The sequence below is a fragment of the Rattus rattus genome, chromosome 2 (assembly GCF_011064425.1).
Source record: "Rattus rattus isolate New Zealand chromosome 2, Rrattus_CSIRO_v1, whole genome shotgun sequence".
In the NCBI taxonomy this organism is placed as follows: Eukaryota; Metazoa; Chordata; class Mammalia; order Rodentia; family Muridae; genus Rattus; species Rattus rattus.
The window spans coordinates 187,034,447-187,090,558 of NC_046155.1; the positions used below are offsets into that span (position 1 = coordinate 187,034,447).

The window sequence follows — 56,112 nt, forward strand, 5'->3', positions numbered from 1 at the left end:
ATGGGGACAGGGGGCGTTCGAGGGGGATCAGAAGGTGTACTATACTTACCACATCTTTGAGCAGGTAGTTAATACAAAATAATGAAGACCTCTCTCTGGTCTTTTTCTGCTGCACACTTCCCCCTGGTGGTTATGCTATGAACTTGTCTCCCATTCTACATTTCCTTTATTCTGCTTTTATTGTCTCTGCTTTATTATTATTTAGTTCCATTTTACTTAATCAGATTGCTGCTGTGTCTTAAAGGTTCTCTAATAAGTTCATGTGTTAACAGTTAAGGCCCCAAGCCCCTTCAGGAGGAGGCTAGGACAAGCTGAGAGACAGAGGGGGTGGGGCCCTGTGGTGGTGTTAGCTTTTTGAGGAAAAGGGACTGAGCTAACTCACATGCTGTCAGTGCCTCACCAGAAGCCACACCTCGGCTCTGCTCTTTCCAATCTCCAGAAACAGGAGCTAAATAAACCCCGTCCTTTTTAAATTAGTCCGTGCAGCCACAAAAGACAAACTCTGATAACTACGCCCTATAACTCTGAAAGAAAGCAAGATACCGTGGCAAGAGCTGGGATCCAGACAGGCTTGTGGTAAATCTCGGCTGTACATGATGGGCAAACCACTCACCTTTCCTAGGTTTTACACCCTCTCTGGGGCATGAAGCAAGTATAAAAACAAGAGCAATTTGCTCACAGCATCGAAGACATTTTCAGAGAAAATGGAATTGGGCAGGATGCTCAAGCAATTAATTACTTTTTAAAGTTTATTGTATCTGTTTCAGGCATTGAATGCTATTTACCAACAACACACACTTCTATGTATACACACACGTACTCTAGACTCTGTTCCCATTTGCAGTAGAGAAAATAAGGCACAGAGAGGCTAAAGTAACTTGCTAGTGTAAAACCACACAGCACGGCCCCGAAGCCCAAGGGGGACTGTAAGCACCATCTATAACTTAGTGGCAAATCTTCATGGAAACAACCAACTAAGCAATTTCAGTGCACTCTGATGGGTTTCTAGCAGAGGGAGAGTGGATTCACCTTCCCCCCCACAAGCGGGCTACATCATTTGCACAGACAGACAGGCAGACAGAGACAGACAGAAACAGAGACAGATACAGACAGAGACAGACAGAGGCAGAGACAGACAGAGGCAGAGACAGAGACAGATAGACAGAGACAGATAGACAGACAGAGACAGACACAGAGACAGAGACAGACAAAGACAGACAGAGACAGACACAGAGACAGACAGAGACAGACAGACAGAGACAGACAGAGACAGACAGAGACAGACACAGAGACAGACAGACAGAGACAGACAGACACAGACAGAGACAGACAGACAGAGACAGAAACAGACAGAGACAGAGACAGACAGAGACAGACACAGACAGAGACAGAGACAGACAGAGACAGACAGAGACAGACAGACAGAGACAGAGACAGAGAGGCAGAGAGAGGTGAGAATTAGGGTTCCCAGGCTTGGGACATCAAGGAAGGGGTAGGAGAGACTTGATGCCTTAGGAGTGTGCAGGAGCAGAGATAAGAGTTAAGAGTAGCCAAGATGGAACATGAAAATTAGTAAGTAGTAACTCAGATTTAGTGGTGGGAAGTAGATTAACACCATGGAGGTTAGGCAGCTGCCCAGCTATTATGCTGTTTAAGGCATATTTAATATAAAGGCTGTGTGTGTGTGTGTGTGTCTTTCTTTCATTCAGGAACATAAACCATTAAAGTGGGCAGCCACCCTGTGCCGCCATTTACAAAAAAATATTAATACTACACATTTTGTTTTTATCTGGGTGGGCATTTTGCCTACATTTATGTTTGTTCACCACATGTTTGCAGAGGCCAGAGGAGGGCAGTGGACCCTCTGGGGCTGCAGTTATAGGCAGTAGTTAATTGCCAGTAGGTTCTGGGAATCGAACTCAGATCCTCTAGAAAAGCAACCAGTACTCTTAACACCAAGCCATTTTTCCTAGCCTTATTTTATTTTTTAAAAGATTTATTTCTGTAGTTGGGAGGGGGTCAGTGGATATGAGCATATGAGTACAGGTGCCCAAATAGGTGTGAGGTGTCAGATCCTCTGAAACTTGAGTTACAGGCATTTATAAGCTGCCAGTGTGGGTGCTGGGAGCCAAACTCAGTTCCTTTGTAGGAGCAGCGCGTTCTCTGAACTGCTGAACCATCTCTCCAGCCTCTGATTTTTTTTTAAAAAGGATTTAGTTTCTCCAATAAGAGACTGTTGTGTTCCTGGCCTTTACACTGGGGGATGGGAAGGGGGACATGCTCCAGGGTCAGATTCAGTTTTGCCGGGTGTTGAGCCTGCTAGCTCAGGAACAATTTTCCTAAGTTGCCAGCTTCCAACTCACACTGCAGACCCAAGCCCTTGTCAGTCTCCATGACTCTGTAGGCAGATTATAATAAAAGTCCTATGCAAGTAGGTATGTGTCTATGTATATGTTCATGGGCATCTTGCTATGCCCATATACAGAGTAATTTTACTTTAGGTCCTGACTTTCTCCTATATACAGACTAATCTTCCTTTGAGTCCTGACTGCAGTTTGTTCAGTTCCTTCTGCCTGGAGTGCCCTCTCTTGCTCACCAGCAAACCTCCCAAAACAACAGCTGTTCGATAAACCTGTTGGGGAAGCCATTTGGCTTTGGTAGCTCGTGCTGCCGTAACAAAATACCACAGACCAGGTGTCATCCACAACAGAAACTGATCTTAGTCTTCTAGAGGAAGTTCAAGATGGTGTCAGTGTCTTCAGTTCCTGTTAAGAGACCCTTTTGTGAGTTATAGTGTTGGGAGGGTTTGGGACACTGACCCACTGATTATGACCTCATCTAACCCTTACTAGTCTGTGGAGATCTCATCTTCACTGCGATCAAAGTAGAGGTTATAGTCTCAGAGTCTTAAGCATCTCTAGTCTCCCTCCAGGCCCTCTAGCTGCACTTTCCCCTGTCCTCCCACAAGGGCTCACTCCAAGGCTTCAGACTGCTGTAAAGATTGTTGTCTGAGTTCCCAGACTGCTGGCTGCCTGGCTGTGGGAATTAGTTTTGACCATGTTCAAGCCTCTTAATTTGGGGTCTAGAACTGGATATCCACTCAGTTTTAAAGTATTGATTAAAAGCATTTCAAACCTTTCTGAATGCCCAAATCTACAGATCGGCTAATGCCTCAAGCCCTCATTCTCCAAAGCAATGTGTCAAGGTCTGCATTGGACCAGCTCCCCCACCCCAATGCAGCTTCCTTCTGCCAATCACACCAATGCTGCTTTCACTGCACATGGACCAAGCCAAGCACAGACAAGTTTATTCCTTTACTAGAACACTCTCCCCTTCATCTGTCCCTAGCTTGAAGTTTGCACACTCCAAGGACTCCTTAGTTTGTCCAGATCTATTAAACCCATTTTTTCCTGTGCCCAAATTGTAATTAGACTGCCAGCATGGGAAATACTTTGCACCTTCTTACCTACGTCCTCTGTGTTCCGTGTGACCCTTCTAACCCCTTAACTGTTCTCCTTAAGGCCAGTTTCAGAAATTAACCTCTCAATGATTCCTTTCTCGAAAGATATAGGAAAACAAACAAAAAACCACTCTTCTAATTTCTTTCATAAACTGAAAAGCAGCACAGAAAGCGTTTAATTTTATTCTTATGTGCATCTGCATTCATACTGCACAGGCCACCTGCATGAGTCCTAAACCCTTTTACAGACTGGTACCGGAATCTTTGTGAAGTTCCAAGCCCACACGGTTGAAGCTTCCCATGTATGCGGCAGCCTGGAATTTACCCTCCTGGCTGATTGTTTTTTCAAAAGAACAAGAGCATGGTACCAGACAGCAGACTTTTCCACTCCCTCCCCACCCCCGCCGCCCAACTACTGCCGCCCAGCAAAACGGACTTAAGTTGAATGTGTATACGCACACACAGAGGCAAGAACAGACCGCCTACACGTTGCTCCCGCTTAGAAACAGCCCCTAGGAAGGCCCCGCCCCACATCTTACCCCGCCCACTTGGAGTCTCCGCCCTGCCTCGCAGCTCGCTTCTCCTTCCCTCCTAGAGGCTCTCCCCTGTCACCACCACTTCAGTTAGAGGGTCGGACCAGTACGTTCAGCCAGAGTGGACTCTTCTCTCTCACACAGGAACGGGGGAATTAAGTGCAACCTAGTGACATTTCTAATATAATTATAATATGCCACAGAGCGTGTCACCAGAGCCTGACCCCGTCCCAAGCTCGTGGCCCCGCCTACAGACGGTACACGGAGGCCCCGCCCTTCACGTCATGGAACCTGCAGACTCTGCTGCCTGGAGGTCCCGCCCGGTTGGTCTTCTCCGCGTGAGGGGCGGGGCTGCGACTGCGCGCTCGCGCGCCGGGCGGCTTCCGCAGCGGCTGTTGGCCGTTAGCGCAGCTTGGGTGGTTGTCTTGGAGAAGCAAGATGGCGGCGACTACCGCCGCGGTGGTGGCTGAGGAGGACACGGAGCTGCGCGACCTGCTGGTGCAGACGCTGGAGAACAGCGGCGTGCTGAATCGTATCAAGGTGCGGCGGAGCGGCTACCAGGGAGGAAGGGCGCGGGACGCCGGCGCGGGGCAGTCACGCGGCCATGGCACCTGGGCCCGAGCTCGTGGGCCGGGTGTGGAGCACACAGGCCCGTGGCCTTCCCTCTCTCGCTGCACACTCCCTCGTGCCTGTCCCTGTACTTTCAGGTCGCAAAACTGACTTATAACTTGTGGCCTTTTTTTTTTTTTTTTTGAAGGCTGAACTCAGAGCGGCTGTGTTTTTAGCACTAGAAGAACAAGAAAAAGTAGAGGTAAGAGCCCCAGACCGTAACGCCGTACCTCTTAACGCCTGGTTTCTAATAAATGAAAAGCCATTCTGAAATAGTTCAGTGACTAACGTTACGGGGATGGTTCTGAATGGTTAAAAGTTAGTACACTCTGAAAGTAGTAAGGGTTGTACTGTGGAACCTTTTCCCAAATTCTGATTGGTTGGATAAAAATCTGACCATTACCTTAAAAACATCTCTGATCTTGTGCCCCGTACCCCCTCCCCACCACCACACACACCAAAAAAAACCTAGTAATCCCTGAATGTTTTGTAACTTGGCTTTTCTGCCTACCCTAGCTCCCAGCAACCATCCTGAGTATGTCCTGGAACTCCCTGTCAGTAAGAATCGCAGGATAATCAAAGTCTTCCTGTGCGACAGATCTCCCTCCATCCTTCTATGACCTGTATACCTACTTGCTCTTAACTTCCTCCTCCTCCTCATCCTTACTGCTAATTTTTGACTAGGCTGGGTCCCATTGTCTACGCCTTGGAATCTAGGCTAGGTTCTATTGTCTACACCTTGGAATCTAGGCTAGGTTCCATTGTCCACACCTTGGAATCCCATATTTCTTTGCTTTCTAGTCAAACTGTAATGATCATTTGATCCAGCTCACCTAGCCGTTACACCATCTGACAGTAACCCCTCTTTCATTTTTGGAAATGTTTTGACCTCGGGAAGCTTTTTCTATGTGTTTTCCTTTGCATACTCCTTGGTTTCTTTAACAGGATCTTGTTCCTGCGTACCACAGTCCATGTACTTATTCTGCAGCTTCCCTGTGGTAACTTTGTCTAGTGTCTGTACTACATAGTTCCCTTTCCCAGCTTCAGACCTGTTCGTTAGACTGAGTAACAGACTGATGTCCCCGAGTTTTCCAGACCTGCTTCACCCATACTCCATCGTCTCCTGGCAGGGTCTGCCTGCCCTTCTTGGCTTAGTTACAGCTTTTCGAGAGTGACACTTGCTACTCTCCACCTGTCATTGGTGCCCTCATCATATGTCTCAGGTCTTCATCTGTCCTGGGTTGGCCATTTGTAGTACATGCCTGATTCTGTCCTTCTGTTCTCTTTGACTAGTTCAGTTAATTCGGTGTCCTAGATTCTTCACACCATGTACTTCTGTGATTTTTCTCCCTCTTTAACTTGAGGTATAATTGTTTGTGTAAATGCACACCTTAAAGTCAGATTTGATAAGCTCCTATTTACGGAATGTGAGGAACACAATCAAGAAAGAAAATACAGGCCCAACCCTTTGAGTTTCCTTCCCCAGCATATCAGTTATTTTCAGAGCTATGCAAATGGGAACGTGTAAAATGCATTTAGGTCTGATAGTCAGCAGAATGCTGCAGTGTATCCTATTCTTCCACGTAGTCCTCATTTCAAGAATGGTAGATCGTTGCTCTAGTCACTGAGCGGATAGTCTTCATTTGCCTAGCCACCCTCCCTTTGATACCACATTGAGTTGTCCCTGCTTTTCCCTTGAGGATAATGCTGCTGTGAATGGTCATGTCCAAATCTTTGCTGGGACCTGATATTGATCTTGAGAAAATGCTTGAGGGTGGAAGGACTGGCTCACCTGCTGGAGATGTTAACTTAAAAACCAACAAACCTTCCAACTGTTTTCCAAGGTGCCCATGCATTTAGTATTTCCATTCACAAGATGTGAGGCTGATTAAGGACCCCATCATGTGTTACCTATGTTATCCTCACTGTCAACAGTTACCACATGTTCTATTTGCAAGAAGAATAGTTTACTACATTTATTCAGAGCTATGGCCATACAAGTCATCTCATACACTACTGAGTAGTTTGGAATTGCAAATGGTAGCGATCTAAGATTATAAATTTCAAATTGTATGTACTTGAAATATAAACAGTTAAAAGTAAATCTAATGACACACATGTTTTTAAATAAACCATTACAAAAGCAGTGTAATTATAACATGTTGAAGGGCTTGTGGTAGACAATTGTAGGGTGCCTGCCCATCATGTAAAAGGTCTTGAGTCTAATCTCCCCCAGTGTAAAAAAGTGTTTTAAAGGTTGAAATAAATGTCTTCATATACAGATTGGTTTCCTTAACTTGAAAAGTTACTAAATAGCACAAAGTAAGTCCTATGCTAAATAAATAGTTGTGAGATGGATCATAAAACCATGATTTTGTGAATATAAATGTATGTATTCTTTTTTTTTTTTTTCTTTTCTTTTTTTCGGAGCTGGGGACCAAACCCAGGGCCTTGCGCTAGTCAATCGCTCTACCACTGAACTAAATCCCCAACCCCAAATGTATGTATTCTTTATATCTTTGTCAAAATAAACGTGACTGTTTATACTTAGCTCCGCCTGCTCTCCATTCTGCAGGGCGTGCTCTCCGCTCTTCTTTTTCTCACCTACTGACAGTAAACTTGGGTTATGGGAACGAGAGGACTTTAATGCACACTTTTTAGTTATTTTAGGGTAAACATATAGCACATGTAAACACTTTATAAACATAAATATTTCTTTTTATTTTCAACAGAACAAAACTCCATTGGTCAATGAGAGCTTGAAAAAGTTTTTAAATACAAAAGATGGTAAGATAATTGTGTTTATCTTTGAGCTTTACAATTTTGTCAGTATTTGTGGGAAGAGTAGTCTCACTCTGACTCATGTTGACTCTAGTCCTCAGGGATCTTCCTGCCTGATGCTGACTTTACACAGGAGCAGACCACCATGCCTAGCTTTAAGCTGCCTTAGTAAGCATCTGGACAGTGGGGAGTTGTTGGCTAAAGCAGATGTAGGAGGATAGCAAGAAAACACTAGAATCCGTTTATCAAACACTACACAGCCTCAAAGCTGCAGATTGATGATCCAAATACAAAAGTAGAAACATGGGGATTTTCATACTTAAGTGAATTAGTCACAGGGGAAATATATGACTTTAAAACCTTCAAAACCTCTTTTTTTCCCATAGAATGCTTCGGTTCACAAGGAAAATTGGGAGTTCTTTGGGCTCTGTTCATCATGTCTTTTTCTTTTCCCTTGGTTTTTACAGGTCGTTTAGTGGCTAGTCTCGTCGCAGAATTTCTTCAGTTTTTTAATCTTGACTTCACCTTGGCTGTTTTCCATCCTGAAACGAGCACAGTAAGGAAAATGATTTTATACCTATCCTGTGATGTCTCTACAGAGTGAATACTAAGAGAAAAGTTAGAACAATCTGATGCTTCACATTAAGTTATTTTTTGTGTTTGCTAGATTATTTTTCTAAAAGCCATCTGACCTGCTTCATGTAACTTGAAGCTGCTGAGAAATAAATGTCACTGTAGAGTTGATCCTACTAAGACGTTAGACTTTGTACTGCAGCTGTCACAGTAGACATCTTAAAACTGCCATAAGTCCATTCACTACACACGGTCTCTTTAAATTTAAAGATGACTTTGAGTTTCCAAAATATTCCTTTTGGTACCTGGCTGTTCCTGCTTTATTCTCTGCCCCTAAATCTTACTTCTTTTCTAGATTCAAGGTCTTGAAGGTCGAGAGAACTTAGCCCGGGATTTAGGCATCATTGAAGCAGAAGGTACTGTGGGTGGACCCTTATTATTAGAAGTGATTAGACGCTGTCAACAGAAGGAAAAAGGACCTACCAGTGTGGAAGTAAGTATCCTGTGCTACTGTTCTCTCTATTTTATGTTAGTACGTGTCTACTTAAGTCATGGAGATGAGTATGTACTCAATGAATTGAGGCTTCCACAGAAAGAAGTCAATCCTTTGTTGTTGTTTTGTTCAGGCCACTCTAAGGTTTTATTTTGTTTTGTTGTTTAGGACAGAGTTTCTTTGTGTAGCCTTGGCTGTCCTGGAACTTGTTCTGTAGCTTGGACTGACCTCGAACTCAAAAGGTCTGCCTGCCTCTGCCTCCCGAGTGCTGGGATTCACCCAGCATTAGAAGCTGCTCCTTAAAACGAAGTGAGATGGACTGTGATGGTATGTAAAGAGTTTAATGAGAGTTAAACTATGCGGCTGTGCTTGTGTACCTGTTTTGGCTGTTGGTCCTCAGAGTTCAGGAGCCAGGCTGGAATAAATCATAACTCCTCAGGGATAAGCCGCTGCCTTGACCATGTATACTTCACCTCTTCATCGCCTCAGCTATAAAATGACAGAGAAAGAGCAGCACTCAGCATAGAGAGCATCCTCTGATGGGTGTTCTTGTTACTAGTTCATCGTGAAGGGCTGCCTTACACATATGGTTTTAGACATAAAGATTTTAAAAAAACTTTTTGTCATGTGTAAATGAGTGTTTTGCCTGCATGTGTGTATGCATCTTGTATGTATGTGGCCACAGAGTCCAGAAGAGGGTGTCAGGTCCTCCGGAACTAGAGTTAGAGTTGTAAACAGCCATGTGGGTGCTGGGATTCGAACCCAGGTTTTCTGCAAAAAGAGCCAGTACTCTTAACCACTAAGCCATCTCTCTAGCCATCTAAAGGATTTCAAACAAACTAAAAACAAACCCTGAACTTTTGACATTACTTATTTTTAAAATGTTTTTAAACTCCAACTTGTTTTCTTTTGTTTTTTTCTATATAGTTTTGCTATGTAGTCTAAGGTGGGCCTTGTATTCATGATCTTCCTGTGCCTCCTTAGTGTTTAGATTACAAGTGTGTGCTAGCAAGCCTTGTACAAATGCATACTTTCTTATTAGCAGTTACTTTCCTTGCCTGTCATTTCTTTTATGGAATCTTGCTCATAGGATTGATGATCTGACTTCTAGTTGCACACATTAGCTTTACCTAGACATACTGTTTTACATACTTAACTCCTTAGTGGCTGCTCCACTGTCTGGCTGGGTGTGCTTTCAGTCAGAGAAACATTTAGCTGAGAGAGGTGGGAGGATCATAAACTACTTGTTGATTCCATTTAAAGATCAGTCAGAATCTGAAAATCACGAAAGCTTGTCTGAATACTAATTGCGTTTAAGACATAGTAAATAGATTCTCTGGGTAATAATAAACAAACTAAAATTCTTAAAGCAGACCAGACAGATATTTATATCTTCAAAAGGAAATACTTTGCTGTCCAAATTGGAACACTATGAAATTGGGATGTATCTCTACTTTTTGCTACTTTTTTGTTTTGTTGAACTCGTTAGTGGGTGTTGGGTGGGAGCTATTGGGAGGCATCTGTACAAACAATACAAGTGAGCTCAGCGGGTCTGGGTCTTATTTGTTTTCATTTCCATAATTCACTGGTGTTTACTTTTTTACTTTGAAAGGAAGTCTGTCATAATGAATAAAAAAGATAGGTTTTTTTTAATCCTAAACTTAGATTAGAAAGGTTCCTATATGACGATCCACACATCAGACTCAGTTTTGTTGCTTTTTACCAAAACTGCATTTCAAAGTTTGTATTTTAATTATTAGTGTCTGTGTGTGTTCTGGAGACGACTTGTGGAAGTTGGTTCTCTTCTTCCACCATGTGGGTCCGAGGGAGCAAATTGGCAGGCCTAGCAGGAAGTGCCTTTACCCTCTGAGCCATCTAGACAGCCATCCCCTACACCTGCATTTTAAAGCTAACTTAAGAATTGGGTTGCTGGCTTTAGTCCCTGCTGTGGATTATTAAAGACACTGCACCTATTCTGAGTTTCCCAGTGATTGAGTTCCCTCCTTTTTGGCATCTTTGGCAATTACATCTTTGTCTCTCCTAGAAGCATCCATTCCTGCTGATGGCTTCTCAATCTCTTCACTCATGCTGAATGGTTTTTTTAAGATTCTGCTCTTATATTAGTTGTCTATTTAAAAATTGGAATGACTCCAACTTGAGATGGAAAGTGTACATTGTGTACAGCTGGGACCCGGCCTTTGTAATCCTAGGAGCAGAAGCAGTTCAGATTTTTGAGTTTTTATAATGTTTCCATAGAGTTTGCCATCCAAGCAAATCCAAGAAGCCATGATGGAAGGTGGACTAGGCAGCCACAGTGTAGATTGAGTGGCCAGTTCAAGGTGGCTAAGGGAAATACTTAGGTAATTCAAATCTGACAGTTAAGTGTGTGTATTCAAATTAGAGGAAAATCTAGAAAAGGGATTTATGAATAAATGTCAATATAATGCTCTTAAATGCTAAATTTCTATTGAACTATTATTGGCATAATCATGTTTTAGTTTCAGTGTGTTTCAGTTTAAATTTTTATTTTTTAGGGTGCACTGGATCTATCTGATGGACATCCTCCATCAAAGTCACCAGAAGGAAAAACAAGTGTAAACTCCACCCCAAGTAAGGTGAGTGTATGGCTGGACAGAGATGGGGGCACTAGGCAGACACCCAGGTACTCTGCTCCCTCTTCTTACCTGTTACCTATAAACTTCCTTTGTAACAAGCCTTCCTAAAGTGTCGTGAAGGTACTTTCCCCTTTTTGATTGCATAAGTGTTTTTTAAAAGTTGCTTCTTTTGTTTATTGGTAATAATTGAATTTTGTGTCTCAGCAGACACTGATACTTGGAAGTATTTTTGTATTGCACTAGTAAGAAGCTTTGCATAAACTTCTAGCTGGTGAGCATGAGGTTCCAGAATATAAAATGTTGTAGTTGAGTTTTGTAGACTTTTTAGCTGGGTGACCATATTTGGAATTATGGTAGTATTTACATATTTATGAACTATTTTTGACAAGATTTATAGAAAAGTGTACTATGGTTTGTGTGTGTGTGTGTGTGTGTGTGTATTTGTGTGGTGGGGGGGTGGAGAGAGGGGCAAGGGAGAGGGGGGGAGATGGGGGCAAGGAAGGGAGGGAGGGAGGGAGGGAGAGAGGGAGGAGAGAGAGGGAGAGAGAGAGAGAGAGAGAGAGAGAGAGAGAGAGAGACAGACCAGACCAGACCAGACCTGATTTTAGGAATACTACATGAAGGAGAAAAAAAAAATTTTGAACACTTAAATTTAAAATCAAGGATGTGGTTTTTGTTTTTATTTAAATTTTTCTTTTTTAATTTTAAGAATTATTTATTTTATGTATGTGAGGTCTGTCTTCAGAAACACCAGAAGAGGGCATCAGATCCCATCACAGATGGTTGTGAGCAATGGTGATGTGGTTGCTGGGAATTGAACTCAGGAACTCTGGAAGAACGATCAGTGCTCTTAACCTCTGAGCCGTCTCTCTAGCCCTAAGATGTATTTAATAATAGTGGATTTGAAGTGGTGGTCTCCCAAAGCTGATAGAGTACATCCTGACTGCTTCTAGTTGGTCCTGTGAAGTAATGGGTTTGGGTCATATCTTAGTCCACACAGGCTGCTGTCATAAAGTGGCAGAGACTGCATCGCATATGAACAGCAGACATTGACTTTTTACAGATTGAGGCACAGGCAGATTTGATGTCTGGTGTAGGCCCAGTTCTTTCTCTATAGCCTCATGTAGGGGAAGCAGAGCTCAATGAACTCTTCAATCCCATGTACAGGTGCTCCACGCTCTTGATTAATCATTCCCCAAAGGCCCTTCTTAATACTTTTCTTACTGTAGGGATTGGGATTTCAACATGATCAAGGTTTTTAGGAGGGTGGGTAGGCATAGCTGCACAGTTCATTGAAGTTGAGTATTGAACTCTGACTTTCCCATCAGAATAGGAAGATGGTGTGCAGGCCATCCCAGCACAAGGCTTCATGTGGGTTCAGGGGTGGGACATGCATTATATAGATAAAACTGGTGTCTTAAATCAGGTGGCCTTTGGAGCTTGTGAGTATACTGCCAAGTATTTAATTGCCAAGTGTCTTGGTACAGCACACTGGTGTTATTTATGGCTTGTTCTTTGGCAATTTGTTCCCTTTTTAAACTTTGAAAGTCAAAAAAATAATTTATTTGTAGCTAGAGGGGTTATTCTGTTGTGTGGCCTCTAAGATGGCCAGGCCTTTTCAGATAAGGAGTATTTAAAGATGTTTCTCTTTTAATGATTATGGAAAGCTGTAACCGTGATTGACAGAATAGGTCATGAGTACATTTTACAAAATTCTTTAAATACTGACATTGTCAATGCTTGAAGCGTTGACCTGCTTGGAAATCTACTTTTTAGTAAATTGTTCTTTATAAGAGTTACTGACACTTCATTTAAAGTATATCTTCAAGAAGAGAAACATAGTAAGATCTGTTATTACATGTTTTATTCTCTCTGTATATTTTTTAATATCTAAGAGTTATGATGATACTAAGTGTTTTAGGAAATATTGCTGTAAGTTCTTACAAAAGAACATTCTCATAGGCTAGTATAGAGGCCTGTGTCTCCTGGGGGGAGGGGTGCCACATTTCTGTCACCTTTCATTTCTTCTCTCAGTGTAGTCTCCTATGTTGTAAGCTGGGGTTAGAGTGGCCCTTTAAGAAACACCCAAGATCTTGTTAGCTGTCCAGGTCTGGGATCTGTTTAAAATACATCCTTGCTTTGTCACTTGCAGTACAATTCCGTTACATACCTGAAGAATTTGAGATTCTAGCTCTCCACTCCTCCTTGCCTCTCCATGATTCCTCACCAGCCTTGTGAGCCCACAGAGTGAAAGTGTAAGTGTGAGGAACACCAGAAAGTTGTAGCCTAGGATTGGATTCAGCCCAGCTGTTAGGAACCAGCTTCGTGTGCTCCTGGGGAAGGGCAAGTAAAGTGTGCCAAGCCCACAGCAAGCTGCCTAGGACTCTCTCCAGGCCACTGTGGTAGGAAGAGCAGTGTGAAAGAAGCCAGGCTGCCACTCAGAAGCGGTGGGGCGATAGCCAGTGCCTGTTGCTGACCAGAAACCTGCTGGGAACTGGTTAAAACGGGTGGACACTCCCAGAAGTTATGAAAGGAAGCTGTGGAGAGGAATATATTAATTAAATTGTCCAATTACAGAGTATTATCTAATAGGAATCTTTATTAGTTTGGTATGAGTTAGTTTATTTTTAAAAATTACATTTATGGTAAAATGTCATTTTATTCTCATGCTCAGATACCAAGGTATAAAGGACAAGGTAAGAAGAAGACAAGCGGTCAGAAGTCTGGTGACAAGGTAACATGCATGAGGGCAGAAGAGCAAAGCAGCCTGCGCTGAGACAGGGGGCCTCCTGCTGGCCTGGGCTCTCAGCTCTCCTCTTACACATGACTGCCATCCATTATCAGACCCAAGGCACAGGCCTGCCATCTGACTTACTTGAGAGGGTAGAGGAGGACTGCAAGGTGAAGGCCACGCTGGGCAGTTTAGTGAAATCCATCTTAAAACTACAAAGCAAATATGGAGGCTGTGGAGACTATCGAACGGTGTAGAGCACTAGATTAGCATGCACCGAGCTCAGTCCTCGGTAATAAGACGACAGGGTGCAGAAGAGTGTGGGAATGCGTACTGGCATACAACAAAAACAACGTTCAGGCTGTAATTCGAATAAGACACAGGGATTTAACTTTCAGTCTCTAGGATCCCTCAGTTCTCTGTGGAGTCTGATGTATAGACATTTTCCTAAGTTACAAACATCTGAAATAAAGGCTTTTATTAAAAAAAAACAAAAGCAAAACCTTAGATTTGCCTAGATTTGTCTTTAGTTGTAGTGCTTTTAAAGGCAAAAACTCTCTGCATTCACTGTTTATACATTATTCTATGAAAATATGTTCCATTGTCCTGTTGGAACATCAGCATAGTAAAAGTGGCTTTGTGTGAACTCACAATCTAACTGGAGAGGTGGGACAGCCTTGAGACTATGTAAGGACATTAACCTGTGGTTTGAGATTCATTGTATTGTTTTGAATTTTTAAGTTAGATGCATGTTTCATAGAATTGAGTTCTTATAACTTTACTAGTGTCTTAAGTCTTTAACTCTAAACCTTTTGAACGAATTAGTACATAAAACCAGTGTATACAAAGAGAATGGTTTTCCCTGTAATGTGACAGAGCTGTGGTGGGCCAGACTTGAATTCATGTGTTCTCTGACCTGAGGGGAATTGAGAACCTTTTGGGCCCATGTTTCATAGTGGAGACTGTAAGTCTAGCTCCTGGTGTTTTGAGTCCTTGGAAGTCCTTTTATCCTTTTCTTCTCTGGTCTTGTTTCTGAACTGCTTTTGTAGCCAGTATGAATCTCAGCATTGCCTCTTTCTAGCCTTTGTTAGCTAAGCCCTTTGCTCTTTCTTGAACCTTTCCCTTTTTTGCTTTGCCCTCTGCATGCAGTAACTTTTCAGTTTCCAGAACATTCTTAACGACATAATCAAGATACCTACTGGCATGTAGTGGTTGGGGTTATGCCCACCAGAATGCCAGTGGGAGCCACTGCTTTGGCAGGTGAGTGCCATTTCCAGTTGTCAGAACCTCATCCATGTGATGGACAGACACAGTGTGTGTGCTGTGTGTAGAGAATTCAGAGGAACTGAGCAAAAACAAGGAAGCCCAGGGTATTGTTTCTCATTGAGCTCTGGCACTCTGAGACAGCCTTGTGGGCAACTGTTGAGAGGCCCAGACTTGTGCTAATTGTGCAAGTACTCTTCTGAATTATTTATAGGCTATCTCAGTGTGGTCTTGTGTACCTGCAGTCCTAGCACTCTGCAGACAGAAGCAGATGATTGCTGCAAGTCTGAGGCCGGCCAGGCTTCAGTACTGAAATCTCAGTACTCAAGAAACCCAAAAGCAAATGTGTGGTGTCTATGTAAAGGATGATATAAGGATTTTTAAAAACAATTTCGGTAAGGTTTTTTGTTTTGTTGTTAAACAGTAGAATACATACATTCAGAACACAGAGTTAAAGTTAAATGGGAAGTAATTCTTTAATGAGTTGTATTTGTGAAGTTGAACATATACCATAATACACTTGTGGAGGTCAGAGAACAACTTGAGGGTGGGTTCTCTTCTTCCGTCAGATGGGCCTGAGGCTTGTGCAGGTGCTTTGCCCTGCTGAGACATCCCCCTGGCTGTGAAGGGCGAGATTTAGAGCTGTCTGCTCAGGTTTTCTTTTTTACCATTTTTTGTTTTTGTTTTTGTTTTATTTTTTTTAAATAATGTGTCAGTTGTCTGATAAATCAATATGAGAAATATGAGATATATGAGAAAGCCCCAGTCACCAAACTAGTTGGACAGCATAAGCTGGGCTCCATGCAGGCAGTGGGGGAGAAAACTCAGTTGGAGGGGAGGAGAGAAAATATGTTCAAAATGCCATTCATTATAGGAAATTCTCAAAGAATTAACAAAGAATGTTTCTTAAAATATAATAAATATAAAGAACTAGAACACCTAGGTGTAGTGGTGTATGCCTGTATACCAACACTGGGAAAGTAGAGGCAGGAGGATTGCTGCTTCAAAGCCATTCTGGGCTTATGTACTGAGTTCTAGGCCAGCCTGAACTATAGAGTGAGACCCTTTCTCAAGAACTCAACAGCAAAAACATCGTAGCAGACTTTCAGAACTCTGCTCATTTGGGTCTTTACCATTTAATTAGAAAAGCAAAACAAGATGGTATTTTTAATATTTACCCTCAGTGCATTCTTCCTCTCTTCCTACTTTACTTTGTGACAGCACTGTGGGGTCAGGTGGAACTTGAGGGCCTCAGGTGCCAAAGCACCTCTGCAGCTCTAGAATGAAGTCCTTTGTATCACACCATTAAATGTTGTCTGAGAAGGCATCCTTCTTCCGTTTCCACACTAATGTATAATGAGGCACATTTGCTTTAGTTCTTAGTAACATGATGTAGGTCATTACTCCTTCCCAGATAAATTCAGGCCTATGTTGATTTTGGACATTGGTAACAAGCATGCTGTGTGTCTCTCAGGCTAGGTTTGTTTGTCTCTGGCTGTCTATACTGAGTGTGAGCTTTTTCTTATTCATTCCTCACCATGAAGCTGGGTGAGTGGGAGGTAGGTAGTGGGAAGCACTTACCTAGCCCTGGACTCCCTATCCCTTGAGCCTCTGGACTTTACCTCTTGGCATTATCCTCAGATGATTCAGAGCTGTAAAGGGCAAGAGGGCTGAGGGGACAAGGATGAGGTATCTGGCAGGGGCCATTCTGTCTTGGGCTTGCTACTTAAGGCTGTGATTCTGCTGAGTGTGTGTATGATTTAGATGACTGACTGCTGGTAGGAAGCGAGTTTCTCTAGAAACACTGAGAGGTTTAAAGATTTATCATGGCTTCTAGAATTCTGCAGTATTAAGGTGAACAAATGAAACTTTGTTAAGTATAGTACTCAATATAATTGTAATAATATTCTTTCAATACTTTGTTAGTAAATATTAGAAATAGTAAGAATAAACTTCATAAGCCATCAATCTAAAACTGCTTTTGTCAGAGTGGAGGAGGAGGCAGTGTTAGAACCCTGTGTGAGGAAAAGAAATAGAGCAGGTAGATGCTTGTAAAACTGAAATATATCATAGTTTACCATATAGTTTAATCTTGAGTTCCATCAAAGGGAACGGTTGATGCAGTACTGTTTAATAAGTCCTTACATTTGTATTAAATGACAAAGGCTAAGTGTTGTATTATAAACAGCTGGGACTTTCTTCAGCTTTTGTACCGGAATAGAATCTGGATCTGGAGAAATAGGGCCTGTTATTTCCTTGTCTGAAAGCATAGCAGAAAGAAAGGTGTCGGTCTTAGCTTAGCTTCTGTAGTGTGAGGCAAGCCTGGATGGTGGTCTTTCCCTTACAAGTGGACCACTCTGGTTGTGTCTGCCTCCAAGCTCACATGTCTGCTTCTGCTGACTAGCTCCCTACTGGGTTAAGAAACTTTGTTTTCACATTCATTAATGGAACTGCAATAGTAGAATAAAATCAATAATCCTGTTTTTTTAAAAGTGAATCTGCCATACTATAATGTCCTTCTCTACGAAACCCGGCTTCCTTGCATCACTAGTACAAATGTCACTGACACCAGACAGGTGGTGTCCATGACAAGCATGCATCAGCAGGCTCTTCAGTCTTCTGTGGTCTGTGTGGGCTTGAGCTGATGATGTGAACTCTAGGAGGAGGAGAGCATGTCCTGGAGACACTGACTTATGAGGATGCTTTGTGTCTGTCTCACTCTGCCTCCTCCCTCATAACTTTCTCTGCCAAGTTTTGAAGAAGAGAGTCACCATCAAAGCTTCTGTGAATGTGTTTAAATATCCTAAGACTTGAGGGCATGTAGTTGCAGTGGCTTTGAAAAAGTCAATTTTTAAAACATTTTCAAATAAAAAATTGAAACTGATATGAATTTAATTTAGATATATAAAAACATATAATAATTTTGTTTTTCACAATACCAGGAAACTTGAAAAAAAATTGGAAGGGAATTTTCAAAGTACTTCCTTAAAAGGATAACTTGGATAATTTTTTTCCAGGCATCTCTGTGATTATTAGTTTATTATTAATAACCCACAGACTATACAGCTCCATCTAAGTCCCTAAAACTAATGTAGTATATGCCTTGCTTCTGGCAACCCCCACCCCAAAACCTCGAGTCTAAAAATGTAAGTGTGCATCTTAAGATGCACTGTGCTGTCTGCATGTGGAAACACAGCATCGCCTGTGTAGTGCCCTGTGTGTTTATCTACTCCACATCTTTGCTGCCCAGCTTCTTGCCTTGCTGCTGATCAGCTCTGACCCAGCCTGTGTGTGTAATTTAATGTACACATACTGACCTAAATTTAAGTCTGGAGGAAATTCGTGTCTTAAACACACTGTCTAAAATCACAGAGTTAATAAGCCAGAACAGGTGTTTTTTAGGTTTCTTATTTCATGTGTTTTTTCTGGAGCATCACAGGGCTCTATTACAGTGTTATACTCTGGATGTAGGGGCAAACTCCTGTAATCCCAGCCCTTGGAACCTAAGAGGCAAGGAGATGGAGTTCAAGGTCATCCTTAGCTGTACAGCAAATTCATGAGCACCTGTGCCACATGAGACCTTGCCTCAAAAAGGGAGGAAATGGGGGAGCTAATCTGTTGTTCATTTTACCACGTAACTACCCTGGGGGTCTTAACAAGTTACATAAATGCCTTTGTGTTCTGTTTTAGAATCCGTACAGATAAATATATCCTACATGTATAACCTAAAGATTGATTGAGGCGCAGCACTCATAATTTTCCATAATTGTTTTTTTTAAATATTTATTTATTTAATGTATATTACAGATGGTTGTGAGCCACCATGTGGTTGCTGGGATTTGAACTCAGGACCTCTGGAAGGGTAGTCAGTGCTCTTAACCACTGAGCCATCTCTCCAGCCCAATCTCTTGTTAGCCACTGCTGTTACTACTGGCATTGTTTGTTGTAATTGTTGTTATTAATATAGATTGAAGTGTTTGGCGACTAAAAGAGGTATGGCCAGGTGTAGACTAAAACTACGCTGTGGTTCTCAGAGTAAACCAAACACTGTAATAGTTCATGCTGACCTGACTACATCAGTGGGGCAGGAAAGAAGTGCTTCTCCATAGGAACTCTTAACCTTGGTTAAGCTACAAAAAGGATTTATGTGCCTGCTTGTGTACATTTCATGGGGTGCAGGTCGGTACATAGCCCAGCAAGCCTGAATTAAGGTAATTGCTGTAGCCTGGGTCTGCTTGTTATACATAGGAGCATTCAAAGGCTTTTATTTGGTGCTGGGTAGAATACTGCTCTCTTCTCTGATGAATAATGCAACTTTATTTTGTGACGTAGTCTTCTTTTTATTTTTATTTTATTTTTTTTTTTTGGTTCTTTTTTTTCCGGAGCTTGGGACCGAACCCAGGGCCTTGCGCTTCCTAGGCAAGCGCTCTAACCACTGAGCTAAATCCCCAACCCCGTGACGTAGTCTTCTTAACTTTAATGCTTTCTCCTGGTTGCAAGCTGAAAGTGTGTTAAGATATTTTATGCAACAGTGACACACATATGGGATGAAAAGGGAAACCTGTTAGGATTGAGAGTTGCTATGTGAATTAGGCATAGTAAAGGCCTTTTCATGTAGAAAGGAAGGGAAGAAATAGTGTGACCATATTTCTTTAACATTTTGTCATTTGAAACATGCCCATGTCAGGAAGCCTCAGATGAAGTGGGAAACCTTAGGATTACACTGCAGTTTCTGTTGTTAAAAGCTAGACACACGCGCTTACATACATGCAGCACACACGCCCATGCCCCTGTGTTGACTACTGTTTAAACTGTTTTAGAAGCTTTATCACCAAGAAGAGCTCTCTCTCCCTCTTTCAGAAGACCAGCAGCGAGACCAGTCAGAGTGAGCCAAGTGTCTCCTTGTCAGAGTCCAAGAGTAAAAGCAGCCTGCACTCACTGGTCCATGAAACAAGAATTGCATCTTTCTTAAGCAACAGTACTGTAGATGCCAAAGACAAAAATGCTCTTTGTCCAGATGAAGACGATGTGGAAGGAGATTCTTTCTTTGATGATCCCATTCCTAAACCAGAAAAAACCTATGGTTGGTGAGTAGGCGCTCCTTCAGATTATATGACTCATGATTTAAAAACAAAATTTCACTTTATATTTTAAAACTGATAATCTGCTAGTAACTTTATAATTATTAGACCCACAAATCTGCTGTTCTGTTTATAAAGCCTGCATCAGAACCCTTCTATATAACAGGAGCTGTTTCAGGTTTCAGTTTGTTTCAGGGTGCAGCAATGAATTCTGACTCTTGCCTGGGAGTTTACCCTCAGAGGCAGTGAGGTAGTCAGCAAGACTCGTCTTCAGCAGAGATGCTGCATGGTGGGCAGTATCGGGATGCCGGGGACTCATCAGTTTCAGTAGCTGACCAAAGAGGGCTGTAGTCGGGGCCCTCTTGGCTTAGGTTCATCAGGAGGAAGAAGGACAGTGTGGTCACAGAGGAGAGGGTTATGTGAGTTGGAGGTAAATCACAAGAGTGTGACTTCTGGCTAAGATTGGAAACACTGAAGTCTTGACCCAGCCCACACAGATCCTCGCTGCTGAGCCAAGTCCATGCAAGGGTTTCCAGATAGCAGGCTGTCTGGATTCTTCAGGAGCAAAATGATGGAAAATAGGTGGTTTAGGGATGTTTTAAGGTCAATTGTAAAAGGATTTGCAGATAAGTACAAGAGAACCAGGTGATAAACAGGGTGGCTCTCGAGGATCTACACTTGAATACTCAGAAGGTTAAAACCCATAAACAGAAGTGGAAAAAATGGGAGAAGCTGGGTTAGATGGCACAGATGAGTGGCCTGAGAGTCCTGAGTATGACATGTTAGGATCTAGATGTTGGTGGGCAGGATGTACACTGGAGAGAGCAAGGGAGTCATTGGTACACAGAATACTGAAGCCACAGATTGGGAGATCACAAGAGTGGGCCAAGCACACTGGAGGTCAGAGAGATGAGCAGGCAGCATAAAGGAGACTGAGGAACCATGGCAGGAAGTGCAGGAGGCAACAGCTGCAGTGACATCTGAAAGTCACACCCACATGGAGGTTAGTGATGACTTTGACTGTCAGTTTTGTTGGACTGGAAATAGGACAGATAAAAGGGTTACAGTTGACCAGGAAGGAATGCAGGGAAAGGATTAAAATAAGACTTCCTAGTGAGTTATAAAAGGGTACAGAAAATAGAGGTGTGGGGACTTAGATGGAATATGAGTCCTGGTGCATGTGTGCATGTGGTTGTATTTGGGTACAAACACTCGTGTAAGAAAACGATACCTGGGGTTTAGTATAAGGGAGCAAAGAATTGCTGGAGTGCTTTTTGGTACTGGACTCCAGGAAGGAGTTGCCAGCAGGATGAAGAGCGTGTACAGTGTGGGCCTGGATCGCAGTACCTGGGGAATTAGGAGTGAGCTGAAGGGAAAGCGCAGACTAACACCCTCACCATCAGAGGCTCTGCCGTTCCTGACAGTGTGTACATGTGAGTTTGTTGACTCCTGTACTGTCTTGTTTCTGGAAAGTGGGGGAGGGCTTCCGAAGTGCAGACTTTAGAGAGTTCACAGACAGCCATAAATTCAGGGAGCTGGAGCTTCACTGACAAACTTAGCACACGAATCAGGGGTCCGTAACCACAGCGTGCTCTCAGTCTGCATTGCTCTGCAGGTTTGCTTTATGATTTACAACCTGTAAATTCTTTTCATTTCCAGCCATTGTACGCATATAAAACTTCTTTAAATTGCTTTTTTATGTTTACAGAATAAAAGACTATAGTGACAAGGTTTGAAATTGTGATTTACCTGTCAATTGCTTCCTGTTAGGAGAAGTGAACCTAGGAAGCAAGTGGGAGGTCTGGCTTCACTGTCTGACAAGCCCCACTTAAGGAGTGGTCTCAGCTCCCTGGCAGGAGCCCCCTCACTAACAGATGCTGAGAGTAAGTACTTGAATACTCTAGGTTTTGTTTTCTCCAGACAACCGTGGCGGTCATTGCTGTGCTGTGGTAAAATACCATGACCAAAAAGAAGCTGAGGAAGAAGGCGCCATTATTTCAGCTGACAATCATAGTTCCTCATGAAGAGAAGTGAGGGCAGGAACTGAAGCAGAGGCCATGGAGGAACAATGCTTACTGCTTTGCTCCCCATGGCTTACTCAGCTTCCTTTTTGATAGAACTAGCTAGGCCCACCTGTCCAGGGGCACTGCTCACTGCTCAGGGAAGCTGGGCCCTGCTACATCATTAGTCAAGATGTCCCCCAGACTAACTTTACAGGTCAGTCTGATGGAAGCAGTTCCTTAGTTGATTATTTAGTCTTCCTAGATGACTAGCTTATGTCAGGTTGACAGAAAACAAAAAAACTAGCTAATCACATGTGATAGGATTACTGTGGGTTTTTTTTTTTTTTGGTTTTTTTTTTTAGGTTTATTTATTTTATGTGTACACTGTAGCTGTCTTCAGACACACCAGAATAGGGTGTCAGATCCCATTACAGATGGTTGTGAGCCACCATGTGGTTGCTGGGAATTGAACTCAGGACCTCTGGAAGAGCAGTCAGTGCTCTTAACCTCTGAGCCATCTCTCCAGCCCGGGTTTTTTTTTGTTTTGTTTTTTTTTTTTATACACAATCCTAATTTTAATCAGTTGGACAATATTTTGTTATTTTCCCAGGCTAGCCTTGAACTCGTGATCCTCCTGCCTCTGCCTCCTTCAGCAAATCCTACCGGTGTACACCACCACAACCAGCTGTTATTTTCATTTCTTAATGTAGTCAGTAGATATCATTTTGTATTCTTTGGTATGCTAATTAAGATATTTGTTAACAAGCTGCCTTTTTAACTGGTTTAGACTATTGATAGATGTGTGTGTGTGTGTGTGTGTGTGTGTCTGTGTGTCTGTGTCTGTGTTTCAGCTTACAGCTTGACTTAAACTTTTTCAATTTTTACAGATGTGATACACATTCGATACTCTAAAATTTAGTCTTGATTTTTCTCTGGCTACAATGTGCATGTCCTTCCATGTTTTATCAACGTGTTAGTTAGCCACATGATCACTAGGGAAGGCAAATAGTGCCCTGCAGAGTGCTGATTGGTTTGTACTATTGGCCACTTAGGATGAGTATTATAGGCTGTCCCATTCCAAGCATGTTTCATGGACCTTTAAAATAACCTGATCTTTAAAGGAAGTTCTGGCATAGAGTGATTATCCCAGGACTCACTCTGCCCTCAGGAGCCTACATCCGGGTGCTATGAGAACGGGATCCAGGGGAGAGATTGCTGGCACCATGTAGGATAGCCAGCCTCTTGCACTATGCCATCCTATCATCCCATCCCTACCCCTGGGACAACACTGCTAAGTCTTTAAGAAAGCAGGTGTGGACTTCACCCCATCACAGTCAGTTCAGTTGTTTAATCAGCAGGTTAGCCGAAGTAGATCCACTTGGACTTCACAGGATTGGGTTTCATGTATTTTTATTTTGATGGTTATGTTCTAATAAAGAATAGTAAAATCTGATTTCTCTCCCGACATGAATCCTTTACCTTTTTTACCAATGATAAATACCCAGGGAATGATAGTATATGATTCCAGCCTCTGTTGATTATAATTTATGACTTCTAGGTTTTTCTGTATGCTTAGGGGTATAGATGTCCCATCCAAAAGAGAAGTTGCTGTGGCTTAGAGAATGTTGTTCTGAGTTCCTTTCATGCAAGTATTTTTTGCTGTGCACAGGTAAACGAGGAAGCACGGTCTTGAAGGATCTGAAATTGGTTGGTGAAAAAATTGGATCACTTGGGCTAGGTAAGTGGATTTCAGTCTTAGCATGGTTGTTGAGACCGTCCTTCAGAGTAAAGTCTATAGAGAGAGCCTTCCTGCTGCTGTTTGGCAGATATTGAGGAGCTATCATGTGTCGAGCTCAGCCCTGCTTGAGGAGATGACTACAGCAACAAGCTGGACAGACCTTTGTTTCGTGGTGTTCAGATGATAGTCAGGGAATGCCCTTGGCCTGGGCTTTCAGGGAAGACCTCCAGAAGAGGCTGATCTCGTCAGACTGTAGAACAGAAGGGTTTGGTTAAGAATGGGTTAAGTTGGTGCAGGGACAGGGCTGTCTCTGGGGGCTGTGAATACAAGATCCAGACCACAGGGAGTCAGTCTAGTGCAAGGCTCATACTTGTGAGAGGACAACTGTGGACTGCTGTGTTATTTGGAACAGGTATAAGTAAATGGAATTCTGTGAGAGTTAGAGGGCCAGTGTGCACAGAACTGAGTTGTGGGCACATTGTAGACTGGTGTAACACAGAGACCTCAAGAGACCCTTACTCTCTCACTGACCTGAAGGAAATGGTATAGCCAGGGCACTTAGCCATCTCCTGTCCTCTGTAGATTGATATAATGCTAAGTTGCTCTGTTGTGAGAGCACTGGACTCTAACGGGGTTAGAGCACTGCTTCTCAGGCAGGTTGGGGAGAAAGTACCACAAACTTGGGCAGTTTGTGAACTTAGGCATGTTGTGGGGCAATGCAGAGTTATCTCTCCTGTTTCTGGACAACCACTCTGTGGTTGAATAGTAGGTGAAAGATGGAGAGGTTTATGTAAAGATTCCAGCTATAGCCCAGACTTAGGGTAAACTGTACCTTTGTTTCTCCTCTGTTAAGTGGAACCAATAACATGCACCTCAGTTTAAAGACTACACAGGATGTTACCATGTCTACATGCACAACAGAACAGAGCCTGGCTCAGGGCCTTACATGCTGCTTTCCTTTGTCTTCCATTTGCAGGGTAGATGTTCTCTGAGCTGTCTTGACTCTTGTTCCTTACAGTGCCCTGGAGGCCTCCTGGGTAACTGCTGAGTGGCTGGCTGCCTGGCTGGCTTGGCTCTGTGGCCTGATCTCCTTCCTCTCCATTAGGTGTGATGGAGGAAAGCTCTTTATCCTAGCACCTCAGTGCATTTTTGCCCCTTTCTTTGACGTGACACCTCAGGTACTGCTCTGTCCCCTCATTCTGACATCATGTTTCACCTTGTGATGGTTCACCTGGTGCCAGGCCTTGGACTCCCCCTTTTCATCATTCTTGTTTTTTTTATCAAAGTGTAGTTCCCTGCTCTGCTGAAGACAGCTCTGAGTGTAGGCTGTTGGAGCGAATAAAGTGGCAGGTCACTTCCCCCTCTGCTGGCGTTGGCGCACACCTTGAGTTGAGATTGGCTGTTGTACCAATGTTGAGTGGCAGCATAGTAGGGCGTCATCAGACCCTATAGAAATAAGTAGTAGTTGTTTAGTGGCTGTCATTTGACCTCAGTTTCTGTTGTACTGTGCATGGCAAGGTTGTGCTCTTGGTGAGGAATATAGAGCTGTGGTGCTGGGTTCATGCAGGATAATGTCAGAGTGCAGCTCCCACCCTAGGAAAAAACTGCTTTTGTTATTCAGAGAAACAGCCTGTTTTGTTCTACAGACAGTGTGAGCTTCTCAGTGAGTGTAAGCTTCTAGAGTCTTGACTAAATTACTTAGAACCTTCAGGATTTCTCATGGGTTCTCCTTGGACATGATTTAAATATTGTTTCATGGGAATTGGATTTCACAGGAACAGTTTTAAAATAAAGCTTTTCAACCCAATCTATTTTACGTTAACAGATTAAAAGTAGGCAAATGGGGGTTGGGGATTTAGCTCAGTGGTAGAGCGCTTGCCTAGGAAGTGCAAGGCCCTGGGTTCGATCCCCAGCTCCGAAAAAAAGTAGGCAAATGAGCTGGGCTTGTGGCACACACCTTTGATATTAGCATTTGGGAGGCAGAGACAGAGACCTCTACCTAGACCTCTAAATAAGGCCAGCCAGGCTACATAATGAGACCAAGTTAGGTAGATGACCCCTTCTACAGATTAAAGTCTAGCACAGTGAGTACTGTTGGGATGGGACAGTGACTACCTGAAGTTTTCTAAGACTGTCAAGCTTGTTTGTACCAAAATATTAAAGCAAAAAATACATTAGCAAAAGTCACTGTTCATTTTACATTGTCTACGTTAAGACATGCTATACATTACATAAGTATATGTGATTTATAGTAAAGGTAAAAAGAAACACAACTTTACAGATGGCGTGTTTATAAACACACTTTCCTGTTTACAGCAAGAGTAGTCAACCACAACAAATCTCATAGAGTAGTAGGTCAGCTCAGCAAGCCCTGGGAATCCTCTGCAGCACATATCTTGTGGTATTTATTATTTTGGTTTTGTTTTAATACTTATTTATGGGCTGCTTAAACCGTGCTTAAAAGCACTGGCTGCTCTTTCAGAGGACCTGGGTTCAATTTCCAGCATTTACGTGGCAACTCACAACTGTCCATATCATAACTAATTCCAGGGGATCTGAGACCTTCCAAGGGCAGCAGCCAAACAGCCTGACACACCTGCAGGCAAAACACCCACACACATAAAATAAAGATTAATTTTTATTTTATTTTTTTTTATTTATTCATTTATTATTATATAAGTCCACTGTAGCTATCTTCAGACACACCAGAAGAGGGCATCAGATCCCATTACAGATGGTTGTGAGCCACCATGTGGTTGCTGGGAATTGAACTCAGGACCTCTGGAAGAGCAGTCGGCACTCTTAACCGCTGAGCCATCTCTCCAGCCCCCAAGATTAATTTTTAAAAGTTATACAAAATGTTTGTTTAGAAATATAAAAAACACTCTTAGCTCATAGGCTAATACTGGTCAGACGTAAGAATGAATGCAAAGGAAACAAGTGATAGGCAGGTGTCAGGGATAAAGACTGGGACAGAGCTCATGTACACAGAATAAAGAAAGTCACAGTCACTGGCTGTGAGCAGCATGTACCAGGCACATTTAATATGTGCTTTGTTAAATGTACTCATAACTTCAGAAACATGTAATAACCAGGAAAGCAGAGAGCCTCGTGTGTGGTAGCACACTAGTCATTAAATATCTTGAGTTTGAATTAACTACAAATGCCAGAAGGTAGAGAATTCACTTGGTTTAACTCAGATCCGCCCTGCTCTCCTGACTTGGTTTCCTCTATTGTATTGTGTTAATTCTTGGAGACAGCAGTCGGTCCTTAGAGGCTCCAGTATATTATCAGCTGTCACTCTTGTTTGTATAATGACACTTGTAGACTGGCCAAGGCTGGGGTTTGTTACCAGAACATTTTCCCTCCTCTCTTCCCATGAGGACCAGACACTGCCTGTGTTCTCTCAATCCCTTGCAGCCCCTTAACTTTTGTGTCTGGAGATAGAGACAACCTCCTTATTCCAGAGAAGAGCAACCCAGAAACTTGTCCCTGCTGTTAGTTCTCTTCAGGGACTCCAGTAAAGAGTCTCTGCTCCTCACCCCATGCCATGCCTTTCTCAGCTGGCACTGGAGCTCTCATCCCAGTCATCTCCAGCTTTGCCACCTACCCAGCTTTCTAACTGTCATTCTTGCCTCTCCTACACATGGTTCTCCTTGTGAAAAAAGACATCAGGTCATTCTTCTATGCTGCCAGCCCATCATGCTCCACAGTGGTTGTCTCAGCCGCAGTCTTCATTGTGTCAGGCTTTGCTTCTCTTCAGGAACACATTCTCCTGAAACTTGTCCCTCTCTGCCTTAGATTTCAGCTTAAGCTGCCTCAGTTCTTTCACCCTCCATGCTACCTTTTGCTTTGTTGTACAGTGGAGCCTCTCTCTGTGTTAACTGCTGTGCTGTGAGAGACCTCTGTCACTCCAGAGTGACAACTCCAGAATAGTCAACTACTGTAAGAGAGTGCTCTGCCCCCTCTAGGTCTTGAATTCTCCTCAGGTCTGGCCCCATGTTTTGGAGGACCCAGAACAGTATAGGCGGCAGCTCTGAGCAGTTCACTCTCCAGCCAGGGTTTGCCTGCCCTGCAGCCTCCTCTTGTCCCTCAGATACTTCCTGTGCACTTCCTAGCAGCCATTCTTTTCCATTGGGAGTGGTTGTCTTGTTTCTCCAGCATCTTTCCTTGACTGCTCTAAAAGGCATCGCAGTAACAGCCAATTTGCAGTTGTCACTGAGAGCTATAGGTTAGCGCCTCAGATTGAAGAAGCTTATGGTCCTTCTGCATTGATGGCAGCTCCTCTTCGTCTGGTGACTGCATTTGGAACCTCTTGTGCTCCAAACCCTATGAATTCAGAACTTTGTGGTTCGGGCCTGGTTGTGCTCAGACACAACCATGAAAGAACGCCAAGTGCCCTTTTGGGTGATAGGCCCACATGTGCCATTGCCTCTTCACGACTTCTGATTGCTTTTAGAATTTTCGATGAACTGTTGAGTTGAAGGTCATGGCAGTTGGAAACACTGTGGCTAGAGAAGTTGATGGTACCTTGCTGTTGTGTCTTTTTCTGTTTTTGTGATGATGAGGCTAGAGCCCAGGTCCAAAAACATGCCTGGAAAATGTTCTGCTATTGAGCTCCACCCTGAGCTTTGCTTCATTAGGTCCCGGGGCAGACAGCATCATGGTGAGCTCCTTGATTGAAACTAGAACACAGACAGGGTATTCACTACTTAGGATATGATGCAATGACTTGAACATTTTTTATTATTTGCCTTCATTTTATGTGATAAAAATACTATTCCTGGGGATGGAAAGATGGCTCAGTGGTTAAGAGTTAAGTGCTGCTCTTGCAGAGGACCAGGTTCATTTCCCAGCACCCACATGGCAGCTCACCACCACTGTAACCTTGGTTCCAGGGACGCCAATACTCTCTTCTCCTTGGGCACCAGACACGCACATGGCACACATACATACTCTACAAGCAGGCAAAATATTCATGCATATAAAATCTAAAAAACATTTAAATACTATTTTGATTCTCATGTTTTGATGAAGTAATATTATTCAACAATATATTGTTTTTACAGGAAACTGCTTATTTAAAATAAGTATTTAAATAATATATTTAACATGTTCCTTTTTTTAAAACTGATTGCCAGGGACTGGAGAAGATGAGGACTATGTTGATGATTTTAATAGGTAAGAAACACCTTGAGGTGAATATGTAAGTCTTTAAAAACCTTCTGAATACAGATATGGCAAAATTACATTGGGTTTACTTTTGTTTAATTCTCTTTTTTATATTGATTGAAAGTACAGAAAGATAGTTAATCCAGAGTTACGTTTTGGGGTGATTTTTCATCTTACAGTACAATCAGATGAGTATGTATGCGGTGTTGGAGGGGTTGGAAAGAATACAGAAGTGGCCGAGCTGTTGGCCTGTCCCTCAAAACCAAGTCACTGGCTGATCCTGAGGCACATTTTTGTCTTTGGGGATGGGACTCATCTGTGTTTTACTCTAAGCAAACCTGCATTCTTCAATGTGACATTACTTAACATTTTGTTTGAGGTAGCTTTCTTCTATGAATTGCCTACTAATGGGAAAATAATATTTGTTATAAATATGATTAGAAAAGTCAAATTGCATGCCTGGGTATTTTGACAATTTTCTTTTGATTAGAGATTTCTATTTATTACAATAATTTATTGTACCGTGTTTCGGAGATAGGAATAGCAGGTGGTGAGTGGCGTTTGAGAAATGCAGGTTTCCCGTGTTATTTGTCACTGCCGCCCTTGTCAGTTTTCTTAGATGATATATATATATATATCTTTATATATATAAAGTTGATGTTTAATGTTGCTTTTGTATGTTACTTAGAGGATTCAATTTCTCTGGAAATTTTGGCCAATGATAGTTGTTCTTCAGAGTTCTCTGTCGTTTTCTCCCTCTTCTAATTAGTGCTAGCCATCGCTCAGAAAAAAGTGAGCTAAGTATTGGTGAAGAAATTGAAGAAGACCTTTCCATGGGAGTAGAGGACGTGAACACCAGTGACAAAGTAAGGTGCCAGAGTCTGTGTGTGTCTGTCCACTCGATGACTTGTGTGAGACCTAGTAAATATATATAACTAGTAAAAAATGGTTGAAAATCACAAAAAATTTGTGACACCTATTCCAATCTGAAGCAAACCTTTACGGGTCGGTGGACTCAGCTGTCTGTCACCTGGTACCTGTGTTCTGACAGGCCTCAGGGCTTGCTTCTGGTTAAGAGTGGCCATAAGGGATCAGGACTAGAGTCAGATGTTGCCTCTCTAAGGGTCACAGGTGCGGTTCTGTCTCCAGGGGGTGGAGGGGTGGGGTGGTCTTGTGATCATCTCAGGCTACCCAAGGCAGGATACCAAAAGGGAAACAGCCTTGGTGTGAGGTTAAAGACAGGAATCCATTGTTAGAGTGAGCACTGGAGTTTTTTACCCAACAGAGATGAGCTGCAGCATCTCTGTTCATAACTTGGGTGGGTCTCCCTTCTCATGTCATGGGATAACTAGAAAATGCCTGAGGCCTTCAAAGAAAGGTGGGTATAGGAAGAGTTCTGATTATCACACAAAGAGAAGGCCTTCAAGAAAGGTGGTATTTTTAAAGGAGTAAGCAAAATGCGGTGTAGGCTGTTTTTATTGTATTGGGTTTCTTTGTTGTCTGGTTTGGCTATTTTGAGATAGGGTCCTGATCTAAGTCCCTCTCTCCTTCAGCTCACTATGTATCAAAGGCAGCCTCAACCTTGAACCAGGTCTCTTGCCTCCACCTTTCAGATGCTAGTTGTCTTAGATAAAAATGAGTCTTACATCTCAATTTCTTTTTGTTGGTGTGGTTTATTTTTTTCCATTGTTCTTGATTGTTTTTTAGTTTCTTGTTTGTTCTGGAGGTGTTTTTGTCTTTTGGTTTTTTTAGATTCAGTCTCTGACTGTTCTGAACTCACAGAGATCCGCCTGCCTTTTGCTTCCAAGTGCTGATATTAAAGGTGTGTGCCACTGTGCCCAGCTTTACCAGTTTCTTTTAAAATGTTAGCACTTAATGATAGCAGGTGAGACCATGTGTAGTTACTGCCCCAGTATATAAGCAAACAGATAGTTATCATCCATAAGAGTCAAAAACAGTTTGACTATACTGCGCTTTATTATTTTTGTTTAGCATTTGTAATGGAGTTCATGTTAGAGGTCAGCTGCCAACTCATCCTCTTGGTAATATCACAGATTTCAAAACAGATCAGCAGGCCAGCTCAGCAATGCGCACTTAGGTAGCCAGCTTAGGCTTGGGTTTGATCCCCAGCAGCCGCTAGCGCTAACTACTGTGTTTCAGGTTTCACAACACTCAACACTTTGATCACCCTGATTTAACACAGGGCAGGAGGTCCTAGCCAAAGCAGTCCGGCAAGAGAGAGAATAAGCATCCAAATAGGGAAGGAAGAAATCAAATTGACATTGTTCACAGCAAGCTTGATCAGAATACATAAACTACAGAGAAGTCCACCTTAAAGCTATTGAACTGATTAACAGACTGAGCATAGTACAGTATCATGCAAAGTCAGCAGCATTGCTGTGCTCCAGTAGCACATGTGAAAGAAACAAAACCCAAGCCTATTTGCTCTGTCCTCCTTGCTTTAACTAAGAACTAAAACCCCAGCAGACTGACATCTGCCATAGATTATGACAAATCATTTTTACCTATAGTTCCCCCACTTGTCTCCGAGAGTCTAAAACTAACATTAATACAGTATTCAGTTGTTTTGCAAATAAAATGGATTACCCTATTGAGTTCATTTTTTAATAACGATGTGTTAAAAATAATACAGATCCAAAGGATTTTGGATTTTGTAGTATGTGGGTTTTTACTTTTTTTAAAGAACTATAAACTTTAATTAAGGTTATATACAATAATTATAATTTTCTTTGTGACAGTTGTATACTAAGACTGCTGTTTGATCAAGGGAGAGGAGGAGGGTGATTTATTTGAAGAGATTTTGTTTTTAATATTTCCTGTATCCAAACAATGACAAAGAAAGATTCAAAATGAGCAGAGTTAAGAGAGTGTCACAAAGTTTGCAGAGAAGACTTGTTCTCACCCAGTGTCCCTGTCCCTTATAAGCCATCTCTAGTCCAGGGCTGGCCTCTCTAAACAGGCTACAGAAGACAAATTACAGTTTTATAAATTGTATATTTAAATTCTAACAATATGCAGATTGATTCCGACTTTGCTTATACTGATTTCTCTTTCTTCTGGACAACGAAGCTCGATGACCTCACACAGGACCTGACAGTTTCCCAGCTCAGTGATGTTGCTGACTATCTGGAAGATGTTGCATAGACAGGAAAAGGAAGTATTCTGATCAACAGAGGACGAACGACTCATTGGCTCCATTTTCCTCAGTCACTTTTGCTGGAATGTCCGCTCCTGCTGGTGCCTTGCATTTCAAAAAGACTGCAGATATTTTTCAAAGTTAACTTTTCAGTTTGGTAAACAAATACTTCCTATATGAGCGCACGTCTAGGAGATTTAACGTTCTTACCTTGGTTTAGCTGCACATCTCCAAGGACGTCATCTACGGTCAGGCTCATTACAGCAAGGGAGCCCTGAGCATCAGTGTTAAAGAGCAGAGAGAGGCTCAGGACAGCCATGCTTTGTGCACTGTGTGACTGTGGCTGCTCCAGGGTTGTCTGAAGCCTTAGCATTAGCCATGGAGAGCTCACCCACTTAGTATCAGGCGGGTTAGCCCAGAGTTGGTGAACTGACCTGGTAAATCCATGATGCTAAAGAGTATCAGTACAAGTTAAATCGGGTTTATAAACTTTATTTTGTATCTCCTTCCATTTGGAAGGTTTGTTAGACCATTAAGGTTATATTAAAGTACTCTGTACTTAGTTTTGCTTGTTTTAAACTAGAAATTGTTAGTACTCTTAATTCATAGACTTGTCAATAACAGTTACCAGTTAAGGTCACATTCTTCCTGCTGTCTATTAAGCAGCTGTAGTCACAGATTACTTCATTACAGTCTTAATTTATTATTTCTAAAAATGCCTTGAAACATTCAATACCAAAATGCATCTGAAACCATTAAGCTGTGCTTTCATTTCAGATCTGTAAGTTCATTATATTTAAATCCAAATTGGAGTGAAACAGTAGTAATGGCCTAAGACCATGTATATTCAGTTTGACAAACTTTGTATACTGTACATAATTGCATTGTAGTCCTTTAAAAATAAGGCCAATAATAGAATTTTTGGCAGATTTAATTTAAATCTGTATGTAGTGCTGTAGGGATATAGGCCATTGGCATCAATAATGCTGAATTATTTACAATGTGCAAATAGAAACTCAGCCCAATACATGCACAGTCATACCACTTAAAATTGGGAATGTATGAAATTAGATGTATTTTATTTCAATTATGACTATTAAAAGCTACCTTTATTACTAAAAAGAGAAATTAGAAACCATTGATCCGTGTTGAGTGAGTGAGCAGGCGCTGTGGTTTGTGTCAGCGCCACTTTCCACTCCGTAGTTGCCTAAGCACAGTGACATTCTTCAGGCTGTGAGTGCAGAGGAAATGAAAACGTAGTAAAGGTTCAGGCTCTCTGACATAGAGTCTGGCTCACCTAAGTGAAACTGAGCTGTAATCAAGAGGAAGTAGGACAGAAACAGCAGGCGGCCTGGAAAGCCCTGGAGTGCTTGTTCTCAGTCTGCCCCAACATGGCGCTGCCTGCTCTTCGTGCTTTACTCTTAGGAACAGCACTGGATGAAGACGCTGTCTGCTGTTAGAAACTGCACTGCCCTGTGTCATCTCTTCAGTAATGGGATGCCCTAGGGCCACTGAGCCTCTGCAGGCTGGATCGAATGTGTGGTTTAATATTTGGTGGGCACTGCAGTTAGTGAACTGACCTGCAAGCATGGCAGGATGTGGCTTTTTACATTTGAGGAAGACTTTCCAACAGTCAAATGTGAAATTCGTCACTTTCTATTACCCAGTGACTGACCTTTTGGTAAGTCTTGAGAGGGTGGAAAGAAAAAGCCAAAGTGCAACTTTGTGGTCACCACTCCATGCAGGTATTGAATACTTGTAAAAAATGTGAAATTCAACAGGGAAAAAGTGGTTTCTACAGTATTCCTTGCTTAGTCATTGTTGGCCTGTTAAACCTTAGCGTGTGAAATGACAGGGTCTGCATGTAACAAATGTCTCTTTGAAAAGTGAATTAAAGTGTTGGCTGGCAGTGATGTGTATTTTACAGTGTTTTATTTTTAGATGCTCGACAGGACTTTGCTCTTGTAAAATGCTGTTCATTTAGATGAGCCACTGACTTGCCCCTCATGTATTACCGCAGCTCATGTCGTCTGAAGTCTGTTCACTGTCCTAGACCTGTGTGCTGCAAGACCCTGCAGCTTCTGCACCCTGCAGCTCCTCAAGTGGCTTGTACTCACCTTTCCTTGTCTGAAATGGCTTCCTCACAGTCACACAGCTGGTTTTCAGTGAAGATGGCACACTAGACTAGGCGCCCCTCTCACACCTATTTTATCCTTGTGTTTGATTTATCTCTGTTGTGGGAGACATGAACAGAATATCATTCACCTAGATAGGATGGATACCCAAGAAACCAAGTCTAGTTTGGTGAACTTGTCAGTTTAGTGGGGCTAATTACAGAGCCCACACCAACTCACATGGCCTCTTACATCCCAGCATCCCTAGGACATCCAGACCAACTTGGAACAGCTCTGCTGAGGAGTGTCCTTGGCAACTGCACTGCGTATCTGACCTTGGGAGGGAGTTAACGCTAGGCTCGTGGCTTCCTAAACCTCCTGAGTTTACAAGTTTCCGCAGCATACGTGCCTGCCTACCTTTGCAGGAGGGAGTGGTGGGTTGGTGGGACGTAGCCAACAGCACTCATTCTGAAATGCTCCATGTCCCCGTATGTTGTCTGAAAGCTCCAGAAGAACAGGAGCTGTGCTAAAATCTAGTTTCCCTGAGAGCATTTGGACCCTAGTACGAACTTTATAAATGGGTTCTGCACGTATTGCAGAATGCAGGGACTGTTTAGTGGCCAAGCAGCCCTTCTCAAGCTTAGGGCTGCGTTTGGGATAGTGTCCCTGCCAGATTGGAGTCTTCACACGGGGTTGTTAGATGCAGGTCTCATTCTAGAAGTTGACAGTTCCTCAACTGAAGGCCAGGCAGACATTTCTGGCACATGGAGATGCCCGCTCATAGCCCTGGTGCCCTTGTTGACATAAAGGAGCAGCTGCCCTGGAGGAGGTGTGCGCTCTCTGCCCTGAGCACTGGACTAGGAGCGTGGTCCCCATGGTCCCTGCCTGTGCATATTAACAGGCCATGCTGCTAGCCCCTGGTGTAGATAAAGCCTTAGTGGACTCCTGATGGAGTCCAGAGGATAAAGTCACACCTGTCAAGCTACTTAGATTTGATGTCTTTTACCTAAAACACATTGTTGTGAACGGAAAATGATTGATTTTTAAATTTTTTCTTTATTTTTATTTTTAGCATATGGATACTTGGCCTGCATATTTATCTGTGTACTAGATGTGTGTAGTGCCCATAGGAGCCAGAAGGTGGCATTGGATCCTCTGGGACTAGAATTAAAGATGTGCCATCATGTAGGTGCTGAGACTTGAACCCAGGTCTTCTGGAAGAGCTCTTAACTGCTGAGCCATCCTGCCAGCCCTGTGGGTTTGGCTCCCCATCCCCACCCCCTTTTACATGGGTTCCTGGTGTGTTATTTGGGAGGATTCAATCACTATTGCCAGTCTTAAGTGTTTGGAGTTGCAAGCCCATACCACTGTGCCTGGTTCTCAAGTGAGTTTGAATTTGAAATCATTGAGCTGTATATTCAGGGCTGGAAGGTTTGAACTAACAAGATATATCACAACCTTACTCATGAGCTTACAGATGAATTCAAGGATTCTATTTACAAAAAAAGGCCAAGATAAGAATAGTTGGGAAACTTGGCCAAAGGCCAAGTAACTAATAGGGTCAGCACTGAGGTGGTCACATAGAAAACTATGGCTGGGTGGAGAACAGAATATCCCTGGGTAGGATCCTACAAAGGAGGTAGTGGTTCCCAGGAAGATGGTTTGTGGGTGTAGCTTAGATCTGTAAGACCATTTTTAAGACCGTAAAAAGTCTTGCTACCAGAAGGACATGGGACTCCGGGCCAGTAGGTTGAGCAGTCTTATCATCAAAAGTTCTACTGTAATCCTGTAGGACAGATTCTACCTGCAGACAAAGGTTCCCAGACAGCTTCTAGAAGGTTGTGCTGTGCATGTCTGCCTGCCCTGCCTGCCTGCCTGCCTGCCTGCCTGCCTGCCTGCCTGCCTGCCTGCCTGCCTGCCTGCCTGCCTGCCTGCCTGCCTGCCTGCCTGCCTGCCTGCCTGCACAGCAACTGTGTGGCTTAAGATTTGTTTCCTGCAAGCCTGCCCCACTTCCTGAGAAACAAGAACCAGAAAGAGGAAGATCCTTGTAGCTGTCAGTCCATGCTGGCATGAGGGTGGGTGGACAAGGGCACCCAAGTTGATCTGAGTTTGTGGTGTCTCAGCTGGGAGCATAGCTGACTTCAAGCAGCATATCCATCTTCCTCGGTGTTCTTGTTTTAACCCCTGATCTTCCACCCCCACCCAGCCTCTGTTCTCACTACAACATGCAAGCGACTTGGGCCCTTTTTCTCCTGCTCACTCTGAGGTTTCTAAAACCAGATAGCTCTCTCGAGGTGAAGATCAAGTAATACCCCTTAGCTCTCTCCTCCCCTCCTGTGTGGTCTAAGGCTTTCATCTGACCTAGGTTCGGAGCTTTGACAGGAGAGTCTCCTGCCTCTCCATCCAGCTGTGCTGGCTCCTGGACTGTGTGTGGTGCTGAGGTACTGCGGCTTTCTGGGTTGGCTGCACTGCTGTATTCTACCCGTAGGACCCTCCCCTCCCCATCTTACGTACACTTTCGCATTGCCAGTCTTCCCCCACTTCAAGGCTCAGGTTAGAGCCAGTTCTCTGCCACTGAGCGTGCCAAATTCTAGTGGTCCCCAGGTGTGGTCTGTGAATCACAGAACAATGTCATCTTCAGATGGGAAGGCAGTCATCAGCCTCCATTGGAAGCTCTCTATGAACCCTGAAGACCTAACCCCGCCGCCCATTATGCCAGCTCCTGTCAGGCCTTGACCCTATTCTATACCCTGTGCCTGAAACTCAGCCTCTGGGCTAGCTCAGTCTGTGATGGAGTGACATGGTGCAGTGTGCCACGTGCCACACTGTGAAGAAACTTGGCTGAGAGATGATGTCAGGCTGTGCATGGAGACAATCAGGGAAGAAGCAAACATCTACCAGGAAAGAGGCTTTTGGAGTGTGTGGCCTATGATTGACAGTGCTCCTTAGATCCCATGTTAAAAACAGAAGGCTACTCTATGGGGAAAATGTCCCTAGGAAGGAGCGTGGGTCAGCAGGGATGCAGGAAGTGGAGCGACACAGACAGCATGAATATAAGCAGTAGAGAGAATCCCTGTGCATGGACCCCTGATGGAGCAGTGTTGAGCAGGTCGTTCAGTACCAGCGCTCCAAGTTGCCATCCGTCAGAAGCAGCTAAAACCTGAGATTCACAATGTCGATCAGGCTGGCCTCAGATTTATGGCCCACAAGTGAATGCTGGGATTACAGACTTTTGCCACCCTGCCTGGCTGACTGCTTACATCCATCTTGTCTGGTGGCAGTGTAGCCATTCTTGCCCTAGTGCCTGTTGGCATGGGGTATCATTTCCTTTCATCCTTTGAATTCAAAGGATGTCAGAGACAGTTGTGTCTTTGGATTTTATGCTGTCTCCTGTAGATGCCCTGTGCTTGGGTTGGTTTGCTTGTCGTTACTCTTTAAGTATTTTTGGCTGGAATGTTTATAGTTGAATTTATGTGTGCAACATTAGATTTTTAATAAGGCTCAGATCTGTGTCTTTGTTATCCCATATTGTTTCCATGTGGCAAATATTTTCATACTTTCCAATGTAATTTCCTAAATATTTTAATCTTTTAAAATTTATTTTCGTTTATCTCTCTCAGTGACTGGTCCAGGTCCTACAGCCTACACGTCAGTTTATCACAGTTCTCCTCTAATAGGATGCAGGCCCAGTCTTCGATGCCTCTGCGCTTTGCCTTCATGGTGTCCCTAGCAGACCTGCCCCATGTATAACTGCCCCATAGCCCAACATCTGCTGGGACTCCTGCTTTCTACAACTATTTTTTTTTAAGTGCCCAAGATTACAAAGTGAACCAGGGGTGCTCCTAGCAACAGACTGAGGAAGGAAGATCAGAGTAAGTTCAGAGAGTATTTCAACTTGCCTCAGCGGGATCTGAGCTCCCAGACTGCACCCCTGGACAGTGAAACCTTTCTAATCTTGCTGGCCATCCCTGTTTCTGGGAGGACATTTTTCCCTGACTCAGTGCCAGGCTCCCGTCTTTCCAAAACACGCCTCCCATGACATACACTGTGGTTTCTCACAAGTGGGCCAGAGTCAGTTAACCGTAAAGTAGTTAGGGAAGAAGACTTTCATAGCTGTCTGTGAGCGTTTAAGGAACCATGGGCCCTGCTCCATGACAGGATGCAGATTCTGAGGATGGTGTGGTGTGTTCTACACAGCACTGCAGCAGCAGGAGGGAGTGGGCTGCTCGAGATGGTCTCTACCTCCACCTCTCAGTGCATTAGCTCCCTGATGGCTAGTGACTTCTAAAATGGGGCTCTCTGAAAGCTTGAGGAGTGTTGTCTCCTGTGTTCTCCTTGTCTGTCTGTGGAGGAGAGTGTTACATACTGAAGATGAATAACAGCAAAAGAATACTCAAACGGCCTCACTGACCCTCACGTTACCTTACAATGCTGCTTTCTGCACTACCTTTGTATGTGCATGCACGCTCGTGTGTGAGTGCCAGCGTGTGCATGCCAGGGCAGGAGTGTGGAGGTCAGAGGGCATCCTCAAATGCTCATCTTCACCTTCTACCTGCTTGGCACAGTCTCTCCTTCACTGTTGTGTGTACTGGGGTAGGTGACCCCACCCTTGAGTTTCTGGGTAGTCTGTCTCCAGCTCATAGAAACACTGGGATTGCAGATGGGCACAACTGTGCCCAGCTCTGCATGGGCTCCAGGGATCTGAACTCAGCCCCTCACACTGGCATGACAAGCACTTTAATCCACGGAGCCATCTCTCCAGCAACACATCCCTGAAAGTCAATACATTCCTTAGAAAGTAATACAGACATGCTAAACTTTAAACTGTTTATGTTAAACAGAGAGAGGAAGGGAGAGAGAGAGAGAGAGAGAGAGAGAGAGAGAGAGAGAGAGAGAGAGAGAAAGAGAGACTGACTTGTGGAAGTCAGAACTCTCCCCTCCTCCTACTGCAGGTTCTGCGGATCAAAATCATGTCAAGTTTGTACAGCAAGTACTGTATCCACTGAGCCATCCCTCCAGCCCCTCTTTTTTAAAAAAAAAAAAAGAAATGTTTTCCTACAATGTATCCTGATCAGTTTCCTGCCCTCGTCTCCACCCATATCTACCACCAAACCATTCAACTCCACACCTTCTTCTCTTTAGGAAACAAACAGGCAAAAGATAATAATTAAATAAAGCATTTGAAACAGATTCACACAAACCCATGAAAAACACAATAGACAAGGGTATGAAACCATAGCATGTAAGTAAACTGTCAGTAAGGTTATAAAAAAAAAAAGTTCAAAGCAATAAGAAACAAAAAACTCTCTATGGAGCCTGCCCTTAAATGTGGTTTATATACCTAGTGGGTCTCCATTAGAGCAAACTAACTTTTTCTTTGCAAGCAGTGCTCAGTTGGAGACAGTTGCTTAGGGGCGGGTCTCATGTCCACTTCCCCGTCTCAGCACTGGGACTCTGCCTAGCTTGGACCCTGCAAGCCCTGTGCCTGCTGCCTTGGTCTCTGTGGGTTTATATGTGTCAGTTCTGCTGCGTCTGAAGATTTTCCTTGGTGTCTTCCATCCCCTCTGGCCCTTACAATCTTTCGGCAATCTCTTCTGAGAGGTCCCCGCGTCCTGAAGGGAGGAGTTGGTAAAGACATACTATTTAGGACTGAGTGCTCCAAGGTCCCTCATTCTGCATATTGCCCAGTTATGGATGTCACTGTAGCTTCCATCTGCTACAGGAGAAAGCTTCTCTGGTGATGGCTGAATGGAACACGATCTATAGGCATAGCAGGATGTCATTAAGAGCCATGTCATTGCAAGCTCCTTTAGTAGTAGAACAATAGTATTTGGGTTTCCCCTACGTCTATGGCCTATCTAGTTTCAGTTTCTGGACACTCAAGCACCAGGCATGAGTTCCATTTCTGAGAATGGGCCTTAAATCCAATTAGAAAGTGGGTGGTTACTCCCACAATGTTTGTGACCTTATTGAACTGCACATCTTGCAAGCAGGTCACCACGGTAGCTCAAAGAGTTTTGTGATAGTTTGTATATGCTTGGTCCGGGGAGTGGCACTATTAGGAGTTGTGGCCTTGTTGAAGTAGGTTGTCACTGTGTCCATGGGCTTCAGATCCTCACCCTAGCTGCCTGGAAGTCAGTCTTCCACTAGCAGCCTTCAGATAAAGATGTAGAACTCTCAGCTCCTTCTGCATCATGCTTGCCTAGATGCTGCCCTGCTCCCACCTTGACATTGACAGACTAAACAGCCCAATTAAATGTTGTCCTGTATAAGACTTGCCTTTGTCATGGTGTTTGCTCACAGAAGTTGGTACCAGGAGTGGGGTATTTCTGAGATAGACCTGACCATGCTTTTGTTTGGAAGATCTGGAATGCAGTGGAATGCTTTAAATGGGGCTTAATGGGATATCCTGGTGTGAATATGGAAGACTTTTACTGAGAGTGATTTGAATTGTGCAGACCTGGCCCAAGAGGTTTCAGTGAAGAATTTCAATATGTGGCCTAGAGACTGCTTTTGTGGTATTTTGGTGAAGAATATGGCTACTATTTGCTCTTGTCTGTAGAGTCTACCTGAGACTAAGATGAGGAAATTCAGATTGATTGCATTGACAAAGGAAGTCTCAGAAATACCCATCATAGATTTTGTTCTCTGGTTAAGTCTCATGAAGAGCATTTTAAACAAGCATAGCAAGCTGAGAAAGGAAAAATATAAAATATATGGTTTGAGTATTAAAAGGGTACCAGGAAGTGAAATGGAGCCTAATTCTGTTTTCAAGGAGATAACAAATTAAGGGAGTGGGACTTTGGGGCAAGATCCTACCCAGCTAAATATAGATCCGGGCATGGCGGGTACACACCTTTAATCCCAGGAGATAAAAGCAAGCAGACCTCTGAGTTTGAGACCAGCCTGAGACAGAGCAAGTTCTAGGTGAAGAAAAGCTTGAGTCCAGACATGGTGGTACACACCTTTAATCCAAGGAGACAGGCATACAGATCTCTGAGTTCAAGAACAATCTACAGAGCAAGATCCAGGACAGCCAAGTTTACACAGTGAAAGAGTTGGAAAAAAAGGAAGCTAGTGATAATGTAAGAGAAAAGGCAAATAATCTAGCTCTTGTAAGTAGCAGAACTTAGCAGCTTCAGCCATGTGGCTCTGGCTTTATAGTCAAGAGGACAAGGAGACTACTGGGACAATTGATGCCAGTTAACTGGAGCTAAGAAATTAGTTGTGATTAAAAAGAGACCAGAATCACTGAGGTGAGATCTTCTGTGAAGTTTTTTTGAGAGCACAAAAGAGCTGTGTTCCAGAGATAACCACGGTTGTACCTCGTGCTGCAGCTGGACTTGGTAATGTGTAAGAGTCACCCAGGTGGTACTGATTTTGAAGGAATGAAGGGGTCAGGAAGAGCAGCTGAGGCTTGGCATTGTGAGAGGCCATGGAAGGCAATTGGTAAAAGTGCAGCCTCAGTTGCAGTTCAGAGCCCAGGACTAAAGGGGTCATGCAAAGGATTTAAGAATTGGCACCATGAAGAGAGCCTATGAGAGGCTATTGGTGAATCCTGGTTGTGATGGAAGACCCCAGTGTATTGGAGATACCAGACCATAGGATGATTATCAATAACAGCAGCAGCAGGGGAGTGGATCATCCTGAGCTCAGAGTGCTACAGAGAACAGAGCTGGAGAAGTGACACCAGCCCTTTGGTGGAGCCCAGAAGATTATGTGTGGATGCCAGACATTGAAACAAGAAGCTGTATCATTGAAGTTGCCTTGGAGACCCCAAAATGTTTAAGATACCAGAGCCATGAGCTATCTACTGAGGAAAGTTGCTGAGAGGGAGTGGAACCAGCCCAGGAAAAAGAAGTTTGCTGCAGTCAACAAAGATGAAGAAGGAATTGGAGATCTGAAGACCACGTTGACATCAGACACGGAGATGCAGAGTTTGGATTTTGTCCAGCTGTTTTCCTGTCTTGCTTTGGGTATTACAGTTAATTGTTTGGATGAATCTCAAAAGAGACATTGAACTTTGGACTTTTAACACTTGAGATTGCTATAGACTATAGAGACTTTGGAAGTTGAACTAAATGTATTTTGCATTATGGTATGTTTAGGTATGGCCTCCATAGACTCATGTGTTCAAAGAAGCCTATGGGACCAGGGAATAGAATATGAAGGTTTGTATATGCTTGGTCCAGGGAGCGGCATGATTGGGAGGTGAGACCTTGTTGGAGTAGGTTGTCACTGTGGGTGTGGGCTTTAAGACCCTCACCCTAGCTGCTTAGAAGTCAGTCTTCCACTAGCAGCCTTCAAATGAAGATGTAGAACTCTCAGCTCCTCCTGCGTCATGCCTGCCTAGATGCTGCCATGCTCCTACCTTGATGACGACAGACTGAACCTCTGAACCTATAATCAGCCCAATTAAATGTTGTCCTTTATAAGACTCACCTTGGTCATGGTGTCTGTTCATAGCAGTAAAACCCTAAGACCGGTTTATAGTTGGGTTGGTGTTTACCTTTCTCCTCTGGTAGTGTACAGAGAACCTTTGAATGCCACTAAAACGAGGCAGTAGGGGGTGAAGGTTCTAGCCAGGCACCGCCTCGACCTCTCAGTGTTCAATGAGAATATTGTCTTCAGCAACAGGACCTTTAGTATCAGCTTATGGAGAGCAACTGATGGCCTTGCAATAGCCTAAGTTGTTTGAGGAATTCCCTTCTTTACTCCCTCCCCACCTCCACTTAATCCTCCCTTTCCAGTCTCCACCCTGTGTCTAACTGTATATTGTATCTCTCCTTCCTTGGGCGATCCTCCCCTCACCCCTCGTCCCTTTCTCTATCCCTAACCGCTTTGGTTATATGGATTGATGCATACCTACTGAAGGATTAAAGGCTTACATCCACATAGAAGAGAACACATACCATATTTGTCTTCAAGGTCTTTGTTACCTCACTCAGTATGATTTTTGTTGCTCCATCCATCCAACTATCAATTTCATGATTTATAACAGCTCAGTAAAATCCCATTGTGTAAACAAACCACATTTTCATTACATATTGTCTGTTAATGAACATCTGGGCTGTTTCTGGACATCATGAATAGGGCAGCAATGAACATGGGTGCACAAATGTCCTGTAGTAGGAAGTAGAGTCCTTTGAGTATTTGCTCAAGAGCTGTAAGGCAGGCTCTTGAGGTAGATCTATTCACAGCTTCCTGAGGCACTGCCACACTGATTTCCAGAGTGGCTCTACAAGTTTTCGCTCCCACCATTAGCAGATGTGTATTTTCCTTTCCCACACCCCCATCAACATGAGTTGTCATTTGTCTTATTGATCTTGGTCACTCTGACTGGTTAGTCCGTAAGGTGGAAAGCTCAGAGTAGTCTTGATTTGTATTTCCCTGCTGACTAAGATGCTGAACCTCTCTTTAAGTGTTCTCTGGCATTTGTGTTTCATATTTTGAGAACTTTGGTTTTAGTTCTTTATTTTTTAATTTGGTTATTTGTTTTCTTGATGGCCAGGTATTTTTTTAAAAGTTCTTTATATATTTTAGATATCAACCTCTCTATTATATACGAAATTGATAGAGATCTTTTCCCATTCTATAGCCTGCTGCTTTGTCCAAGCTCTTGGTCCAGCCAGAAGCCTTTTGATTTCATGAGGTTCCTTTTATTTGGTGTTGTGCTGGGAGTATCCTATTTAGAAAGTCCTGGGCTGGTGAGTTCAAGACTAATCTCCCCCCCCCTTTTCTTTACCACATTCAGTTTATCTGTCTCTCCAACCTCATTTTAAGCTTTAAATATTAATCAAAATAGGTATTAAGGTGAGGCTGGGGTCGAATAATCAGTCTATATGTATGGAAGTACATGCCCCAGAGGAAGCAGCAAACAGACAGCAGATGAATGCCGACCCAAGGAGATTAGGATGGACCACTCTCTGCAGTCAGTGTATGGCCCTACAGTGCTCTTCATAGCCTGCTGCTGGTAGGGTGAGAGCTGAGATCTTCCTCACAGCTGTACCCTAGCTCTCAGGGTACCTGTAGACTGTGGAGCCAGGAAAGAGGTACTCTCCTCCCTAAGGCATAAGAGAAAACTTTTCCCTAAATGACTGCTTGGACTCCTGAGACTTCTGAAATGACTAATTACTGCCAGGCAGGTCAACTCTCAGACCTCAACTGGGACGATGGGCAGCTGGAACAGGTGTCACGGTAGCTGGAACAGGTGTCAGGGCACCTGAGACAGGTGGTAGGGGCCAGCTGGGATGGGTGGCAGGGCAGCTGGGATAGGCATCAAGGCAGCTGGGACTGGCTGAAGAACAGTGAGACTTCACAAAGAAGTCAACAGACCTTCCAAGTTACCAAGGAAACACACCGAGAAACCATCAGTCCCAGGCTCGGGATGAAGACAGGTTGGCCTCTGAGGTCTAGGAAAACAGTGTTCAAAGTAAGTGAAAGGAAGAACCAACTGTCCTAAAAGCATCCCTCCAGAGATTAGTCAAAAACAACTTCATGGTTTTGTTTGTCTAAGCAAAATTGCCTACATCAAATGCCCCATAGTGAGGACAAAGGAACTAGGTCATCTACCGTGTGCACGCTTTCATGCTGCTGGGCCCTGGGGGTGGCTTATCTCAAGGGATTTTTCACTTCTTTGAAAAAGAAAAACAAAAATCACCACGGACTTTAAAAAATCTGGCAGTGAGCCCTAAGAAACAGTGGCTTCTTTACGTTTTTGTTCCCTCCTGAATGTAAGCTGGGGGCTCTGAAAGATTGGAGGAGTTGACTTTTCTCAGCTAGGACTATAGCTTAGTAATGAAAGTAATGCCTGGCAGGGTCCTGGGTTCAAGCCCTAGTCTACCAAACAAAACTGAAAATAAAGATAAAGGCAAATGAAAACAAAGGCCAGGAGATGGAAACTGAACTCATTTGAGCAGTTTTAAATGACCAGATAAGAATTCACCTGGTTCACTGTGGCGGGTATGGATGAGAGGGGAAGTGGATGTGGACCAGAGGAGGGACTGCTGGGACAGAAGCAGGCAGGCAGGAGAGGCTAGAGGTGCAAGCATGAAGACCTGCGTTTGGATTCTCAACACCCGCATTAAACTCAGTGTGGCAGCGGACATCTCTAATACCAGTTCCAGTGAGACAGAAACAGGAGGAGCCTTTGAACGTCCCAATCAACCCCACAAATGGTAGGTTCCATATTTAGTGAGAACTTCTGTCTCAAAAAGGAATGTGGAAAGGGAGTGGGATGGGCTCAGCAGGTCGAAAAGCCTGCTGGTCAGAGCTTAACCCCCAGAGCCCCTTGTGGAAGAGAGAACCAACTCTCCACGATTGTCCTCTAAGCCCCACTGTGCGTGCTGGTCTGTGTGTGCTCACCAACACCCCCAAAAAGTACCATCACACACACAAAAATTATTCACACATGCATACATGGGTGGGTACACACACACACACACACACACACAGAGAGAGAGAGAGAGAGAGAGAGAGAGAGAGAGAGAGAGAGAGAGAGAGAATATAGGCCACAATAAATTCTCGCCCAAATAGGAAGGCTTGCAGAAGATTTATCTTGCTGTTACTTTCCAGATAAGCTGAATTTTCCACTGCGGTTTGACTTGTGTGGTTTTAGAAGTAATGTACCTGCTGAGAGTAAGTCCTGTCATACAACAGGGGTGAGCTTAGTTCTCATTCCCCAGACCCAGTCTCCCTCCTAGTACATCCTAGTACCACTCAGTGATGGGTGATCTTTTTCACCAACTCAACTTCCTCTTTAAATGAAGGCTTTGCAAACTTTAACATTAATAATGTGCTTAGGAATGCAATTCAATTGTTCGATAAGTGGTTGTTTAATGACTTCTTGTCTGCATCCAAAGCCACCCTCCTTAATGTCATTCTCCATTTACCCATGGTGTCCAGTCTCACCTTTAAAACTATGAGCCAACAATAACCCTCTCCTCTGTTTAAGTTGTTTCTATCTGGTATTTTGTCACAGGGACAAACAGTCAATAAGCACAGTGATGCATAGGTTTTTATGTAGAATGTTTCATTTCAGCTGGATTTGGTTTTCTGAATTACTTGGGGGAGTACACATTACAGGAGAATAAAAGTAAACACGAATGTGTCAGGATTGTGTCACAACAATTATGTTGTCCAACCCTTCCTATTTTGACAGAAGTTCTTGTATGCCAAAATACAATAGCTATATTAAGAACCTAACATTTCTTTTGTTATTAAACTATAAAAAGGAGAAAGATATAAAGTTGATGAGCTCTAAAAGTCAGTGAAACCAGACACGAAAAACTTTATAGAATCCAATGACACCAAAAATCCATCCTACAAAATAGTACAGTTCTGTCCATTCTAACAAGTAAAAGGAAAGGGAGTAAGTAGCTCACAGTGAGTGAAGCTCTGCATCTCGGTGCACACCCACAGTGAGTGAGCATAGCTCTGGGTCTCCATGCCCACCCACAGAATTCCACAAACAACTCTGCCCTCAAGAAGGGACAGCTTAAAATGTACCAAATCTTTTTTTTAAGATTTATTTATTTTTACATATGTAACTACATTGTTACTCTCTTCAGACACACTAGAAGAGGGCATAGGATCAAATTACACATGGTTGTGAGCCACCATATGGTTGCTGGGAATGGAACTCAGGACCCCTGGAAGAGCAGCCAGTGCTCTTAACCACTGAGCCATCTCTCCAGCCCAAGTGTACCAAATCTTTGATGGACATGAAACTCTCAAAACTGGCAAAAGAAGGGCCAATCATAGTGGTCCATGCCTGTAATCCCAAGACTCAGAAGGTCTAAGTCAGGAGGATTGGCAAAGCTGGAAGACAGATTGGTCTGGTCTACATAGTAGGCTCCAGGCCATCCATCCAGGTCCTGCCTCAAATACTATTACAACAAGATTTTCTACTAAGATGATAGATAGATAGATAGATAGATAGATAGATAGATAGATAGATAGATAGATAGGAGAGAGCAAGAAAAGAAAGAAAGGAAAGAAAGAAGGAAGGAAGAAAGATCTCAACAGAGAAAATAAGGACGACAAATACTTGACCTAAGGGTCCATCTAGAGACCCTGAACTGAATCCAAGACCTTCCAACAAAGAAATTGTGGGTGCTACATGATATCACTGATCACACCCTCAGAACACTTGAAGAACAGAGCAAGCCATACAGGGTGAACAGATCTTTGCTCATTTGTAATGAGAGTGATTCGGTGATGCCACAACAGCTAAACCAGAAGCAAAGGTGCCACACAATGTCTTTCACAAACAAAACGATAGATATAGAAAATACCATCAACCCAAATCCCACTGCAGAGGAAGTTATATGGTAACCCTGGGCCCATTTGTTGTTTTCAATATTGAAAAGCAACGTGATCTGATACACTGATAGCCTAAAAACAATGCATGATTTGACCAATTTGAGATGATAGAAAAATCTTTCCTTAGATAAAATTCAATACACAGTTACAATTTAAAAATCTCAAACTAGAGGCTGCAGAGACGGTTCAGCATTAATAGCACACAGTGCTCTCGCAGAGGATCTGAGTCCCAAAGCACGTCATGTCACGTCACGCCATGTCATGTTACATCACGTCATGTCAGGAGGCTTCCAACCACTGTAACTCCAGCTCCCAGGCATCTGGTACTCTCTTCTGACCTTCCTGGGTATCCATACGCATGTCACACACACACACACACACACACACACACACACACACACACACACACACACTAACTTTCCTAAGGAGAAAGTGAATTGGAGACTAGCTTTCATGACCAGCCCTCTCACACTCTTGCCACCAAGCCATCCCCATCATGATGGACTCTACCCTCACACTGCGAGGCAAAATAAATCCTCTTTCCCCGACTTGCCTTTGTCAGGTAGTTTGTCATAGCAATGAGCAAAGTTAATACAGGCACTTCTCAGTTTCTTCATCTCAAAATCAGAAATGGCCATAACCCACTTAATCAGCTTCTGACTTTAGAAATATATTGGGTTTTTTTTTTTCTATTAGAGAAAGGAGAGGGAGCTTCTTTTTTCTTTTTGTGCACTCAGTGCTTTAGACAGGAAGGAAGACTCCAGCACCTGCTTTCTGGGATCAGTTCCTTTGCTGCTGTGCTCATAGTATTCAGAAAAGCAGGAGTGCATGACCGTACCATTATTACGATTTCTGTACTATTACTAGAACAAGTGATTTGCATGAAGCCACATCCAGGATGAAGAATAGAGATGGGCCCTAACCTGTCATGACCTCTTGGGTGCCCCATCTTCCAGCTCCACATGGTGAGACCAGGAAGCTCCTGTCATTTGAGCTTCCACGAAGGCTTCACCACACAGGCATGACTGAAGATGGACGATTGTGTCAAGCTGATGGAGTAGATGGGTGTGAAGGGGTGCTGTCAGACTGTGGGGAAAGCCCAGCAGTGCCTGTCCAACCTCAGCATGCCTTCCTCCGGGATATGAGCCAGGGCTCCTTTATAGCGATGAGAGTCTCATGGCTTCCTATTGGACAGGGTAGGTTGGAGAATTATATGTTTGAGTACCAGCGTTTATGTGGAGATCTGAAGACGACTTTCCGCTGTGGGTCCAAGGCTTGAACTCAGGTTGTCAGGCTTGCGTCTTTACCCACTGGCTATCTCACCATAGGTCAGAGACATTTCCATTTGAGACTCTGCAGGCAGGAGGTGAGGGGAATGGGAGTTCCTATGACCCAACTTGGAGAGGTCTGGATGAGCCTGGATCCATGGACAAGGTCCATAGCAGAGGTTATCCCTCAAAACCACAGACTAACTCTGACGCTCTGTATCTATGGCACTGAAATGTCAGATGGCCAATACATTCTGATTTTCAGAAAATTCAAAACAACATCATTTATAGCCTAGAATAATAAACCAAATAAAGATAGGACTGGTGAAAGGCTGGAGAGACGGCTTGGTGGTTAAGGGCGTATATACGGATATGACTCTTGCAGAGAACCCAGGCTTGATTCCCAGCACCCATGTCACGTAGCACACAACGACCCGTAATTCCAGCTCTGTAGGCATCTATGTGGGTGTGCACATTGCCACATATAGACTATCATAATTAAGAACAATAGAAATACATCCTTAGAGGCTGGAGAGACGGCTTGGTGGTGAAGAACACTGACTGCTCTTCCAGAGAACCTGGGTTTGGTTCCCTTTCCAGCAACTTGAGTTTGAGGGGATTAGATGCCCCCTTTCAGTCTCTGATGACACCTGCACAGTCGGTAGACATAAGCAAATGCACATGAATAACAAATAAATCTTAAAAAAAAAAATAAAAGAGTGAATGCTATGAACTTGAAGCCTGAAGAAAACTCTTCCCCGAGGAGCCCAGGTGCGGCTGCTCCTGACAGTGGGGGTTGAGTTTTGTTCGCTGCAGAAATGTTGCTATAGAGCATGTCGGGAAAGGACATCAGGCTCCTGTGGACCAGATATCCACAGTACCAACAGCAGGGCTTTGAATGGACCTGTGTTTAAGACCACGAGAGTCCTGAGCTAGGACATGGTCTTTGCCCTAGCTTCCCTAGGCGCACACTTTCTGAGGAAGAGCCTTTGGCATCTCAGGTGCTGCACATGACATGGGCCCATGAAAGGGACAGTCCCTGCTAGAACTTCACACACAGGCAGGACTCCAGGGGCCCAGGGATAACGGGAATGACCAGAATCAGCCCAGTAGCTGGAAGAGTAAATTCCAAGGATTGGGGCTGGAGAGGGAGCTCAACAGCTCTGGCTGCTCTTCCAGAGGACCCAGGTTCTATTCCCAGCATCCACATGGCAGCTCACAACAGTCTGTGTAACTCAAGTTCCAAGGAATCTGAGGCTCTCATAAAGACATGCATGCAGGCAAAACACCGATAGCTGGATGGATGGATAGATGGATGGATGGATGGATGGATGGATGGATGGATGGATGGATGGATAAATGGATCTTTTTTAATTCCAAGGATCAGGAGAGGGCTAGAAAGTGCATATTGAGTAAAATGCAGTTTGGCTGGATGTTGAGCCTTCTCCATTTCCCCACATGTATAGCATGTTCATAGAAGAGAGCCAAGTGGACAGAGAGCTTGGGGCTGTGGTACTAGCAATGCTCAGCTCTGCCTGGCTGCTCTCAGAGCCTGATGTGCACTGTGCTTGTCCCATGCTCTGAGGCACACTCCTGATGTGCACTGCGCTTGTCCCACCCTCTGAGCACACTCCTGATGTATACTGGGCTTGTCCCACCCTCTGAGCACACTCCTGATGTGTACTAAGCTTGTCCCACCCTCTGAGCACATACTTCTTGTCTGTCTGCCACCGTGGGAAAGCCCCACTTGTTCCAGTAGGCCTGTTACACCTATCTCAGTTTCAGGTCTCCAGACTGAGCACCCTTCAGTGTGTGCTGCCTCTGAGAGCAGCCTGGCTTCCTGATCGGGCCTGAGGTGGGAGAGAACAGGGTCTTTGTTTTCCTCTCCACTTTGATTCTCATGGGATAAGTCAGGTCTTCTGATCCTGGTAACCCAGGAACATGCTTTCAGCTTCCAGATCCCCGAGGATGCGCCTGGACCCAACATCTCTGCCCTTCCTTGGATCTTAACACCTGCAGGGGGCGGGGGGTCTCTGTTTTCTGGATTTCTTTCCAGTGTCTTCCGTTCCCAGAACTATCCCATGTGCCTGCTAAACTGTAGTACCTTTACTCATCAGATCAACCTTCCTGAACTTGGCAGCCCGAGTGTGGGAAGTGAGACAGATCCTCCAGACGGAAGAGGCTTACATGAGAGGACATGTTTGTTATGACACCTGGAGGCTCACACACGCTCAGCGTTAGCTATGAACGCAGGCTTCTGCTTCCTCTTACACTGTAGGAAGTAGCAAACAGCCTTGCTCCTTCTAACAAGAAGTGGGGGCAAGGGGCTGCAGCCCTATAACTTCTCTTGCATGCCCTCTTGCAGAGGGTGGGTGAGAGAGCAGAATCCTGGGGAGAATACAGAGGGAGCAGTGGGGCGACAGGGAAGGAAGAGCCTGCTGGGGCTGAGATGTCTGACTGGTTCCAGATTTGACAGCACCGGGGACAACAGATAGATGACGGCTGCACTGGGTAGGAACGCAGCAACCATGGCACAAAGACTTCTGGGAAGCTGAACACAGGTTGTACCTGCTTCCAACTTGGAGGCTGGGACACGGAGCCCTCCCATGCTCCCAAGGAACACTCTCACAGAGCCCTCTAGGGTCTGCAGGAAGGACTTGGAACTAGGCTTCTTCTATGGCATACACTTGCTTGTGGGTGGTAACTGGTGTCCCAGATATAAATGTTGCCCTTTCCTGAGAGAAGAGGAATTCAGTCTCTGCGGCAGCCCGATGACAGGGAAGGCAACTTTCTCCCATTCAACATGGACACAAGGAAGGGGAGACTTGGGTATGCCATAAAAGACTCTTTCAAAATTTGCCAAAGATGTGGGACAGCAGAAATGGCTCCTTCCAAAACTATAGGCTTGTCTGTGAGTAACATAGAAGGCAGCTGCCACCAGGCCTGGGAAACTGCAGTGTCAGTAGAGAGCTGCTGTCTGGCCAAAATGAGCCTGGAATTTACCTGAGCAAAGACAGCAGGCAGGAGGGAAATTCCTGCAGCTCAGCCACTTGTGGGCAGAAGCAATCTCTCCCCAAGGGGCTAGAAAGACAATGCATTGAAGGTATAATTGACAAACACCCCCAAATCTAACTCCACCTATGTCTCCATTCATCCATACAGAAACTATACTAAGGTATGTCTAATGCCATAGTTTGGTCCCCTGAGTGGCACTCATAGGAGGGGGTGAAACCTCTAGGAGCTGAGATATAGTGGAGAACTGCTTTACTATAGGCCTAAGTCATCACATTCTATAGACGGAAATACATAAAAATAATTGCACAGAAGTTGTGGGGAGGGAGGAGCTGGAAGTACAAATGAGAATGAACTGCTATGGTGGGATCATGCTTTAAGGCATAAAGTGGTTGTTTCAGATCTGGTGGAGGCTATCAGTGTGCTCCCAGCATCTTAAATACATTATACACTAATTGTATAAGTAGGCCAGTGGTCAAACTGAGACTTCATTTTTTGAGGGAAGAAAAAACAATGTAAGTTGAGCTAACATCAGAATCAAATGGGAGAACTTGTTTGAAAATTAAGAATCCTGGACTTTCTAGGTCCTGTTCTTGAAAGATCTGGGGTGTGGGCTTCTAAGAGAGGCCCCTGTGTTGAAGGAGCAGCCTCACTGTGGAGGGCTTTGCTAACAGGAAGTTGACCTCAATTTCAGTGACTCCTGGAGAAGAAACAGGAGAAGACTCATGGCCCCAGACTTGTGAGAGATTGCTGCCGTTTCCAAGAGGTGCTCATTTCGCTGGGTAGGAGCAGACACGCCAGAGCCACAGAGCGGTAAGTTGGACTCAAACCAGGAGACACTGGAACCTTGACAGAAGCCTACAAAGACCCTTTCTGTTAAGAAACTGTTTTATTGGGATGATCCTCATGAAGAAGCAAGCATCTCTGGGAACTTTGGTGTCCTGGGTCCACACCAGATTTTAGTGATCTTCATTAAGAGGAAGAGGAACTCTAGGGTCCTCTGTGGCCAGAGTGGTCGCTGTAGAGTCTCTGTGGGACTCTACAATGGGAGTATAGGATCTCCTACGGAGAGAATGGGAGTTGTAGGGTCCCTTTTGGATATAATGAGTGTGGTTCATTGGTCAATATAAGACCTACTGGCCTCTTTTCTAGAGGCCACAGAGCAGCAATTTTCTGAGGAACCCAGGTTGGACTTTTGCCACAACTCTTACATCCTCCATTTTGTAACACTGAGTAGAAGAAGGTGGCCCTTGGTCCACTGCAGCAGTGGTCTGGAGGTGAGTCTTGCATAAGATGCAGGCTCTGGTGAACACACGGATGAGGTTGGAGGTGGAGAGCGTGGCATCTGTGTAGATGGACGAAGTGAGTACTGACTCCCTGGAGGGACTCAGAGGAAGGCAATGGATGGCTTCATCTTCCCTTCACCAAGCAATGGATGAAGGACCTCCCTCATTTCTCTTAGAGCAGAGCCAAGTAACCAAAGGGAATATTGAAGTCTGCTGTCTCAGCCACTTTGCCTCCAGAGACGTTTTGTTCTTTCCTTCTCTTTTCGGTTCTCTATAGCCCACATCGTCTACTTCGGGAATTTTGTGTGCCAAGCAAAGTGTAAAAGTTCAAAGAGATACACCCACAGACCTTATGCCTGAATTCATATATTTTCCCCATCAACTTTCAGGAGAGAGAGCTTCCAGAACACACCATCAAGTCAATGCTACAGTCTGGAATGGCCAGAACTGTAGCTGGCTAGGAAGATCATTTAGCACTATTCTGACATGTGTGTTTGTGAAAGTGTTTCCAGAGAAATTCAACTGAGAAGACTTACCCTGGATGTCAGTGGCTCTGCCCATGGGCTGGGATCCAAGGCCAAATAAAAGGTAAAAATGAGAAAGCACAGGGAACAGCAGGGCCCTCCACTCTCTGCTTCTGGATCTGAGATGTGAGCAAGGTCCTATGGCCACAACCACAGTCACCCCTGTCATCAAACCACAGCCACTCCTGTCATCAATCACATCTTCCCTCTAGGATGGACCACACCTTCAATCCCTCACTCAAAGAAGTTCTTTTCTTTCAGGTTGTTTCTTGTCAGTTATTTGGTCCCACAAATAAGAAAAGTAACTGATCCAGCACTCCATAATAGTGCAGTGAGAGGGGGGATGTCCACTTTGAAAGGAACTTGTGAAGTGATAGTGTTAGGATGTGACCCAGGATATTCTCAGATAGATAAACCTAAGGGCTGAGATGGCCTTGTGGATTTTGCCAAGCTGGGAAGCTGTGATTAACAGGACGTTTGCAGTATCCGCAGGATCCATACTAGGACAAATGAGCTGGACCTCCAGCAAGGAGAAGCTGGAAAGGAAGGAGCCTCCTCTCAGAAGCTCTGTGCCTCTTCTATGGCTTTTTGTTTTCGAGTTGAAACCTCTTCCCTTTTGAAGATGACAAATCAAAAAACTGGTTTGCCCCAGATTGACATCTATCTCTATATCGACTCAAGATCGACACAAGATCCGGTCTACAGATTGTTGCAGACATGAGATTAGCGTTGTGACTACCCACACTCTAGTTTATCACATCAACCGCCACACCACGTATTTCGGTCTGAACAAATCTGTTAGCACTTGCTTGGCCCTGACCCAAACAAGAGAGGAACAGCAGGAGACAAAACAGATCCTGGCCCTTCTGGGCTAGACCTTGTGCAATGAGACAGATAGGAGGTGAGAACAAATGTTGCAGAGGAATCCCTGGGAACCCAAACTCTTGTGAGAAGGGCAGTCAGAAACAGCCAAGGAAAGGGAGGAACCAGCAGAGCATCTGAAGTGGTGGTGGTGGTGGTTGTGGTGATGGTGGTGGGGCAGATGGAGAAGCACATCCAAGGGATAGCATGGTTGCCAAGGCAACTGGCAGAAACAACAAAGAAGGAAGAAACTTTGAGGAAGTAGATCTGTGAGCATGGCCAATCCCTTATGAGCCCTGTGAGTCCTGGTGACCATGCTGGGTTTTATTCTGAAGCATTTGGGTGGTCCTGGGTGGTCTAGAACAGAATGTAAACATGCTCCAAATATCATTAAAACTGTCTTCCTTCTCTGAGGGACAGAGACTGAGTATGGAGGACAGAAGTTGGGGTTGGGGGGACTTGTATAGATGGTACAGAAGAAAGAGAAAAGGTTTGGGATGGAAGGTCTGTATTAGGATGAGTGGAAGCTTGCAGGACTTGGTGCTGTATCTGATGTAAAGAGAAGAATCCAAGGAAGACTCGGAAGTGTCTGTCTAGACCAGCATTTCTCAATGCTGACCCCCTTGAGGGTAGAATGATCCTTTCCCAGGGAAACCATCAGGAAACACATATTTATATTACAATCATAACTACCAAAATTGCGGCTAGGATGTAGCAATGAAAATAATCTTATGGTTGGGGGTCACTGCAATGTGAGGAGCTGTGTAAAACTGCATTAGGAGGCTTGAGAGCCACCGATCTAGATAGTCAGGGGTCACCTATGGCTGAGTTAGATGCACCTCGCTTTTCAGGAACTCACCTAGGTAGAAAGCCGCGAGTTCGTTTTTCAGGTCTCTGGGATTCATTTGAACGCTCAGAGTGGGTCTTGGCTGTTCAGAGAACCAGAGAAAATCTAGGCTGTATGTGCAGCTGACAGTGTCATTAGATGGCGATGTCTCCCCATAATGGCCACCTGGACCCTCAGAAAAAACTTTTGGGATGTGTGGTTAGCTACGGATTCAAGTGCAGCGAGACAGCCTTCCAGAAGCAAACCTACAGGCAAACATCCAGAGACAGCAGAGGCCGGCGTGATGCTTTTCCACCACCTCAGAGGAGCAGAGCTGGCCTCCATCCTGGACTCCTTCCCAGGAGCTGCTCGGGAACAATAGATGCCGCGTCTTAATCCTTGGGTGTCTACCTTATGACCTCCTTGCCTGAGAGATTCCACCTGTGTTGTGAGCCCTGGTATGGGCATTCGGTTAAGGGAATCCACTTAATGGGTTCTCGTGCTTCTCTGATGAAGCGCTGCCAGCCTGGGTCCTAAGTGCTGGTATTTAGGGCTGGAAGGTAAGAAGACAGTGGTGCACCTCGACAAGACTCTTCTCTCCCATAATTCCATGGGAGTTAGGTGAGTAGTGAGGACAGACAGGAACCTCTGTAGCTTTCCTAATGGAGGCCCTCCCTGGCCTCAGAACC

General features: G+C 44.1%; 1 protein-coding gene across 3 annotated transcripts; it reads left to right on the top strand.

Annotated features, from left to right (window-relative positions):
* Positions 1-4,354: 4,354 nt before the first annotated feature.
* Positions 4,355-34,122, top strand: Cep43 (centrosomal protein 43). 3 transcript variants are annotated; one of them, XM_032894684.1, is made up of 13 exons: positions 4,355-4,533; positions 4,751-4,804; positions 7,335-7,389; positions 7,851-7,939; positions 8,312-8,449; positions 10,984-11,064; positions 13,739-13,798; positions 19,919-20,145; positions 21,910-22,022; positions 23,812-23,880; positions 29,022-29,061; positions 29,822-29,918; positions 32,143-34,122. In XM_032894684.1, exons 1-13 carry the CDS (start codon positions 4,432-4,434, stop codon positions 32,215-32,217), a joined length of 1,200 nt encoding a protein of 399 aa, XP_032750575.1. In that variant the 5' UTR covers positions 4,355-4,431; the 3' UTR covers positions 32,218-34,122. The 3 variants fall into 3 exon arrangements, with proteins under 3 accessions (XP_032750575.1, XP_032750576.1, XP_032750574.1); XM_032894685.1 differs by lacking the exon at positions 13,739-13,798 and having other exon boundaries at positions 4,385-4,533; XM_032894683.1 differs by lacking the exons at positions 13,739-13,798; positions 29,022-29,061; positions 29,822-29,918; positions 32,143-34,122 and having other exon boundaries at positions 4,385-4,533; positions 23,812-24,929.
* The last annotated feature ends 21,990 nt before the right edge of the window (positions 34,123-56,112 follow it).

Excerpts from the sequence above, each read along its gene's own strand:
- Cep43 (XM_032894684.1), top strand. The coding sequence starts at position 4,432 with ATGGCGGCGACTACCGCCGCGGTGGTGGCTGAGGAGGACACGGAGCTG. Across the intron at positions 7,390-7,850 it reads GTTTTTAAATACAAAAGATG|GTCGTTTAGTGGCTAGTCTC; the intron begins GTAAGATAATTG and ends TGGTTTTTACAG. Across the intron at positions 7,940-8,311 it reads TCCATCCTGAAACGAGCACA|ATTCAAGGTCTTGAAGGTCG; the intron begins GTAAGGAAAATG and ends CTTCTTTTCTAG.